At 47.4% G+C, this 60,087-nt stretch overlaps 2 protein-coding genes across 2 annotated transcripts; one reads left to right on the top strand and one right to left on the bottom strand.

The window, feature by feature from the left end:
* Nucleotides 1-5,620: 5,620 nt before the first annotated feature.
* HMGCS2 (3-hydroxy-3-methylglutaryl-CoA synthase 2) lies at nucleotides 5,621-21,826 on the top strand. The gene is given in 11 exon segments (XM_059919377.1): nucleotides 5,621-5,742; nucleotides 9,191-9,614; nucleotides 10,155-10,188; nucleotides 11,134-11,281; nucleotides 13,515-13,639; nucleotides 14,227-14,391; nucleotides 15,723-15,888; nucleotides 18,087-18,257; nucleotides 19,308-19,415; nucleotides 20,033-20,157; nucleotides 21,720-21,826. Coding segments are annotated over 11 exon segments (1,695 nt in total).
* Nucleotides 21,827-28,407: 6,581 nt separating this feature from the next.
* Nucleotides 28,408-59,813, bottom strand: PHGDH (phosphoglycerate dehydrogenase). The gene is made up of 12 exons (XM_059929068.1): nucleotides 59,543-59,813; nucleotides 53,432-53,583; nucleotides 50,541-50,606; nucleotides 47,717-47,771; nucleotides 47,530-47,628; nucleotides 38,275-38,407; nucleotides 37,596-37,744; nucleotides 35,884-36,036; nucleotides 32,116-32,248; nucleotides 30,744-30,874; nucleotides 29,550-29,787; nucleotides 28,408-28,713 (listed from the first exon to the last, which is right to left on the bottom strand). Exons 1-12 carry the CDS (start codon nucleotides 59,678-59,680, stop codon nucleotides 28,559-28,561), a joined length of 1,602 nt encoding a protein of 533 aa, XP_059785051.1. The 5' UTR covers nucleotides 59,681-59,813; the 3' UTR covers nucleotides 28,408-28,558.
* Between the last annotated feature and the right edge of the window lie 274 nt (nucleotides 59,814-60,087).

Raw genomic sequence — 60,087 nt, 5'->3', positions numbered from 1 at the left:
GGTGAAGGAGCAAGGTAAAAACCCACCAGATCAAAAAAATGAAGAGGAAATAGGCAGTCTACCCGAAAAAGAATTCAGAGTAATGAAAGAAAAGATGATCCAAAATCTTGGAAATAGAATGCAGAAAATACAAGAAACATTTTACAAGGACCTAGAAGAACTAAAGGGTAAACAAACAATGATGAACAACACAATAAATGAAATTAAAAATTCTCTAGAAGGAATCAATAGCAGAATAACTGAGGCAGAAGAACAGATAACTGACCTGGAAAATAAAATAGTGGAAATAACTACCACTGAGCAGAATAAAGAAACAAAAATGAAAAGAATTGAGGACAGTCTCAGAGACCTCTGGGACAACATTAAATGAACCAACATTCGAATTTTAGGGATCCCAGAAGGAGAAGAGAAGAAGAAAGGGACTGAGAAAATATTTGAAGAAATTATAGTTGAAAACTTCCTTAATATGGGAAAGGAAATAATCAATCAAGTCTAGGAAGAGCAGAGAGTCCCATACAGGATAAATCCAAGGAGAAACACGCCAAGACATATGTTAATCAAACTATCAAAAATTATATACAAAGAAAAAATATTAAAAGCAGCAAGGGAAAAGCAACAAATAACATAAAAGGGAATCCCCATAAGGTTAACAGTTGATCTTTCAGCAGAAACTCTGCAAGCCACAAGGGAGTGGCAGGACATATTTAAAGTGATGAAAGGGAAAAACCTACAACCAAGATTACTCTACCCAGCAAGGACCTCATTCAGATTCGACAGAGAAATTAAAACCTTTACAGACAAGCAAAAGCTAAGAGAATTCAGCACCACAAAACCAGCTTTACAACAAATGCTACAGGAACTTCTCTAGGCAGGAAACACAAGAGAAGGAAAAGACCTACTATAATAAACCCAAAACAATTAAGAAAATGGGAATAGGAACATACATATTGATAATTACCTTAAATGTAAAAGGATTAAATGCTCCAACAAAAAGACGTAGACTGGCTGAATGGATAAAAAAACAAGACCCATATAAATGCTGTCTACAAGAGAACCACTTCAGACCTAGGGACACATACGGACTGAAAGTGAGGGGATGGAAAAAGATATTCCATGCAAATGGAAATCAAAAGAAAGCTGGAGTAGCAATTCTCATATCAGACAAAATAGACTTTAAAATACAGACTGTTACAAGAGACAAAGAAGGACACTACATAATGATCAAGGGATCAATCCAAGAAGATATGACAATTGTAAAAATTTATGCACCCAACATAGGAGCACCTCAATAAATAAGGCAAGTGCTAACAGCCATAAAAAGGGAAATCGACAGTAACACAATCATAGTAGGGGATTTTAACACCCCACTTTCACCAATGGACAGATCATCCAAAATGAAAATAAAGAAACACAAGCTTTAAACGACACATTAAACAAGATGGACTTAACTGATATTTATAGGACATTCCATCCCAAAACAACAGAATACACTTTCTTCTCAAGTGCTCAGGGAACATTCTCCAAGATAGATCATACCTTGGGTCACAAATCAAGCCTTGGTAAATTTAAGAAACTTGAAATCATATCAAGTATCTTTTCTGACCACAACACTATGAGACTAGATATCAATTACAGGAAAAAAACTGTAAAATATACAAACACATGGAGGCTAAACAATATGCCACTAAATAACGAAGAGATCACTGAAGGAATCAAAGAGGAATCAAAAAATACCTAGAAACAAATGACAGTGAAAACACGATGACCCAAAACCTATGGGATGCAGCAAAAGCAGTTCTAAGAGGGAAGTTTATAGCAATACAATCCTACCTCAAGAAACAAGAAACATCTCAAATGAACAACCTAACCTTACACCTAATGCAATTAGAGAAAGAAGAAGAAAAAAACCCCAAAGTTAGCAGAATGAAAGAAATCATAAAGATCACATCAGAAATAAATGAAGTACATGATAGCAAAGATCAATAAAACTAAAAGTTGGTTCTTTGAGAAGATAAACAAAATTGATAAACAATTAGACAGAGTCTTCAAGAAAAAAAAAGGAGAAGACTCAAATCAACAGAGTTAGAAATGAAAAGGAGAAGTAACAACTGACACTGCAGAAATACAAAAGGTAGTGAGAGATTACTACAAGCAACTATATGCCAATAAAATGGAAAACCTGGAGGAAATGGACAAATTCTTAGAAAAGCACAACCTTCTGAGACTGAACCAGGAAGAAATAGAAAATAGACCAATCACAAGCACTGAAGTTGAAACTGTGATTAAAAACCTTTCAACAAACAAAAGCCCAGGATCAGATGGCTTCACAGGCAAATTCTATCAAACACCTATACTTCTCAAACTCTTCCAAAATATAGCAGAGGGTGGAACACTCCCAAACTCATCTATGAGGTCACCATCACCCTGATACCAAAACCAGACAAAGATGTCACAAAAAAAGAAAACTACAGGCCAATATCACTGATGAACATAGATGCAAAAATCCTCAACAAAATACTAGCAAACAGAATCCAGCAGCACATTAAAAGGATCATACACCATGATCAAGTGGGGTTTATCCCAAGAATGCAAGGATTCTTCAATATATGCAAATCAATCAATGTGATACACCATATTAACAAACTGAAGGATAAAAAACATATGATCATCTCAATAGGTGCAGGAAAAGCTTTTGACAAAATTCAACCCCCCTTTTATGACTAAAAACTCTCCAGAAAGTAGGTATGGAGGGAACCTACCTCAACATAATAAAGTCCATACATGAGAAACCCACAGCCAACTTCGTTCTCAGTACTGAAAAACTGAAACCATTTCCACTAAGATCAGGAACAAGACAAGGCTGCCCACTCTCACCACTATTATTCAACATAACGTTGGAAGTTTTAGCCAAAGCAATCAGAGAAGAAAAAGAAATAAAAGGAATCCAAATCAGAAAAGAAGTAAAACTGTCACTGTTTGCAGATGACATGATACTATACATAGAGAATCCTAAAGACCAGAAAACTACTAGAGCTAATCAATGAATTTGGTAAAGTAGCAGGATACAAAATTAATGCACAGAAATCTCTTGCATTCCTATACTCTAATGATGAAAAATCTGAAAGAGAAATTAAGGAAACACTCCCATGTACCACTGCAACAAAAAGAATAAAATACCTAGGAATAAACCTACCTAAGGAGACAAAAGACCTGTATGCAGAAAACTATAAGACACTGATGAAAGAAATTAAAGATGATAAAAACAGATAGAGATATATACCATATTCTTGGATTGGAAGAATCAACATTGTGAAAATGACTCTACTACCCAAAGCAATCTACAGATTCAGTGCAATCCCTATCAAACTACCAATGGCATTTTTCATAGAACTAGAACAAAAAATTTCACAATTTGTATGGAAACACAAAAGACCCTGAATAGCCAAAGCAATCTTGAGAAAGAAAAACAGAGCTGGAGGAATCAGGCTCCCAGCCTTCAGACTATACTACAAAGCTACAGTAATCAAGACAGTATGGTACTGGCACAAAAACAGAAATATAGATCAATGGAACAGGATAGAAAGCCTAGAAATAAACCCACACACCTATGGTCAACTAATCTTTGATAAAGGAGGCAAGAATATACAATGGAGAAAAGACAGCCTCCTCAATAAGTGGTGCTGGGAAAACTGGACAGCTACATGTAAAAGAAGAAATTAGAACACTCCCTAACACCATACATAAAAATAAACACAAAATGAATTAAAGACCTAAATGTAAGGCCAGACACTACAAAACTCTTAGAGGAAAACATAGACAGAACACTCTATGACATAAATCACAGTAAGATCCTTTTTGATCCACCTCCTAGAGAAATGGAAATAAAAACAAAAATAAACAAATGGAACCTAATGAAACTTAAAAGCTTTTGCACAGCAAAGGAAAACATAAACAAGATGAAAAGACAACCCTCAGAATGGGAGAAAAATATTTGCAAATGAAGCAACTGACAAAGGATTAATCTCCAAAATATACAAGCAGCTCATACAGCTCTATATCAAAAAAACAAACCCAATCCAAAAATAGGGGGGAGACCTGAAAAGACATTTCTCCAAAGAAGGTATACAGATTGCCAACAAACACATGAAAGGATGCTCAACATCACTAATCATTAGAGAAATGCAAATCAAAACTACAGTGAGGTATCACCTCACACCGGTCAGAATGGCCATCATCAAAAAATCTGCAAACAACAAATGCTGGAGAGGGTGTGGAGAAAAGGGCACACTCCTGCACTGTTGGTGGGAATGTAAATTGAGATAGCCACTATGGAGAACAGTATGGAGGTTCCTTAAAAAACTAAAAATAGAACTACCATATGACCCAGCAATCCCACTACTGGGCATATACCCTGAGAAAACCATAATTCAAAAAGAGACATGTACCACAATGTTCATTGCAACTCTATTTACAATAGCCAGGATATGGAAGCAACCTAAGAGCTCATCAACAGATAAATGGATAAAGAAGATGTGACACATATATACAAGGGAATATTACTCAGCCATAAAAAGAAACAAAATTGAGTTATTTGTAGTGAGGTGGATGGACCTAGAATCTGTCATACAGAGTGAAGTAAGTCAGAAAGAGAAAAACAAATACCGTATGCTAACACATATAAATGGAGTCTAAAAAAATAAAATAAAATTTAATGGTCATGAAGAACCTAGGGGCAAGACAGGAATAAAGACACAGACCTACTAGAGAATGGACTTGAGGACATGGGGAGAGGGAAGTGTAAGCTGGGACAAAGTGAGAGAGTGGTAGTGTACATATGGACATATATACAGTACCAAATGTAAAATAGATAGCTAGTGGGAAGCAGTCACATAGCACAGGGAGATCAGCTTGGTGCCTTGTGACCAGCTAGAAGGGTGGGATAGGGAGGGTGGGATAGGGAGGGTGGGAGGGAGGGAGATGCAAGAGGGAAGAGATATGGGGATATATGTATACGTATAGCTGATTCACTTTGTTATACAGCAGCAACTAACACAACAATGTAAAGCAATTATACTCCAAGAAAGACATTAAAAAAAACCACACACACACACACAAAAGTAAGTAGGGAAGATAGAAATCTGGAGTCAAAAGACATGGTTGAGTGCCCAAGCTGCCATTTACTAGCTATAGATCTTTGGGAAAGCTGGATCACCTGTCCACATATCACTAGCCTCATCAGTAAAGTAGACCTTTCCTCCTCAGGGGATCTTGAGCTTCAAATGACAATCACCTCTTTAGGGCTCCTGTACTTTTATTGCAGCACTTATTGCATTGCACTTGGAAATTGTATAGCGCTATACAAACACAAGAACGACAATAAAAACAGAAGAAATGGAGGAAGCTCTCTATCCTCTCTAATGCCCAGCCCTTTGCCTGTATGCCAGTACCCACTCCCAACTACTTAAAGGGCTACTATGAAAAGATTCATTCCCTTTGGTTTTGAAAGATTTTTCTTATTATCACAAGACATTAATAACAGCTAACTCAACAGAGAGCTTTCTGGACCACCAAGTGAGAGTAACTCAGACAAGGGTCCAAGACCAGGTTGGACTACCTTAGGATGTGTTACGAGGAACACCATAGCCTCCTGAGGTTGGCTGAGCATAAACAAGGCTGCCACAAGAGCCCAGGAAAGGAGAGATCAGTGTCATCCTTTCCCATACATGCCCAGGAGCAGCGCAGGTATGTACATGTTGGAGAGATGATGTTTTTCTTTGACTTGCCCACGTTCTAAGTGAGAAGTTGTGCCCAGTTTTAGAAGCCACGGAGCCTCGATAAGCAGGGGCAGGGTTTCTAGAGGCAGAAGACACTAGAATCCCAGTCAAAAGTTGGCAAGGCTTGGGCACAGCCTTAGAGAAGCAAGTTAACCTCTCAAGGTCTCAGTCACCTCATCTCTAAAGAGACAGCCCAGGTCTGTTTACAGAATTCCAGGATCCCAAACCTCTGGCACCTGCTGATGTCAGCAAGACACGTTTTACACCCCCAGTGGCACAAAGCAGTGGAAATATCAGTACCAGGGTCCATGGCATTCTCTCCACCACCGTTTGCACCTTTCCCTCCAGCCCCTGCTGAGACCTTCAGGATTCTGCGTCACCTGCAGTGTTAGTAAAACCAGCTGCTTTAAGTCACTGCAGCCAGATTCAAAATGGACTGAGGATAAAAAGCGTGTTTCTCTGCTCTCTGATTTCATGAAAGGGGGACATGAGATGTAAAGATAAGAGTGTATGTGTGTGCATGTGTGTGTGTGTGTACCATGTGCTTGTGCACAGAAGCACACACGCACTCCTTTTTTTTTTGCAAACACTCCCCCAGTCCAGCCCAAGGGCTCACAGTCTCCCAGCATTGATGGTAACACAGCTACCGCTAGCACCCGGGGACCACTAAACCATCCACTGTAATTTAGGACTAGCCCTTTCTTACTTCCCATTTCTACACTGCGTTCCAAGAATATTTAGAAAAACACCTTTCGTCCAGTGTCTTCCCTTGCCTGGTGCCCAGGGAACCTGGGTGCATGGACGTGTCGGGTGGGAGGAGATGCCTTTAGCCTTCTTATTTTCTTCATGACTTCCCACCATCATCAACACACTTCCCCGCTCCCTGAGTACAGGCCTAATGTCCCAGCTCAGAATTTAACATGTGTTTGCATTTGTGAGGAAGGGATTGAAGTGGATTTGCTTGTCTCAGTAAGCAACCGTTGGCTGTCCTCCAAGAGATAAACCTCAGTCCCCCCTAACCCGCCCCCTCCTTCTGATGTCCTTGGTTCAAACACTTGGAATTATCATTCACATTTCCCTTCTGATGTACTCACAGCTAATCCCATTTTCCATGGCCTGAATGGGTATCAAAAGTCCTCTTTATGGCTCTCCTTTTCTCTGTATGTCTATCCCCTCTAATCCAACCCGCGTTCGCTCTAAATCCACCATAAAGACGGCTCCCACACCATGTGCTTCAACCGCCTTTAAAATAAGGAAGAACTTTGCCCTCCACTTCATGGTCCCCTCCTGCTTTTCTCATTTGTCGTCCTCCTGCCCCCCTTCACGCTCTGCTCCAGGTACCCTTACCCGTTCAATCACCCCCTGCTGTGGCACTGCCCCTGCAGCCACCCTCCAATTCTCCATCAGAAGAAGCTCCACTTATCCATCAAGGTTGACCTCAAATTTAGCCTCTTCCATGAGGCCATTCCTGATTCTCCCACACACAGGAAATCTCTGCTTCCTTTGAATTCCCTTGGGGTTTTGCCCATATCCCTCTTATGGCCTTTATCACATTCTGACTCTTGGTTGGGTTATATAGCATGTATGTGCTTATCTCATTCCTCCTACTGGTGGAGGAGGCCCCCAAGAACCTTGACCTCTGCCCATCCCCTTCACCCCCACAGCCCTCCATAGCACAGTGCCTGGCATATAATAGCTAATTTTGTTTTTTGTTTGTGTTTTTTTTTGGCTGTGTTGGGTATTCGTTTCTGCGCACGGGCTCTCTCTAGTTGCGGTGAGCAGGGGCTACTCTTTGTTGCAGTGCGTGGGCTTCTCATTGTCATGGTTTCTCTTGTTGCAGAGCACAGGCTCTAGGTGTGTGGGCTTCAGTAGTTGTGGCACATGGGCTCAGTAGTTGTGGCTCGCGGGCTCTAGAGCACAGGCTCAGTAGTTGTGGCGCACGGGCTTAGTTGCTCCACGGCATGTGGGATCTTCCCAGGCCAGGGCTTGAACCCATGTCCCTTGCAATGGCAGGTGGATTCTTAACCACTGCACCACCAGGGAAGCCCTAATAGCTAATTTTGAAACACAAGAGAAGGAGGCGAGATTGAGTAAAGAAATAAAAGTTTGATGCATGTTCTTGAACCAAGCAACACCAGAACAAAACCAGTTTTAAATTAAATAAAGTGATTATTCTTTAGAGAAAGTACAAGATTAAATGGATACTCTTAACTACAGTGGCCTGATGTTTCTGGAAACCTCTACATGTTAACTTTTCTTCAAGGCTCTGGAATCCATTTCCAAGTAATAACCCCCTACCAAGACATTTACAAAAGTTACAAAGTGACTAATTCTTGGAAACTTCCCTTGTGACTTGAGATTTCTAACTGGGAAGAGAGGGATGGGGGCAGCTTAGAGAAGACAGAGGGAGAATGAGAATGAGAGAAAACCCAGCCAAGCACAGGACTGAGCTCTGGGTAACCATTAGCTCTAGGTACTGGGAAGCTCTTCCACAAACATTTGAGAGTATAAACTCTAATTATTTGAGTGTCACCAAATCAATAGGGCAGAGAACTAAACTTCAATTCTCTTTTGTCAGATATGAATAAACATTTATCACTTTGCCTCACTATCTTGTGATCGCATGATCCACTTTTGCCTCACAGCAGTCCTTTAAAGTGACCTCTGTGATGGGAAAACTGGGGTTACAAGAAGCCCAGAATCCTGAGGATGACTGATGGATACATTCCATCTGAGCTACAATTCCTGTGGAAATTCCAAGTCAAATTCCAATTCCAAGTCAAAGGAATTTGGTGGCACTCATGAGTGAAAAGACAGAATATTTCTAACAGATGAGAAACGGAGAAGTTACCCTGAGCACATCGCTTCACCAATGTGTGCCTTGCTTTCACCATCTGGAAAATTAAGAATACCTCTAAAGTAACCAGCTTTCAGGTACTTTTTATGTGGAACAAATAGAAGGTGGACTTGGTGAGTTCTTTACTTGTAGCTAGAAGGAGAAATTCCAGATCTTCTCCAGAGGGATTAGGAGTCAGGGTTGAAGAGAGGTGGTGGGTCCAGGAAAGAAATATTTTCTTCCCTCTTTACTGAATCTTTCTCCACTTTCTCTCTGCTCCAGTTTGGAATTGCCCTCTCAGTCTTCTGTATTCCCACAGACGTTGCTTGTTCCACATGTATTTAGCTATAAAAAAGGCCAGAGGGACATTTACTAAGGATAAAAGGGTAAATTCAACAGGAAAATACAACAATTCGAAATTTGTATTCATCTGATAAAAATATAACAATCCTAAACTTGTATTCATCTGATATCTTTAAAATATATTTTTTAAAAAATGAATGAAATGTTTGCTGTACTGTCTTTTGAGGAAACTAGCTAGAGCCCATTAGTGGAATTTTGATTGTTTTCTCTACTACAGGTTTTCTACAGTCCCTGCTATCCCCTTGGCCAAAAGAGATACTTGGCCAAAGAATGTGGGCATCCTTGCCCTGGAGGTCTATTTCCCAGCCCAATATGTGGACCAAACAGACATGGAGAAGTTTAATGATGTGGAGGCAGGGAAGTACACAGTGGGCATGGGCCAAACCCAGACGGGCTTCTGCTCAGTCCAGGAGGGCATCAACTCCCTGTGCCTGACGGTGGTGCAGCAGTTGATGGAGCTCACGCAGCTCCCATGGGAATCTGTGGGCCAGCTGGAAGTGGGCACTGAGACCATCATCGACAAGTCCAAGGCTGTCAAAACAGTGCTCATGGAGCTCTTCCAGGATTCAGGCAACACTGACATTGAGGGCACAGACACCACCAGTGCCTGCTACGGTGACACTGACTCTCTCTATTCAGTGGTGACACTGCCTCTCTCTATTCAGTGTTTTGTTTTATATATTATATATATATGTTTATTATATATTTTATATTTTTATATATTTACATATATAAAATTGCAGAGAAAAAAAAGTACTGTTTTGTTGGGGTTGGAGTTTGAGTTGTTATATAATCTGGAGCTCCTGGGATGGTACGTGCTGCCAGAGGCCTTATATAAGAAGGGAGCTGGGTTGGAGGCCGAATCTTCAGTTTTGCTTCTCCTTTCCTTGGGTGGTTTCATCCAGGGAGGGAAGGACACCTTCTTCATACAGCTGCTGCGATCATCCAACAACCACAATGATAATAACCACTCAGACTTGTATAGCTTTATACAGTTAATTAGGGAGCATGTTCACAGAGTCATTCATTTGGTCCTCACAACAGCCTAGGAAGTGGGTGTCATATCTGATTTACGGGGGAGAAAACGGAGGATCTAATATCTTACACGTAGCGCGTGGCAGAAGCAAGACACCAAATCAAATTCGGTATATTTCCCATTTCACTCTTCCTGTTTCTCTAAGGTTTCTCCCAAGTCTCTGAGTGGGAAAGAGATTGGTGATGTTAAAGGATTTAAACAAGTTTAGGTGTTAAGGAAAAACACCCTGAAAAAAATAGACCCAAAGAATCACAGGATAGACTATGACACAGAGTATTTCTACTTTCTCTCCCTTGCCTGGTTCCTAGGAGAGTTAGAAACCTAGGTCTGTCAATAATTGATGACAAGTCCCTTAACCTCTGTGAGACTCAGAGTTTTTGTTTGCCTACCTGCCTTCCAGGCATTAAACAAGATATCAATGGAGATGTGAAAAAACAGTACCTGGGCAGACAAGGCCCTACATTTACTAAGTTGGAAACTAGAATTTAAACTTTAGAAACCATAATAAACATTAATTATAAAATTAATTATGAAGTCTTGATGTTGGCGGTGACCCTAGAGACTATCTAATCCAATATTTTTCACTTTAAAAAGAGGCCAAGAAGAGTTTAATGGTTTGTCTCTGTTCATGCAGCAAGGCAGTACAATTCCATTCACCCATTCAGTGTTTTTTTCAACTGCACTGCATAGCCTTGCCATCAATGATTCCATTGATCTGGCATGTTCTACTCTCTACATCATCAAATCTGTACTTTCAGTGCTTCTCCTGCTTGGCATTTGTATTATTACCTCTTCAGCAACCCCTACTACTGTCACCACCAATATTTCCAACCCAGCATTTAGTTAGAGAGTAGAAGTGAAGGGCAAGGGACACTCACCAGCCTTTAACCAAAAATCAGAGCCTATATTTGGGGGCATTATCAGCTTCAAACATGTCATTTCAAATGAGTAGATTCTGCTGAATGGTTGGGTATTCCACAGGAGAGGGCTGCAAATGCATCCTTCTTTAATGTGATGTCTTGGGGGGAAAAAATTTATACAAACTATTAGGATGTAAATTGTTAATCTATACTAAAACAAAAAGCATATTTAAGCTTGAGTCTAATGGCAACTGCTAAAACCAGACAAGGACAGTGTAGATGTGATCTCTGCTTCTGACCTGGCCAACCATCCACCTGGGGGCCCTCAGATAGGAGAAGGTGGTTCTGGGACTCACCAAGAAGTTCTGGACCATTCCAGAGAGACAGTAGAGTATGAGGGAAGGAAAGAGTGGTACTGGCTCAGATTGCCTGAGAGACCTCATTTTTTCTTGTCCTTTTTTGTTTTAAATGAAGGTAATTGAAACCAACAGTTAAACACACACACACACACACACACACACACACACACAAAAGGGTGAAAAGTAAAGAAAAATTTCCCTTTGACACCCCATTACCAACTCCCATAATTTAACACTGACAGTTTCTATGTATTTTTCCAGGAACACTGACAGTTTCTATGTATTCTTCCAGGAATTTTCTACGTACCCTTATCTATTCATTTTTTAACATTGTACACATTATTCCTCATCTCTATGATATCTTAGAGGTCATAGATAGATAAATAGATATAAGATATATATATATAGATATAGATATATATATATATATAGAAATATATATATATATAGAAATAGATATATATATATATATATATAGATCTATAGATAGATATACACATAAGGTCACCTAAAGTCATTCTTTTAAAAGCCACATAATATTCTATTGATAGATATGCCAAACCTTAGTCCCATATAGATGGATATTTAGATTGATGTATGTTTTTTGCAATTATAAATACTGTTTTAATGAACATTGTATAATAGTTTTGCACTCTCATGATAATATGTTCTAGGAATAGATTCCTAGAAGTGGAATTGCAGAATAGTTTGATCTAAAAGTTTGATAGAATGTGCCAAATTGCTCTTCAACGTGTTGTACTAAAGTACATTCCTACAATATATATTATCAAACTTTCTAATCTTTGTCAGTTTAATAAATAAAATAATAATATCATTGATTTTCCTTTGTTATTATAAGAGAACTTTGATATTTTTATGATGTTTATTGGCCATTTTTCTATTACATATCTTATCTTTCTTATGAGGCGCTTATATATGAATGAAAATAATCCTTTGTTGGCTTTACGTACTGTAAATACTTCCCCAGTTTGTCTTTTGAGTTTGTTTCTGATAGAAGGTTTTAATTTTAGGCAGTCTAATTGACTGGTTTTTTCCTTAATGGCTTCTAAATACTATTCTATAGTTTCCAAATTTTATATACATATATAAATTTTGTTTATATATATTATATACTATGTTTATTATATATTTCATATTTTTATATATTTACATATATAAAATTGCAGAGGAAAAAAAGCAATACTGTTTTGTTGGGGTTGGAGTTTGAATTGTTATATAATCTTAAGAGAAGTTTCTTGGGTTTCAATGAATTTGGATTGGAATCCTGATTCTGAATCTTTATCCTACCATCTATTAGCTGTGTGGCTTTAGGCAAGTGACTCAAGTTCTTTGGGTCTCAATTCCTTTGTCTATAAAGAGGAGATAACTGTATCTGACAGATAGGCTTATTGTGAGGACTGAATTATACAGAAATAATGGCTCTCAACACAAGTGCTGGCGTAAATCCTGGGGGCTTCCTCACAGTTTAGGTAGAATACTAAAATTGCTGCTATGTTTCTCTCACAAACCCAAGTTTGAGGGCGGGCAGTACTATCAGATGGAAGAGGAACAAATAATATTCAAGACAACAATTATTTATTGAATAATCATCTGGCTACTATAGAAGTAGTTACTATGGGTCACCTACATTAAATGTGGTTACTTGACACTAACTCTTCTCAGAAGGAAAGTAATACCAGATAGTTCGAAGCACGTGGTTCAGGATCCAGTCAGAACTGGGTCTGAATATATAATTCCATATTCATGAGGTGGGTGACCTTAGACAAATTACTTGGATTCTCTAGAAGGCAGGGTCTTCCTTTGTAAATGTGGATATTTCCTGCCTCATTGGATTATTTTAAGGATTGTTTGAGGATAGCTCTTGTCTATCTAGGATTTCAAATATTAGTTTCCCTCCCCATCCCTTGGCCTTCTATGATTTGAAAGAAATTTCCACTGTAGTACTGTGAAGTGCTGTAAGGTGATCAGTACAAACCTAAATTATCTCCAGAAGTGCTAATTTATGAATTTTTCATTGAATTCAGAAACTGAATTCTGAATAAATAAGGATTTTACAGCTAGAGTCACAGAACACTGAGTTTTGACATTGCATTTCACAGGTGTCATGATGAATTTCACTAGGACATAAGTTCCATGGGGCAAGAATTTTTATTTTGGTTCAGTGATCTATCTCCAGTACCTAAAATTGTGCCTGGCACACAGGAGGCTTTCAGTCTACTTGAGATTTGGTAGTGATGATCATTATTTCCTGTCTCTCATTACAAGTCACTATGCCCTGGTGGTCTGTGGAGACATCGCAGTGTACTCCAGTGGTAATATTCACCCCACAGGCAGGGCTGGAGCTGTGGCAATGCTGGTTGGGCCCAAGGCCCCTCTGGCCCTCGAGAGAGGTTTGTAGCAAACAGTGGCTACGTGGTGCCGGGAGACTGTGCATGGCGTAGCCAAATACCTAGCTCCTAATTCCAAGTTGGCACACCCACTATGCAGGACTGAAATGTGGATTTGATGTTGATATTGACTGCCTTCAAAAGACTGGACTGGGGAGCAGAGGGCAGGGAGGAGGGGAAGAGAGGAATCGGCAAGGTCGCCTCTTCTGCACCATCACACTTTGGGATAATGATGTGTGGAACAGCTGGCACTGATGCTGCTGACAAGGACCCTTTGAGAGCTAAACTGACAACTGAAAACGAAAGAAGATAATTGAGTATAAAGTGAGAGCTTTCCTTTGAGACTTTTGGTATCTATTCCAGATTTTTTTAAGCCCATCTAGGTATGGAAATGGAAATATAAATCTCATTTATATAAAAGCGGCAATCCAATCAACTCCCTTTGAACACATGAGGGATGTTCGGTGGGCTCAGGCTTGGGCACGAGAAAGATAAAGACCAGGGGGCTGCTTGTATGTGGCTCTCCTACCCTCTCTGCTCAATGTGGGCTGCCTTGTACAGTTCCCGAATCCCTCTGTGTGCCTTGCCAGGGCTTAGAGCAACCCACATGGAGAATGTATATGACTTCTACAAAGCAGATATGACTTCAGAGTGCCCACAATTGGATGGGAAGCTCTCCATCCAGCGCTACTTACGGGCCCTGGACCAATGCTACATGTTATACCGTCAAAAGATCCAAAACCAGTGGGAGCAAGGTATGGGGCTCAGAGGGCAGAAGGTGGGGACCCTATTTACACGAGGCCAAGAGTATGTCCTAAACTCTTAAGACAAGGACTCTTTTCTCCTCTGCAAATGATCACAAGAGAATTGTTTCATGTCCCCTTCTTCTGACATCCTTTCCTGGGCCTAGGCTAAAGTCCCTTTGGAAGTCACTCAGAGTCAAGTATGAAATTGCCTCTAACTTGAGTTAAATGAAAGGAAGTAAACAATCCAAGGTCAAAGCTGAAGTCAGTGGTGCCAGCCACTTGGGGAGGTACTGTGTGAATCAGGGTGACCACATTCTGTGGAGGCCAGGATTCGTTTCTGATGAAGTCAGGAGTGATTTGACTCTTGGTTTATAGTTTGCCACCTTTTAAAGTCTGGTTGATGTTGAAAATTCTTACCTATATTTTCAGTATACTTAAGTGTTATCAGTGATTTTTTTTCTTTGCCTGGTAGTGTTGGAAGTTGATTTTATTTTCACCTTACTTTCTGAAGTTTTCTGCTAAAAAATATGTACCAATTCCATAATCAGAAAAGAAATGAATCTTCTTTTAAAAATAAAGAGAAACCCATATACTTAAAAAATAAAGGGGGGGGGGTTCCTACCTGTTTAGCCATGCCCAGATGGGCATCTAAAAAAGGCAGGTTTCAGCGTGGATGCTTTAGGGGTGGCCCCTCTCTGCTGCACTGGGTGGGATGCTGGCTGCCTCCATGGGAAAGGATCAACTTGGACCTCTCTGCCTCTGCCCATCCACTGTAAAATTGTTATTGGCTAATTGCTCTGGCATACTCTGAATTCTTATGACATTCTAATTTTACTCCTTAATCTCATATGGAATTTGATCAATGCCGCTTTGGATCTCAGCACCAAATTGTAAACTTTCCTAAGGGCAGGGGGTGCATTGCCCTTCTCTTTGGAATATGAGAGAGTCTGGAGTGTAGATCCAGAGACACCAGAACCCAAAGCCAAAGCCAGCTGTTTTCAAGCTGGGTGACCTTGGACACATGACTCAGCTTCATATTTTGGAGACTGTTTTCTCCCCTGGAAAATAGAGAAAATAGAGAAAATAATACAGTACGAGGTTGATTTGAGCAATTATTTGTCACAGAGGTTGGCAATGGCAGATAGGAAGAAAATATTTGTTTCTTTACTTTCTTTATGAGTAGAGTGCTTAGTAAAATGCTTGTAAAATGAATGAACAAACCTCCGTGTGTTTGCCGGAGGTAGGAGCCAGTTTTCTGGAAGACCTCAGCACAGTCAGATCTTGGAGAGTATGTCTAAGTGGATCATGCCACATCCTTGCTTTCACACTTCTTCTTCCAGCTGGCATCGATCGACATTTCACTTTTGATGATTTATAGTTTATGATCTTTCACACACCCTTCTGCAAGATGGTCCAGAAATCCCTGGCTCACCTGATGTTCAATGACTTTCTGTTAGCCAGTAGCAACACACAGACCGGCCTCTATAAGAGGCTGGAAGCCTTCAGGTGAGTCCTCTTCATGAGGAGCCTAGAGGCTCATGATTGGTGAGAAGGAGGAGGCTTCCTCATGCCTTGAGTTTGGACCACCAGCCACTCCTGTGGGAAAAGACAACAATCCTCCAACACAGTATAAATGACACCAAGTCCTCACGTGGGTTAGTGCGTTACTGTCTTCTCAGAGACCTCACCCTGTATCTTAGGGAGCACAGGGGCCCTGCCAGAACCTCTAGATCAAGTGACTATAAGAAGCTTCAGAGAGTAAGAAAAAGGGGAAAGGGTGTGTGGCTAAATTATTCAGGTAATAAACATGTTATGAACATCAACTATGTGTCAGACATCATACTAAACTCTGGGGACACAAAAGTGGATGTGACTCCATGATACCTGCCTAGAGGATCTCACAGTCTGTACAGAAAGAAACACCTAGAAGCAAATAATCACAGTGCAGGATGGCAACTTGGGGAGTGTCTGGTCTCATTCTCACTAGCCAATGGCTTAATGAATGTCTTGCTTGTTGCCTCAAATCCCCGCACCTATGAAATATAGTCCAGCTCACTCCCCTTCGATGTCAATAAAGAGAATGCTGTTTATTGATGCGATACTCCAAGACATTTAGAAAAGAAGAATACAAAGAGTTCTCACTGGGAAGGGAATCTTTCCGTTTCTTCTTGGTATCTGTTCAAGTTTTGGAGTATTTTACCAACATCTGCCCTCGTTTCTAACTACTACTGCTAACCCTGCCACTAACATCCAAATTAGCACAAACACTGCTTCTAAGACCTGCCCCATGGAAAAAAATTCTAACATATACCAAAGATAATAGCTTAATATCTCTAATATATGAAAGTCTCATCAATAATAAGAAAAACACACTAAGTAGAAAACTGAACAAAGTATATGGACAAGAAATTTCCTCAAGGAAGAAATGCACATAATCATATTTTTAAATGTGCATGACCATTAGTAACAAATATAAACAAGTTAATGTTTTCTTTAGATAGCATTTAAAATTTTTGAATACCCAGAATTGAGTCTATGAGAAAATGAGCAATAGTAAACTGATACAAATATTTGGGGGAGTAATAGGAAAACATGAAGCAAAAGCCTTAAAAGATGTGCATCTTTGGCTCAGTAATTCCACATGTTTAAAAGAACATGTAGCTATTCCTCAAAAAACTAAAAATAGAACTACCATATGACCCAGAAATTCTACTCCTGGGTATACATCAAAAAACCCAAAAACACTAATTGGAAAAGATACATGCACCCCAATGTTCAGAGCAGCATTATTTACAATTGCCAAGGTGTGGAAGCAACCTGTGTCCAACAGCAGATGAATGGATAAAGAAGATGTGGTACACATATGCAATGGAATACTACTCAGTCATAAAAAAGAACAAAATTTTGCCATTTGCAACAACATGGATGGACTTGGAGGACATTATGCTAAGTAAAATGAGTCAGACAGAGAAAGACAAACGCTATATGATATCACTTGTAAGTGGAATCTAAAATACAACATACCAGTGAATATAACAAAAAAGAAGCAGACTCATAGATAGAACAAACTAGTGGGTACCAGTGGGGAGAGGGGGAGGGGCAACATAAGGGTGTAGGAGGTACAGACTATTGGGTCTAATATAGGCTCAAGGATGTATTGTACATCATGGGGAATATAGCCAACATTTTGTGATAACTGTAAATGGAAAGTAACCTTTTAAAATTGCCTAAAAAAATTTTAATGAAAAAAAAATGTTTCCTGAAAAAAAAAATAAAATGTAGCTCTTCTCTGTAGTATTTTAGCTAATGAGGACAGAAATGGGGCGATCGGTTAAAGTAGGGTACATCATATCATGGTTCATTTGGCAGCCTTTAAAAATAATGTTAGAGAAGCTGACAATGTCATAGAGAAAATTAGTTAAGGAAGCATGCTAAACAGAATGTATAGCATGATTTTACTTTCCAATAAACTGTATAAAATTAGGAATGGATCCCATAAGAAAACTATGACCTAAGTGCTCTCTCTGAATGGTAAGACTATTAGTGACAGTTTTCCTCTGTGTTTTCTGTATTTCCAAATATTCTATTATAAAAAAACATGTGTTCCAAAGTCTTCTCTCCAGTAGCTGTTACACTTTTCCCCTTGCTGCATTCCTTCCCTCATGTGGCTTCTCGCCTGGCCTATTCCTCAGGCTGCCTCACAGGGGGCTAAAGCTGGAAGACACTTACACCAATAAGGACGTAGAAAAAGCATTTCAAAAGGCCTCTCTAGACATGTTCAACAAAAAGAGCAAGACCTCCCTCTACCTCTCCGTACACAACGGGAATATGTACACTTCATCCCTGGATGGATGCCTGACCTCACTTCTGTCCCCGTGAGTACTGCATGTGACCCCACCTCCTCTTACCCATGGCCTCTGGTCTGAGGGTTCAACCAAGCTTTGTTCCTCTTCTGGTTCAGAAGTTTTTCAAAAAGGAAAGAAAGAAGGAAGGAAGGAAAATGAAAGAAACAGGTTTCAAAGGTGTATGTGTAGGTAGATTTACCATCAGTATTAAACAGTGGTCTCCAAAGTGAAGTGCACGTATGATGCCAGGGGATGAGCAAGATCTATTTGGTGCAGCAGGAAAATAGTAGAACTTTTCTGCATATTTTGATCTCATCCTTTAAAATCTCTGTACTCAGTAAAGCATGTTGGTCAAGAGATTCTAGCTTTAGAGCCCACAACCTGTGTTCAAATCTCTTTACCATTTATTAGCTTTGACCTTGGAAAAATACTTAACCTTTATGTGCCTTCTTTTTCCCAACTATAAAATTTGTACAATAACAATACCTACCTTCTAAGGTTTTGATGAATGTTAAATGTCTAAAGCAATTAAAACAGTAATGCTCAGCAGGGGCCCAAATGTTAGTTTTTATTTTTATAGATAGTCTATTTTGTGGATTTTACAAGAAAACACTTGTACTACTAGTACATGCATACAACATGAGAAAAATACATATGTATATCATTGGACTTGCTCAAATTATTCCTAATGAGTATATAATAAAAAAAGGTGCAACTGCTGAAGCACTGCCAGTCAACATGGGAGCCTTGAGATGAGTCCAGTGGTCTGACCTTCACTTGGAGGTGCCTTCAGAGTTCACTGAATTCATCTTGTCTTCCTGGGTGGGGAGAAGTTCCTTTTACATCCCAGAAATTCTGGTATGCTCACTGTGACTTCTGTATCTTAGACTTTAGCTGTTCTCCTCTTGGTAAGTCTTCCTCCTTCTGGGCCTACCCCCAGGGTCTTCCAGAAGTCCCTGTTTGTGTAGAGTGCCCAGAACCCATTTCTAGTTGCAAGAGGTTGACTAGACTGGTGGCTTATTTGCAGTGCAGAACATAATGTTGATGTGTCGTTTTAGATTTTGATTTCTTTGCCCGCAGTCACTCTGCCCAGGACTTGGCTGGCTCCAGGATTGGTGCCTTCTCTTATGGCTCTGGCTTAGCGGAAAGTTTCTTTTCATTTCGGGTGTCCCAGGATGCTTCTCCAGGTGAGTCCATTCTTTTGATCAGGCACTTCTGGCCAGTTTCATCTGGGAAAAGAAACCACTTTCTGCCTCACCACTACCAAGGCTCCCACCTTGACAGAATTATGTTGTGATTAAGAACAAAGGAAAGCCCTGAAGGGATTTAAACAATAGAGTAAGTTTGTCTAATTCATGTATTCGAAGCACTTCCCTGGCTACTACTTAGAGACTAGATTGATGAGAAACAAAAGTGAATATGGGGAAACCAGTCAGATTGTTCCAGCAAATAGTCTAGGCAAGAGATGATGGTGGTGGTTTGGTTGCAACTGGTTAAAGAGAAGTTGATGGATTTGAGATATCCAGTAAACATTTGTTGATTATCTTATGATGGATGTGATCAAGGGCATACGTCTAAGCACTAAATGGGATACACCGTGACTAAATGAGGGTCTGCCTGTATGTTTTGCTAACATTATGTTTGCTGAGCTTTATCATTCCTTGACATTCTAAGCCATACATAGAGCACTTTCCCCTGGGGCGGGAGCTCCCACAGAGCCTGGCTCTCCATTGGACTTGTGATTGGTAATAGTGCTGACAATGAAGTAAGTTTAAGAGTCTTACTTTTGCTTCCCAGGCTCCCCCCACCCCCCCGGAGAAGCTGGTATCCAGTACCTCAGACCTGCCAAAATGTCTCGCCTCCCGGAAGCGTATGTCTCCTGAGAAGTTTACAGAAATAATGGACCAAAGAGAACAATTCTACCACAAGGGTAAGAAAAAAGGCAGAAAGAGAGGAGGAGAAGGCAATTTTTCTCAGATTCTATGCCAGGAGCTGAGAGCCAGGGATTCAACAGAAGTCTAGAATATAGTGGGTGAGAGTGACGACTTCTATCAGATATGATTGGGAGAAGGTTTGTTAGGTGCAAAAGGGGAAGAACCGGGTGGGGAAGCAGAAGGCAGAGTTGGGAAGAGGTAGGAGGGCAGCATGTGGCTTCCCAGCACTGAGCATAGATAACCACCCAAAATAGGATGCTGGACAGTGAAGTCCCATGGAAGCCAGATGTATGGTCTTTGAAAATACTATCTATGCAACAGTTGAAAAAGCCCAGATTTTGGAGCCAGATATCAAAGTCTAAGCTGGGCTGTGATACTTATCAGCTCTTTATCTTTGAGAAAATTATTGAACTTTTCTCAGTTGCCTCATTTCTAAAGTCATACGAACTTTGCAGGATTGCCAAAGAGATTAATGAATTAATTAATGATAAATAAGTTATCAGCAAATATTACTGTCTTCTTCCAGCTACCCCCTTTCCTTACCAAACATAAAACAAAATAGTGCCCCCAAAAAGCAACAAAGGAAAAGTACACCAAAGCAAAAGTTAGGACTGGAGAAGCCAGATGGTGGTTTTAAAATCGGGGTAACCGTATTTTTTCAAGCAAAACTTGGGACATATGATTTGCCCTGAAAAGGAGACTGAGCTTATGGAACTGAGAATGTTCCAGAAAACCTAGACCTCGTAGTCATTGATCTTATCTGGAACAGGGGACATGTTAGAGCAAAAAAGAAGCCAAAATAGGGCTTCCCTGGTGGCGCAGTGGTTGAGAGTCTGCCTGCCAATGCAGGGGACACAGGTTCGAGCCCTGGTCTGGGAAGATCCCACATGCCGCGGAGCAACTAGGCCCGTGAGCCACAAGTACTGAGCCTGCGCGTCTGGAGCCCGTGCTCCGCAACAAGAGAGGCCGCGATAGTGAGAGGCCCGCGCACCGCGATGAAGAGTGGCCCCCACTCGCCGCAACTAGAGAAAGCTCTCACACAGAAACGAAGACCCAACACAGCCATAAATAAACAAATAAAAAAAATAAAATAAAAATTTTAAAAAAAGCCAAAATAAAATACAAATAGGACCTCTGAGATGAACGTTAATGGACAAAACTTTGAAATACTACAATGAATCAGAGTTGGAAAACTTAGGGCTAGGAAGGAAGTGTCTACTAGAAAACAGGATGCTTTGAGGTACACCTCAAGCTAGGTACCATTGGCAGAAGGACATGATGAAGATTTCAATGGAGGAAGGGCATGTTTACTGCAGAATAACGGCATACTCCTATAACAAAATTTCTAGTAGACAAGTCTTAGGTATTAGCTCCAAGAGAGCTGCTTCTGGTTCTTCTGCTGGCCCAGAGCTCTACTGGGTGTAGACTAGGTGACCTCGCCACCCCTTGCAGCACAGCCAGGAGAGCTCCACGTGAAGGTCTAGGCGTCCCTATTACCATTTTCTCTTCCTCAACCCCATGCAGCCCTTTGTGAGTATTGCCTCTTCTCATTCCACAGTGAATTTCTCACCACTTGGTGACCAAAACAGCCTTTTCCCAGGCACTTGATACCTGGAGCAAGTGGATGAAGGGTATCACCGAAAGTATGCCTGGCGTCTGGTCTAAAGGTGATGAGTGAAATTTTAGAGTGTAGGTTGCTTAAAGATTTTCCTCTGGGTAACAGATGCAGTTCTGAGAGTGTAAACAGGCCAGAGAGGGTTCGTAGCTTCCAAAATGATCAGAGGTGGGGAGTTTGTACCACGAGGACCAAGTAAAACTCTTGGGGCTCTTTGCCTAAGGCAAAAGCTGGGGGAGGGGCATGCTCTTAAATCTTGAATCTGAAAAAAAGAGTCAACTTGTTTACCTGATCTACTCATGATAGGAAGCTCCCCTAGAAGCTTGATAGAAACAAAATTAGCATCCATAACAGAAGCAGGCAGGTTGTGAACCTATGGAACTCATTACTCCAATGGGGCGAGTTGGTAACAAAGATGAAGAACATCAGAGAAGGAACACACCAGTGTGTTGGAGAGACTCATAAGGAAACAGGGTGCTGGGGATTCTGTGAGAGGCAGAAGCCTTGGCTGGAGGGAACCTTAGGCTAAGGGGCTGTGAGCAATCTTCCCATCTTGCTATTCCTTCTGGGGAGAAGAAGTGAGATTTGGGAAATAAGTGGAGAGGAGCATAAGGAGAGAAGAGTTTGATGGAAGAGGATGGAATCGGGAAGAGAAATAGGAGAATTCTTTATGGTACTTTTTAAAGGAAAATCAAAGATTCAGAATTAGAATCTTGTAGTGCATGGACCCAGATATCTGCCTTCAGTTAATCTTCCAAATTGGGAAGATACGCAGAATGGAAGTGTGAGAAGCAATTTCTTTTACAACCCATAAATCTCAACAGATCAGTCCCTGCACCCGAATACTTCATCTATATTTTCCTGTTTTTAAATTTTTTCCCCTACTTTGGTATATGAAGGGGGAAGACTAAAAAAGTTTGCCAAGGGCAGGGTAGGGAACAGGGAAAGATGAGGAAGAAGTCCTGGGTAAACGAGATACCCGGATAAAACAGGAAAACTGCAGGATAAGGGGTGTCCTCTGTTCACTCCTAACCACTGCCAGCGTTCTCAGCCCTGTGGGGCAACTGAAGTGTGCCTCTGGGATGTTAGGAGGTAAGCGAGGTTGGAAAGGGGGCCGACCGGCCAGCCTGCAGGGTATGCTTGAGAACGGCAAGCTCCATAAGCAACTCAACAGACTTTGGCGCTACCAGGGAGTCATCAGTTTGTTTGCTTATCTGTTGTCTGTTTGTAATATGGTTCTTAAGGGCAAGTCAGTGGCAAAGAGGGGGCCATTAAATGTGTCAAGCTAGTTCAGTCATCAGAAGCAGAGAGAGAGAGAGAGAGGAGGAGAAAGAAGAGACAGAGAAAGAGAGAGAGAATTGGCATTTTTCAAGGGAGAGTTTCCAAGTCAGGTTCCCTCCCTCTCCTGGTCCACATGCTTAAGCAGCATTGTACCAAGAAAAGAAAAGCTGGGCCTCATCCTTGTCTCACAGGAGCCATGAACCTACAGCAGTGAGATGTTAGCTGAAATAAAGATTGTATGTCAGTGCAGTGCTCTGCGGATCTCTGCCTCTGCACTGCCCAGCCTGCTCTCCCATCACAGACAGGACGTGTCACGGGGACCCTGCCCACCTCCCAGCCTTGGCTCCCATGGCGTTGGGCTCAGGGCCCTCAGGCGTCCAGGTTTGTTGCTGGAAGGGCAGTGGAACACCCCAGACCTCGGGATATCTTCAGGAGAGCCTGCCTCGGGTAAGGAGCAGGTATGGGGAAAGGGGGGATGCCCAGGGTGAGACTCATGACTGAATGTCCTTCTTTTGTTTCTTTAAACTTTACAGATATGTGGAGAGGTTCCTTGCAAAAGTACGCTATAGAATTTCTGTCCTCTCTCGATCGTATAAATGTCCCCCACTCTTAGCTGGTAAATAGACTGGATTGGACACAGCAGCCCCCAAAAGCACTGGCCCTGTAGAGTGAGGGGCCATCCTTAGTGGGTCCTTCTTGCCTCTCTCTGCTGCAGTCACTGTCATGGGCTTGTGGTGCTGGAGGAGCCCTTTGTGAAGAGGGAGATGGAGGGATGGAGGGAAGGCTCAGCCTTGAGTCACAGACCGGAAATGTGGCAGATCCATTGTCTCCTTCAAGATCCAGATAACCTGCCTCTCATTTGTTATAGCTTTGTGGTTATTGTTATTATTAAATTTCTGTGCTGTTAGTTCTTTCTTTGTTCCTTAGGGTTTTCTGTGAATTTCTAAATTTTATGTTTGGTACTAAGCTTATATAACACAATTAAAAAGTAGGAGAGGAGGGAATAACTCCCATATTTCTTGGCAACCAGAACACAAACCAGTGCAGCAGCTGTCACGCAGAGAAACCTGTTGGAGCCCTGGCTCTGAGGTCCCACTCTCCCCACCCGCATGTACACCCATGGCAGTGAACTTGCCGAGCACTCACCTCACACCCTCCCTCTCTCCCTTCCAATTCCATTCTCTGAGAGCTACAGGGGAAACAAAGGGTGAAACACAGCCTCCACCCTCAGCTTCCTTCCCTGATCTTAAGACACCTTACAGAGCCAGCAGACAGGGGCCAGGAATGACTTCAGGAGCTGAGGATCAAAGCTCCTTGGTCTCATGCCTTGTTGGTGTTATCGGCACAAGTGAACACAGGGCAGAGGTTAATAGGTTACGTTTCGGGCCCCTCCAGCCAAAAACATTGTTTCAATCCCTAGCAGGAAATTTTTCCCTTAGAGGATGGTTTTTAACCTCTTTAGCTAGGGCACTGCTTTATCTAGGATCTTCTTGTAAAATAGCAATGGTTCAGGGGCGTGAAGTTATTTAAGTTATTAACTTATTGACTTGTAGAAAGTTTCCTCTGGCACCCCAGCAAGAAAAGGGGCACTTTGGAGGAGGGAGGATGGCTTCTGTCAGTGGGGAGGAGGGCTGGCATGGGCAGGCCGCCCTAGGGATAACAGGACACTGGGCACAGGGGGATGAGGTGCTGGGCCCGCCCACTTCACTGCTTGCTCCAGGCTGTTTGTTTCACAACAGGCACCAGAAAATCCGAGATGAAGCGCTGCGTGAGCGCTAATCCTGTATCAGCTGACTCCCTTCCCAGGCCCTCTCCAGCTGCTCACTGAACCCCTGCTCTATTACACCAGCTGTAGCTGCCACCCAGCAGCACCCCCTTGGCTGACCCCCATTGCCTGCCCCTCCTCAGCAAGCTGTTTGGGGGCCCTCAGTCTAGTTGGCAGCCCTGACAGGACAATGTATGCCTTTCCTAGGATCTCTGGAGTAGTGTCTGTAGTCGTGGGAGCAAAGCCCTTATTCACCTGAGTTCTTTTTTTTTTAATTTTTATTTTATATTGGAGCATAGTCGATTAACAGTGTTGTGTTAGTTTCAGGTGTAGAGCAATGTGATTCAGTTATACATATACATATATCTATTCTGTTTCAAATTCTTTTCCCATTTAGGTTATTACAGAATACTGAGCAGAGTTCCCTGGGCTATACAGTAGGTCCCTGTTGTTTACCTATTTTATTTTATTTTTTTTATAAATTTATTTATTTATTTATTTTTGGCTGTGTTGGGTCTTCGTTTCTGTGCGAGGGCTTTCTCCAGTTTTGGCGAACGGGGGCCACGCTTCATCGCGGTGCGTGGGCCTCTCATTGTCGCAGCCTCTCCCGTTGCAGAGCACAGGCTCCAGACGCGCAGGCTCAGTAGTTGTGGCTCACGGGCCCAGCTGCTCCGCAGCATGTGGGATCTTCCCAGACCAGGGCTCGAACCCGTGTCCCCTGCATTGGCAGGCAGATTCTTAACCACTGCACCACCAGGGAAGCCCATATTTTAAATACAGCAGTGTATACGTGTCAATCCCAAACTCCCAATCTATCCCTCCCTCCCATCCTTCCCCCCTGGTAACCATAAGTTCATTCTCTTAGTCTCTGAGTCTGTTTCTGTTTTGTAAATAAGTTCATCTGTGTCATTTTTTTTTTTTTTTTTTTTTTGCAGATGCTGCATAAAAGCAATGTCGTATGATATTTGTCTTTCTCTGTCTGACTTACTTCACTTAGTACAATAATCACCTGAGCTCTTGAGGCAGGAGACTCCGGGCCTTGCCTTCTATCCACATAGTTTGCTGGGGGGTCTTGGTGGCCTGAGCAACCAGGACCTTCTGTGTCACCGAATGCCACAGCCAGGCCTGCTTCCACTTGCGAGTCATTTGGACACTATGTGGGGGTGATATTAAAAATATTTAATGAGACTATCAAGGTGCTGCCCATCCCGTGCACGCCAGCAGAATATGAGCCCTGGATCAGCTGCAGGGCACCCAGGAGGGCACTGGTCATTGTCACCACTGCACAGAGGTTTCCAGCCCCTTCCTCTCCCCCTCTTCACTGACTTTGATACTAAGCCCTAGGACTTCCTCTGGTAGCTCCGGCATCTACTTCATTAAAACTGACTCCTGCTGGCTCTGAACAAAGCCCTCTCCCCCTGTTTAAGGTCAGCATATGAAGGGATGATTTTCCAGTTGCCCGGTCACCATTTTCACCCTAAGGTCGGCTACTATCATGCAGATAAAGAACTTCCCTATTGGGGCAAAAAATCACCCAGGACAACCTACAGCAGGAGAGGATGGAGTGATGACTTGATAAATGCACTGAGGCCTGTTACACGCATCTCAAGCAAGAATACCAACATGTCACAGTATATTGAAACAGATGTGGAGAGTGGTGCAGCCCACTGACCATGAGGCAACTTCTGGTCTCCAGGGGACATACTAAACACACGCACACACACACACACGCATGTATGTACTTACGTTTCTGAATCTCAGAGTCCCAGGAGCCAGCATTCGGAGGCCAGTTCCCTCCTGTCCCAGTATTTGTCTGCCTCCCTCACTGAGCTTTCAGCAAACCTTCTGCTTCCCAGCCAAGACACACAAGAAGGAAATTCCACTCTAAAGTTAGGCAGTGCAGAGATGCCACAAACCACAGAGAAACGCGAAGGAGTAAACAGCACCAGCTGGATCTTGAACTTGATCTTGCCTTTTTAAATTTAGGAGAGTTTACGTGGACAGCCACAGGACAGGGTGATACAGTGAATGTGTCCCATGCCTTCACAAGCCACCCATGTCTCGGAAGATATTTGGGGATGCTCAAGTAATTTGGGTTTCTAGAATTGTTTTGACCACCTTAGAGCACAGAATATGGTTTGTCTAGGGGCTTCTGAGAAGAGGCTGAGAGGCTGAAGATTGAGCTCAATTTTTAACTGAGTTTTAACTTATCAATCTCAGCCTGTTTTTCTAGCTATTGATGGGCTCCAGCGCCCACTGCCCCCCCTCCCCACCAGATGCTTCTTGATCTCTTTCCAGGCAGAGAGAATGGGCTGTCTGATGTCAGGACACCCCACGTCCAGATCTGGCAGAATATTACCACAAGGGCAAAGGGAGGGCCCTTTGGTGCATGGGATTCTATGTAAGCGACTGAGACCTGGTCGTCTGCTCTTAAAGAAAGACATAGGGATGAAGAAGCCAAGTGCCTCGGGCACTTCCCATACACCACGTTTTTAAGCCATTAAATCCTGAGAGGCTTCGTTATCCCTCTTACTGATGAGGGAACAAAGGCTTAGGGGAATTAAACACTGTGCTCACGGTCAAAGCAGCTCAAAGCCACCTTGCTGTTCAGGCCCATCCCCTTCCAGCTCTGCTACTGCAAGGCCCTAATACACGTTATGAGCTCACAGCAGAGGTCAGCACAGCGAGCGGTTACGGGTGGAGCTTCTACCGACCTTTGGTTCAATCACAGCTCTGAGGCCACAGTGATGGGTTTGCTCCTGCCACTGGCAATCAGCTGCCCGGTGCCGGGCCTTCTTAGCCTGCCTTGTCTCCAAAACAGATGCTGCTGGGCATAAGGTAGGAAGGGATCATCCGCTACAAATGGAGTAAAAAACCCTCAAAAGGTGAAACCCTTAGGGTGCAGGAGTACCATTCTGCCATGTTTTGTGAAAATCATCTTTAAAAAAAAGAAATCAAGTAAGATACTGCCCAACCCATACTGAGCTGGCTTTGTGATCTCACCAAACATCTTCAGGACCTGTGCCTTTACTCACACTTTCTTCCCCTTATGAAACCTTTCCAAACATCTCCTGGGAACCACCATCCACAGCTCTAATTACTTCCTCCTCTGCTCTCAACAGAATTCATGTACACCTGTTGTGGTACTTTCCTCACTGCTTCCAGTGACCTCTGTGTGCTCTGTCCCCCCAGCAGATGGAGACTTCTGTGGGAGCAGCCTGAGCTTTAATCCTCCTCCTCCTAGGCAGAGCATCTAACCCAGTGCCTGGCACATAATGCTGTACATGTTTGTTGAATTATATTTTCAATGTGCATCTAAATTCCCAGATGGAAGGGATATCTGAAATAGCATAGGAATTTGCTCAAATACCTTGAGTTTTGTTCCTGTAAAAATGTCTCTTAAAAACTTGAGAGACAGGAGAGGGGGTTCTCTTCAGAGTACCCACAGGCAGGCGTGCAGTCCACCCATCTGGATCTCCCTTTACATGTCCTACCCTCTTGCAACAAAAGTCCTGCCCCACGGCTGCCTGCGGATGCCCTCTGGTGGCTCTTCAGGGTAATGACAACACAAAGGTGCCCGGAGAGTACGGGGTAGGCTCTTTATTGGGTGGTTATTGCTGTACGACAGGGGTCAGATGAGACACAAGCAGTGTCAGCCCCAGCAATGTGGCTCTCCTCTCCCAGTGGGTGTGTTTCTTCAGGAAATCCCACGAGGCTGGGACAAGTGAGCCCAAGGTTAGAAGTGGAACTGGAAAGCCTCGGTCGTGTGCTGCTTCCAGGGCTCCAGGCTGGGCAGCAGGGAGGAGATGCCCATGACGTGCCAGGTCTCCCCATCTGACACCATTGAGGTCTGGTAGGACAGCAGCTGCACCTCTGCCTCTTCCAGGAGGCCTGGAAGTAGAAGAAACCCCTGGTTGGCACAGGACTCGGGGGAAGGAGAAGCAAGAGGCTGGGAGCAGGCTCACAAGTCTTGAGTTCCCAAGATCAACGTTGCAACGGGGGTGATGGTCTCAGAATCAAAGCGCTGAGACAGGGAACAAAGGGCTCTGCCCAGGTCCCTCAATATTCTGCAGGCTTTAGGAACACCCTGGCCATCAGGCAAGGCAGGGGAGGGAAGATCAGCCACGAAGAGCCAGAGCTGGACTTGCTGGCTGCCAGTTTTATCCAGACCATCAGCAAGGGGGAAAAGCAGGGGAAAGTTCCCCTGGGCAGCTGGCAACGATAGTGAAATTAGGCCCTTTGGGGCCTGTGGACACACTCACTCTCTGCCATACTTGGAAGTGCTCCAGAACTCCCAGTAGCCCGAGCACCAGGGGACAGGAGCAGATCCAAGATGCCCACGACATCTGGAGGGGATGCCCTGACGTGCTTTGTTGGATCAGGCTGGCCACCGCCGGGCCTGCGGTCAGAAGGAAACCTGCAACTTAATTCTGAGCTCCTGGGATACAGCTCTACAGGCAGTTCTCAGCTGTGTCCTTACTGTGGTGAGCACCTGCCTAACAAGAGGGGCTCTGGGGCCCTACCCCTGACGCACCGCTCTACGACCTTAGATAAGGCACTTAACCTCAGAACTCCGTACCGGCTCCCCAAATGTTCTGGAACCTGCGGCAGATCCAGTGATGCCGGCAGGCATGGAGAGGGGCTGAAGGAGGCAGAAGTCCACGGAGCCCAGTCCCAGGACAGAGCCCTCAACACACACCCACCGCTGCCTCAAGGCCCCTCCTCACCAATCATGGTCGGCAGCATCGCAGGGTTGGAGGGGTGAGCCCTGAACATGAGCAGGGGCAGGCCCCGGTGGAGAGGCACCTCCGGTCTGAAGACAGCTCCGTTGAGTGCCTGCAGCACAGGCGTGGTGCCCTGGACCCAGCCCACGGCCTGGTAGGGGGCACCTGCCAGGGCCACGGTCAGGAGGCATTCCCCGCAGCCCTGGTCCCCTGGTGCAGCAGGGCTGTGGGAAGTGGTTACCTGCAGAGAAAAGGCAAAAAGGCACAGTGACGCCCACCCCCTCCCTAGGCCTAATCGCCAATTTATAGGGCTTCAGCCCTGCTGCCACGCTCAGCAGCTCAGGGCGGGGGGAGAGGGCAGATGGGGAAGCCTGGTGGCCCTGAGCGTGAGCTTCCTCCCTAAAGGGAGGGCGAAGAGATCTGCCAGGTGCAGGTAAAGGCTTGGGCTGGACGGTGGGAAGTGGGGAGAAGGTGGGAGGGAGGGAGGCAGGGCTGTGAGAAGGGCTGAGATGAGCAGGACGGTCACCAGAGGCTGATCCAGCCTGGTCCCTCCTTCTCTGACTTACTGCTCCCTGCACAGAAGCAGTGGCCTGCCTGGGATATAGGAGAGCAGTGGGGGGAGAGGAAGGGGGACGTGAGAGCTCTACTGCCCACTGCCTCTGCCAGCTCCCACTGGCTGAGAAACACAGACTTCAGTCTAAAACGGGAACCGGAAGGGAAGACGCCAAAGGGAAGCCACGAGGGGCGGCAGAGGCTAAAAGGATGTGCGGCGAGCTCCCAGAGTTTGCAGACTAACCAGGAACCCGGGTGCCGTGGTAAAGGAGCACTGGTTGGAGAATCGGGGGCCAAGCACGCCGGGCTATCTCCCAGCTCCCAGCCTGACTCCTCGATCTCCTCAGCTGTGAACTGGGGCTACTGCTGCCCCTCCCACTCACAGAGCACTTATACACAAAGCACCTGCACGAGTATTAGTTCACTCGTAGCGATGCTCGGGGCCAGTGGTATCTCCACTCTGCAAGTGAAGAGATCACGGCTACTTCTCACAGGCAGACACTGTCACCTGCAGGACCGGCGCCCAGGGCTCCCGCTCGCTCGGGGAGCAGAGCTGCAAGGTGCTCTGAACGCAGGCGAGAAAAGCAGTGCAGACCCGGGATGGAGGGGATGGAGGGGAGGGGAGGGGAGGGGAGGGGTGCGCACATTGAGGCCGCTCTCGTTCACCAGCAGCTTGGCGTTCACCAGGTTCACCTCCACCTGACGGGAAGCATCCTTCAGGAGGCCGACGATGACGGCGGGGGTCAGGCAGTTCCCAGAGTTCTTCAGGGACAATCCTGGGGACCCAGAGAAGCCGCTGTAAGACCACTGTGTGTAGAACAACAAGGGAGTGGGCAGCACATCGCTGGCCCCGAGCTCTGGGTCACGGCTCCTCACTGACCTGGGGGCCCAACTCCAGCCTGCCAGGCAGTTCTGCTTTCCTCTGCAGGCAGAGAGGTGGCCGGGGTGGGGGACACACGAAGGGTCCAGGCCAGGACACGGGGGACGCGCTACACCAGTTTAAGAAACTCTTCTCCAGAACCCAGCCTAACTCTGCTGCCCCGCACATCTGCCCCTGGCCTGTCCGCCCTGGCTTGCCTGTCATTCCCCAAAGGGACACTTGAAAAATATCCTACTCTTATCTCTACCCGGCACTCATGCCCTTGCCGGCCTCAGGAAATGGAAGCAGGAAGGGGCGACTAAAGCAGCTGGGCCCACGTCCCTGTCTTGTCTCCTTGAGGCCTCGGCACCCCGGCCAGTGAGGCCTCTGGCTCTGTCCCTGCCTGGTACCGGCAATGCTCAGGGTCTACCTGCCTCCACTCCAGTCTCTCCCCACGTGAGGGGATGCCCAACAGTCAACGGGGAGGACAAGCCCCTGCAGGGTTCAGGGGACCGGGGCCCTCCCCGGTCTCTCAACCACGCCTGCACAGGGCTGGACCCACTGCAAAGGCGGCCAGAGCCTGCGGAGGGGCAGACAGCGGGTGCTGCTCCCGTCCCCACTCCCCGGCTGAGCAAATGCCCCTGCGGGCATCAGCCTGCCCGAGGGCCCACCTTAGGATGTCACAGAGCACAAAATGTCCTCACCGCCTGCCTCGTCTGACACACCCGCCCCGGCTTTCACTTCACAGGTGAAGAACTCACAGCTCAGAGAAGGAAAAGTCCCACAGCAGGTAAGCAACTGGGTCAAAACCAGAATAAAATGTTCTGCTGCTTCACCCGGACTCCCTCCACCAATCCTACTGCCTCTCACGTGAAATTCCAAATCTTACGGAGGTCCCTCTTGCACCCCAAACATGCACGTCTTAAAAATACTGCATAAATGTGATTTACGAAAATTAAGTATATTTCCCAATAACTTTGTGTACCCATCCTCCTCAGTAGCAAGCAAGCCATACTCAGACCAAATGTGAAACGCGGAGTCACGAGAGCAGGGTCACCTCTGAGTCCCTCACTGGTCTGTGGCCTGCAGCAGACACACCCGGTGGGGTGCCGAGTCCACGCCCCTCTTCCCTCTCCCTCTGCAGAGTTCCCGGCTCACCCTGTGTTACCACCTGGATGGTCCCTTTGGGGGACCCAGCCCAGGCTTGCATCAGTGCCCCAAGAGCTTCTGCCAGACCAATCCAAGGCTTGGTGTGTGGAGAGAAGGCACTGGTAAGGGCCTGGGCGTTTACCTGCAGAGAAAGGGGAGCAGGGCAGAGGTCAGGAAGGGATGGGACAGGGCACACCTGCCCAACTCGGCTCCCAAACAAGGTCTTATTGTTGAGACTCAGCTCCACGTGGAGAGCAGGTGGCATGGGGCCACCCTTGCTTTGGGTGCCTGGGGGGTGACAACCTCCATTAGCCACCAACAAGGTGACAACAACCTGTTCCCATAGCTGAGGAGAGCTATAGAGCCAGAAAAGGGCACAAAAGGCTAAGACCACTTCAAACTGCCAGACGGGGAGTGGGAAGAAGGGGAGAAGGACATCTCCCTCTTCTCTGAACATGTGCCAGCGCCCCCAAACCCCTCCACCGGAGACTTGTTTCTCCTGTGCTGGGGAAGGAAGATGGGTCTTTGACATAAAACATATGGGGAGGGCTTCCCTGGTGGCGCAGTGGTTAAGAATCCACCTGCCAACGCAGGGCACACAGGTTCGAGCCCTGGTCCGGGAAGATCCCGCATGCCGCGGAGCAACTAAGCCCGTGCACCACAACTACTGAGCCTGCGTTCTAGAGCCCGCGAGCCACAACTACTGAACCCGCGAGCCACAACTACTGAAGCCCACGTGCCTAGAGCCTGTGCTCCACAACAAGAGAAGCCACTGCAATGAGAAGCCCACGCACCGCAACAAAGTGTAGCCCCCGCTCGCCGCAACTAGAGAAAGCCCACGTGCAGCAACGAAGACCCAACGCAGCCAAAACTAAATAGATAAAATAAATACATTTTTTAAAAAATTTTTTTAAAAATAAAAAACATATGGGGAGTCACAGATCACTTGGACCTAGAGTGGTGTGTCTCTCTGGGATGGCATTCCTAATTTGCCTTCATTTTTATTTTCCATGTTGATTTTTTAAAATGTGTTTTTACATTGTCACAAAACACTCTGTCAAAATATCACAATTTGTAAGGCTGGATTTATATACCTTTTTTTTTTTTTGGTCATGCCACGCAGCTTGAGGAATCTCAGCTCCCCAACCAGGGATTGAACCCAGGCCATGGCAGTGAAAGCGCAGAATCCTAAACACTAGACCACCAGGGAACTCCCTGGATTCACACGTTTTTGATGATCCTATCACTCTTTAAAAGTTGACTCCTGTGAAGTCCACCACAGGCCGGCTGGGCAGTTGAAGAAGGCAGAAGCCACGTAATCTTCTGACGTTGTAAGTCTAGGGTCTGGCTGGCTGGACCCCCAGCAGGGACTTGATAACAAAAACCAGCTTGTTCTGTGTCAAAATGTCTATTCCATCTTGTGGCTCTGAGTTAAGTATCTGGCCACTTATGCTGAGGCAACTTGTAAAGAGAACCATCTAAGAAGGATTTAATTAGAAACCCGGGTTGGATGCAAATCAATCAGGCAGCTCTAAGATGTAATGAAAAGAAAACGTGGAGGCTTCTATTCCTGTTTTCATAAAGATACAACTGGCAGAGAATTAAAGAGAGACTTGTGATGACAGAAACAACCAAGGAGGTGGGACACCGCAGCAGACCCTTCTGTGTTAAGGGGCAGCCTGGTGTGATCGCACCCTGCGGCCGGGCCCCCTTTGATCCTCTCCGAAGGGCACAGAAAGGGCAGTGAGTCCCAGAGCTGCAGGGGGAGAACTGAAGGGCCAGGCCACAGCTGGGGTGTGAAAGCCTGCAGCAGGCAGCGGGAAAGTGCTCAACTGAGAAGCCCCAAAGGCAGGCGCCACGCTTGGTCAGATGCCTGCACAGGCCAGGGCGGTGCTTCCCCCAGGTCTGCTGAGTAAAAGGAGCGTCTGTCTTCTCTAGAAGATAAGTGGGAGGCTCCAGGAAGAGCCAATGCACTGGGGCACCAACCTGACCCTAATGCTAGTCTGTGCCTCACGTTAGAGCAGAATTGAACTGGAGAGGACCCGGTAAAGAATGAGGGACAGAGGAGTTTCCCATGTGACAAATGTCTTTCTTACAAATGCCTACTCTACCCCACCAGCCGTTGTGGCTGGAGAGTTCAATTTGCCTAAATTTAACAATTGGACTAGGAGATGTGACCTCTTAAGTAAGAAGGGGACATTTTGTGGGCCCATTTGATGGAGCTGGTGTTAAGGAGTCCCCGTCATGAAAAGGCCTGGAATGCCACCACTCCCTGTATAACTCATAAGGGCTGCACCGCTGAGGGCTGTACCCTGCCTTGTGAGTGGACAGAAAAAAGAAAAGCCCAGCCCAGACTGGGTGGCAATGGTCACGGTGTCCCAAACCTCGCCTGGGTCCCCACCAGCCTCACGGGGGAGAAATGTACCGCTCAGAAGCCCACGGCATGCAAAGGGAGTGAGAAAGCGTGCCCTGTCTTGAGAAGTCCACAGACACAGCGCAGAGAGAGGGTGCAGACATGGATGGGTAAGCGTCCTTGTTGACCACCGAGCTGTGGCCACTGTCAGGCTGTCCCAGCCTGCCCGTCGCACCTGCGATGGCTGTCCCCAAGGAGCCCTCCTACGGGACAGCAGTAGGCGCCCTTATTTTCTCAGGGTGTAGAGGCCACAGTGGCCTGGGCTCTTGAACCAGGGCTGGCAGGGTTGAACAAAGCATCCTGTGTCTCTCCTGCCGCAGTTCTGTCCTCAGAAGCGAAAATGCCTGTGTTGAGGGTCAGCCAGGAGGGTCAGGGACTACCCCCCAGCCGCGCCCCAACTCTCACTCATTATTGGTTAAATGCTCCAGGCAGAGCCACATGAACTGCAGAGGAGCTTACATCCTTTTGGTTTTGGCGGTGTTTTTTTTTGTTTGTTTGTCCTCTGAGAACTTAGAACTTAATTAAGAACTAAGATATAAACTCATGAAACCTCAATAATAGGAGAGAATGTGGCTCACTGCAAAAGGGTTGGGATGGAGCTAGAAAGGCCAAGCAAGTCTTCGTGAAGGGGCAGGTGGCGCGCGAGCCCCCCGATGGACAGCTATGCCTTCCTTATTCACCTCCATATCCCCAAAGGGCTCTGACAGTATCTGGTACCCACTGGAGCTTAGGGACCATCTGAAGACTGAGTGAATGAGACAGGACTTGAAGTATAAAGTCAGGTTCAGCTTGGAAGAGGAACACATGCCAGGAAGGGCCCACTGTGAGCGCAGTCAAGAAACCATGATTGGGGGAAAGAAAGGGGGGCCAGCTGGCTTGGAGGGTTCCTATGGGGAAGACGGGTGCAGGCTTCTGGGCAGGGCATCCCTGCCCAGGCTTCTAAGAGAGATGGGATGAAAGGTGAGCGCTCGGGGTTACGAGGTGAGGACGCCCTCTCAGGGCTTTCTCCACAGGCCGTCCCCCACCTGCCCCTACCTCGGGCATCCCGCCATCATGCGAGCCACACTCCTTCCCTCCCAAGGCCTGTGGAGAACAAAGGAGCCTTTCTCCAGAGGCAGGGCACTGGGAAAAACCACAGTCTCAGCAGTGAGCCTACGATATAAACAAGCTAAGCTGGCTCCCTGCTGCCGGGCCTCAGCTCTCAAGACTAAGCAGGGGCAGCTCCTGCCACCTCACCCAGAGCGCTGGCTCAAGTACGGTCCCTTATCTTCGGCCCCCAGGGCTGAATCTGGTCCCAGCAACAACGCGCCCTTCTGCAGCTCCTCCCTCTGACCTCCGGGCCCAGCCCCACATGGCATACTTACAACTCCCGCCAGAGATTTCCCCTTCACCATGTCCACGAACTGGATGGCAATTTCCTCCCCGCAGCGGCTCTGGGCCTCCTTCGTGCTGGCGCCCAGGTGGGGGCAGCTGATGACATTCTCGTGGTCCACCAAGGCCCGGTTCCGGGGTGGCTCCTGCCCAGAAAGAGACATCTCTGGGTGGGCCGCTACAGATCGGCCCCAGGGAGTTGGAGGGGAAGAGGGCAGGGGTGATGCTGTCTCCTACTTCTGTAAGAGGTCACTGGACTCAATAATAACCGTCTTCCTCATGAATGTTGCATCACAGCAGAGTAGACAGAGCTGTAGACCGGATTCCAATCTCAGCTCCACCACTTACTACCTATGTGCTTTTGGGCAAATCTCCATCTCTCTGAGCCTCAGTTTCCCTATCTATAAAATGGGTTACTACTACCTATCTCCTAACACTATTATGGAGATTATGCAGTAATAAAGGAGGTTCTCAACCAGTGGTAGCTGTTATAGCTGATATTGGTTTTTCCCCTCTACCCACTGCCCCAACACCAGTCCACCCCTCAGCACTTACTGTCAGCTCTTAGCACAGAGGCAGGCTCTTTGTGGGCATTCCACACGGGTGTTGCATCCTGGTTCTCACCAGGACAGGCGGCCCATCTGGCCACCCCTACCCCACCCTCCAGTGCCCCTTCCACCCCTTCTGCTCACCGGGCACAATGTGGGGGCCTTGGACATGTTACTTAGGCCTCCTCTCTTCTGGTCATTCTCCCCAGGACTCTATCGGCTCCCACGGGATTTGGCCACATAGGTCTGTGAGTGCCGGCCGCAGAGTAGTAAGTGCCATGGGGAGGCCAAAAAGAGCGAGGGGAAGGTGCTGTGTTAGGGAGACGGCGATACAAACAAGGGTCAGGCACACCCTTGCCTTCAAGGAGCTGACGATGTAGCTCCTTGTGACCAGGACCACAAACCCAATGCATGCTGTGCCCTGGGCAGGGAACAGACACTGAGTGCTACAGGGGGTCAGAGGGCCAGGGTCTTGCCAAGGTCACAAAGCTGGTAACCAGCAAACCCCCATTGCCTAATCCAAAGCCCGTGCTTTTTCCCTGATCTCCGATGCTGAAGTGGGATTTTTAAGAGAGGTGGACAGGATTCACGTGGGAACGCTATCGGGTGTGAGGGCAGGATGGGGGCAGTGGGTGAGCAGATGCTACATCTCTGCTCCTGCACAGAGACCTAGGGACAGCAGCCTCTGGGACCAGGGGAGCACGTCTAACCAGTATCCTCGGCTTCCTCCCCTCTGCGGGAAGAGAGGAAGGGAAAGGAAGGCCAACAGACACTGGGTGGAATGTCTTCTTGGCAGTGGGAGTCATTTCACCAGAGATCTGTATCAATACCTTAAACCCCTCTCTGCCTGCCCCAAATCCTCCACCTCAGAACTGATCTGCTGCTCTGTCTTCCTCTGAACTTATCAACAGCGTAGCCGTCCAGGAGCCCGAGCCCAGGAATGGGTCCTATATAAAATCTGAGTCTTGCAGAAGACAGCACAGCTGCCTCTGTACCGGGCTCTGCACCGGGCTCTTCAAACCACAGACGTGTTATTTTTGGCGACACAACTTCTCCCGCTAGAGACAGGAAGCTCAAGGTCTTTGCACAGCTGGGCTTGCAGCCCAAGTCTCTCTGCTCTGGTCTCCCCTCCCCACCGACACTGAGCAGGCACTCACTTCTGCGAACACGTCCAGCGCGGCTCCGGCACACTGACCCGACTGCAGGGCCCGGAGCAGGGCGCCTTCATCCACAATCCCTCCGCGAGCACAGTTCACCACACGCACCCCCTTCTTGCACTGGGCGAAGGTGCTGTCGTTCAGCAGGCCTGGAACGGAGGGAGGAGCTTTCCTGCGGCAATGGTGTGGGGATCCCCGTGTTCTCCCCACTGCACTGGCAACCGCACCAGCTCCAGAGGCCCTCTCTTCCCCCCACCAGCTCTTCCCCACACACCTCCTTTCTGGGGGACCACGGTCTTTCTGGTCTCACTGCTCCCTTCTCAGATGCTCTGGGGCAGGAGTCCTTGTCATGGATTTGGACCAGACTCAATTTAGAAACATCCCAAATATCCCTGAGATATTAGTGCTTCCTGCAGTGGTCCCAGGAAGTATTCATGGGGTCACTGGTGTTGCATGTTGACCCAGCTCACCCAGACCCTGTGCATTTCCAGCCAACTCACCCCTCCTCGGTCTGATGCAAGGCCGTGTAACAAGACATCACCATGCTCCATGCTCACAGGATCTGGATGGGCCACCGCCACAGCTGGTCCCCAGCATAGGCAGAAAACCCAGACCGAGGGCCCACCCTTATCTGGTCTGTGGCTTCTGTGGCCAACCCACAAGGTAGGGGCACACCTACCTGTGGTGGAAGGCAGGAGAGGTGTGTGCACAGTGATAAAGTCACAGAGAGGCCAGATCTCCTCCAAGGGCACCTGCTGCACACCGAAGGAGGCCGAGACCTCTGGCGAAATGATGGGGTCATACCCTATGGTCTGGGGAAGTCAGAGAGGGAGCGTAAGTGTCACTGTTAATTATTAGCACTGGTATTATTAGTCATGGCAACCATTTATGGAGCACTGACCCTGTGCCCCGCACTACAGTTAAGCCTTCCCCAACACCTGTCTACCTCTCACGACAATACAACCGTGTTGGCACTATTCTTCTTCCTTCATTAGAGCTGAAGGAAGTGGAGCTTACACACTGGAGGGGGCGGCGCCAGAGTTCAAAGGCAGGTTCACCCACCTCCAAGCTCTGAACCACGAATGGGTGCAGGAACAGCTGGTGTGCGGTTGGACCAGTGGAGCTCAGACGCCCTTGGAAAGTGGGGAGCCCACGTGAGGCAGGACGATCCTGTGGGAAGCGGTGACGCGGTCGGAGGGCACAAGGGAAATGGGGGAGAAGCTGGCTGCAGCCGGAGGCCCCACAGGCCAGAAGACAGAGGCAGATGCACTGCCCACTTCAACAGAGTGAGGAAGAGATGAGGGAGGAGGGCAGTGGTGGTGCTGAGCGGGTTACCAAGGAGACGGGACCCGCCACTGGGGAAGAGGGTGAAACACCAGTGCTGACACCGGCGGGGAGAGTACGGTCCCCTCTCTTGAAGTTTCTTTTAACAAGACTTAAAGTGCATCTCGTTTTGGAAGGCACAACTTGGTGACTAATCGCGCAGAGAGGTATAAATGACTAACGACAAATCCTTTCAACAAGGCAGGTTTGACTGGGGTGGGGAAGGACACCAAGAGGAGGAAAGTGAGACATAAAGGCACCGTGGGTGCGGAGGACCCAGAAAGAAGCCTGGTCTGGGCTGGCCGGGGAAGGGGTGGGCCCCCAAAGCAGAGGGACCTCCCTGAGGCTGCGGAGAAGGAGGGAAGTTTGACTCCTGGGAGATGGGGACAGACAAGAAACTCGGGGGTGTAAACTTCATCAACACTATGAAATCAGCTACAGGTCATCACATATTGATGGGAAGAGGGAAAGCTGGAGAAGACAAAGCTCAGGAGAAGGAAGAAAGGACACAGACTCATAGCTGATAATGGCAAACATCTTTAGCATTCACTATGTGTCTCAAACCTCCTTAGGTACTATTAGTTCCCTGTTTTACATATGAGGAAACTAAGGCGGAGGTTAAATGCTTTAGCCAAGGTCATAAAAGTAGCAAGTGGTAGAGCTGGGACACAAGTATTCTGACTCCAGGGCCTGCACTCCTAATGCCTACCCTCTAATCAGGGGTGGAGTGAGGAGCCCATAGTCCCACCTGAGAAAACAGGAGAAGAATGAGATGGAAACATCTCTCCTACATCAGAAGGAATCTTGGGTGTCAGCCACACACCTCTCAGCAGGGACAATGCTTTAAAGGTTGCCAAGGCAGCACAAGCAGCAGGGATGCATGTGCAACCAGGTGAAAATCATCCACCTCTTGCAACAGCAAAGACCTACCCGCTTTCTGCCTGGTCTGCCCCGGAAGCCTTCCCAGGGCTTTCTCCATGGGCTTGGTCCATGTCTCAAAGGCATGGATGTCCTCAAGAAGGCCGGACAGCCGACTGAGCTGGGCAGGCTGGCAGGACCCAGGGTACGGCCTCTGAACAAGTGAACCAGGAGCTGGGCCTGAGTCCTGCCTCAGTCGCTGTCGACTGTGTGTCAAGGTGCAAGTCAGTGCCTCCAGACCTGGGTCCTCCACTCTACGTAAAGAAGCAGGTGGATGATTTCAAAGTCACCCGCTGCTCTGACTTCCAACAATTCAATATTCCACGAAAAGAAAGCTCCCTTAGCCCTGAGAAAATGTACAGAGTTGGCCCAGGATTAAACAAAAACAAACAGAAAGAACTTCAACAGTGGTCACCTCTAGGTGGTAGGATTAACTTTTCCCCTTTATGCTTTCCTACGCTCATTTAACTTTCCCCCACTGATCATGAATTTCTTTTGAAATTAGGGAAATATACAAGTTATTTTAGAAAATAATGGCACAGAAGATTGCTATATCAAGTCAGCACTCCTAGAGAGGAAACTGAAAACGGTTATGAACGAGGTGTCGCTTTTGGATCACATTTTTCATCATCAGCCTTGTGGGACAAAAAACGCTGGGTGGGTCCCACTCCGACCTCCGGCAGAGGTTTGGGAGAAAGAGGCTGCCTCCCGGACGCCCTACAGGATCGTGAGCTCGTGACCACCTCAGCCCCACGTGGCCATTACCCCAGATGTAACCTCCTCATTTCTCGTGGGGAGGATGAAACGCCTGGGGGAGGGGAGGGGATCCTGCCCTGTGTTCTCACAAGTCTTCTTTGTCCGTGGGCTCTGAGGCTGGCTGGAACAACGGCCCCGTTCATCTCTAAGCCAGATGTACTTTTCCTCATGTGGAGCGGGGAGAGGACAGGGACACCAACGGAGGTCACACAGCCAAGCCCGATGGAGGGGGTTCACACAACTCTATTGGCTCTGGGCTCCTAGGAGCCAAGAAGCAGCATGGGGCTGCCGGGAGGAAGGGTCCTGCAGGCCAAGCCTGGCCCAGTGCCCCCGCTGCAGCTGCCTGGGGCTAAAGGGAAGTGGACAGGGTGGGGTGGGGGGAAGAGGAGGGATAAGCATCTGCCACAGCAGTCAGCAGGCCCCGACTCAGCTTTCTTTCACAGAGAAACAGTACCTCGTTCATCTGCAGACAACTGCAGGGGAAGAATTCTACCCTGTTCTAACTTTTCACTCAAAATACCCAGGGCGGACAGGAGTTGAACTCAACTAAGGGCTGGGCTTCTTATATCAGGGGGACCACGTTGCCAGAGATAAAAAGGGTGATATCAGGCCTGAGTCGGGTCCTAATGTATCCTGGATAGGTCAGATGTCCTCATGTGCAGAAGTCAGGGCACTCGCGGTTACACACATCTATGATGCACTCACGGTTACACACATCTATGATTCCTAGAGACGAGCCTTGGGGAGCTGCATAAAGGGATGCCCCACCTCACCCCACGCCAGGACTCCTGATGTTGGGGCAGCAGAGGAACCCTAGATTTTCAAGCGGTGCTCCAGGGCGACCTCCTAGCTGCCGTCCTAGAAGGCAGCCTTGGGAGGCTGGGCACGCTGCTCCCGGTCCCCCAGCTGACCGTGGATGGAGGAGAGCCAGGAGGCCTGCAAGGTAAAGGGGCTCCAACAGAGGAGCCTAACGGTCTCGCCCTCTCTCTACCCCAGAGCCAATCTTCGGGCTTAGCGTTGGTGCTCTCCCCCAACACGATGAAACCTTACACAGAAACTCAGTATAAAACCAGATCAGGGGCTTCCCTGGTGGCGCAGTGGTTGAGAATCTGCCTGCCAATGCAGGGGACACGGGTTCGAGCCCTGGTCTGGGAGGATCCCACATGCCGCGGAGCAACTAGGCCCGTGAGCCACAGTTACTGAGCCTGCGCGTCTGGAGCCTGTGCTCCGCAACAAGAGAGGCCACGATAGTGAGAGGCCCGCGCACCGCGATGAAGAGTGGCCCCCGGCTTGCCGCGACTAGAGAAAGCCCTCGCACAGAAACGAAGACCCAACACAGCCAAAAATTAATTAATTAATTAATTAATTTAAATAAATAAATAAATAAAACCAGATCAATTCGAAGGTGCAGAGGTGAAGGCCCAGAGCCCCACCACCTGCTCTCTTTCTGGGCCCATACCCCAGGTCCTTATTCTATATCTGAAAGTATTTGAAAACCACTGCTCTAGGGCAGTCGGAATTCCAGGTACCAGACTGAGATGGCAGCTGCCTGTCCGGCGAATGGCTGAGCACAGGGACACGGGGCAGGGGCTGATTAACGAGCAGGGATCAGGAATAAAGACGGCGGTGGTGGAGTGGGGCAAAGAGCCCCAGATTGGAACTCAGGAGGCCCAGAGTCTGAGCTGGACTCCACCCCTTATTCGTCCTATTATCTTGAGCGTATCACATAACCTCCCTGGTCCTCAGTTTCCTTATCTGTAAAACTGGGGTAATAATAGTGACCCCAGAGGGTCATTGTAAGCACAGTATCTAACACAGCAGATCTCAGTAAATATTAGCAGGACCTGAAAGAATCGGTGACAACTGGTGCCTCGGGTTCAACGTCCATCCCTCTGGGCTAAGGTCAGACTCATCACAACACTGGCCAAAAAGAAACTGTTAAGAGATGCTGGTCTGCTCCTCACAGAAAACCCTGAAAAGAAAGTGCAAGGCTCAGCCCCTGGCTGGCTGGGGCCTGTTGACCCATTCTAGGGGACAGGCCAGCTTGAGTGAGTTGAGCCTCCAGAGTTATAACCTGTTATCCAGCAACACTATTGAGAAAAAGTTTCAAGCAGAAAGAACATTACAGAGTGCAAGACCCAAATGATTCAGAACACCAGCAGGCTGCAGGCTGCAGGCTGCCAGAATTACACTGAAACCCACATCTGCACCTGTGGCTCAAAGCAAAGTCAGCAGCTGCTCTAAGGTGGAAACCAAGGCTCCTTCTAGGCCTGTGCTGGCATAAGTGGGCTCCTCCCCCACCGATCTCCGCCTGGCTAAGCTCCCCCTTCCTTAAGTGACCAGACAGTCACAAAGAAAGGAAGGGAAAGGGGTGGTCCACCCCCAGTATCTGAGCCCAAGAAGGTCTCTCCTTACAGCTCCTGTGATATGAAGGGGAGCCCTTTTTTTTCTTTAACTATTTAATAGCTTTTATTCTACACATTTATAAAAGTAACAGTTTTACCAGGGAAATAGTTTTCACCCAACCACCATATATCTGAAAGTATTATGTTGAAGTATAAACTCAAAATGAGGCCAAGTGGAATCAGTAATACTGGGGCTCATAATGTAGGAGCTGAGACTTCCCAGGTCTGGAGGAGTTCCATGACCCTAGAAGAGCAGGTACTGCTGTCACTTGGAGCAAGAATGGTAGACAGAGGTCCTGCATCAGCTACACTTTTTTAGTATTGGTGAAAATGAAAACCGTCCATCTGTTTTGATGCCTGTTCAGTCACACAAGAGAAAGCCATGAATGGTGCCCCGCTTTCACAGTCCTGTTTGCTTAGGGAGGACATTTTCCCTGGGCATGATGGAAAAACGGGGAAAACCATGATTTCATCTGTTACACTTTTTTTTGCACACACTTTTCACCAAAACATTTTCCTTGTAACAAAATGAAACTATCCGAAGAGTAGTTCCGGATAGTTTAAATCCTGATACCTTAGAGAGGGTCAGATAATAGTTGTCCATTAGCAGCTTAATTAGTGATGAACAGCCTGGTGACAGATCAGGAACAGGATCTGTTCCCAGGTGCCAGGAGAGAAGAGGATGATAAAGATAACCTTTACAAGCTTTGCTGTTTCGCCCGAGCCAGCCCAGCCGGAACTGCTCAAAGTGTCCCCTACGACTACTGGTCCACTCTATGTCTTTAATTAGGTTGTTCTCCCAAGTTACTGTAACAAACCCAGTCCTTAACAATTTGACACCATTGCCTAGGACCACACAGTAAACTCACTGCCAGGACCATTTCACAGTTTAAAGAAAGTGGTAGCCCATTGGGATGACGGATGTTCACAGACGTCAGGGCTCACAGGGCATCTGCGTCTATGTTCACACCCCCTCTTCACATGCTGGCCAAGTGGTTATCCGGTCTTGCAGGTATATCTGCAGAGATGCGGGACTCACTCCCTCCTGAGACCATTCATTCCATTGGGGGCCAGCTCTGTAGCTCTGCCCCTCCAGCTTACACCTAGTGGTCCTCCCTGGATCTACTTCTTAGAGAGAATGACTCTTCTATAGGACTTCTATTTAGCTATTTGAAGGCCTCCACTATGACTCCCAAGTCTTGATGGGCCCAGTGACCCCAGTGCCTTCAGCCCATTCTTAGGAAACACAGACATGAGGTCCCTCACCATCACCCTCTGTCTCCAAAGCTTTCACAGTCTCCCAGAACTTGGGATCTTTGACTGCTCAAATACTCACACAGGGGCTGATCAGTACAGAGCGTGAAGAATGTCACCTCCCTTGCTCTGAATGTCATGCTTCTTTTAATGCTGCCAAAAGTCACATAAACTTTTCTATCAATCACATCACTCACTGTTAACCACACTGCACTGTTGTCAAAGGCCTCCTCCCCTAGAAAAAGCCTTTTATACTCACCTCTACACCCAAGTCTAGTTGCTCTGGAGGCTCATATGTAGGGCACTGATGTATCCCAAACAAAGTTTCTATTACAGTGCCCAACTATCCTAGACTTCGAATGTCTTTTAGGACCTGATTCTGCACTTTTAATTATTTACTACTTTTCTCCCTGCTTCCCGTCATCCACAAATGACACATCATCCAGGCTGTTGATGAGAATGGTGGACAAGGCAGAGCCCTGCACCATCCTGTACAGTCTCCCTACAGACTGAGTCGGATCCATCTTTCAACCAGTTACTAAACCCTTCTTAGCACCATGCTCACGGTCTCCATCTTAACCGCAAGGGTATCATGAAAGACCTCACCAATGCTTGCTAAAGTCCACATCTGCAAACAATCTAAATGTCCATCACTGAGGGAATAGCCAAATAAAAGCAATTTATCCCTACAAAGGAATTCCATGCAACAGTTTTAAAATATGGTAAATCTATTTATTCCAAGACATACGTTTTTATCTTAACAACATGCACAATATTCCATTCTCTCTAGAAATAGAATTCCTCTATAGGCATAGAACTGTATGCATTCCATATAAATGCATAGAAAAAATCTGAGATGACACAGATCAAACTGACGTTACCTGTGAGGAAACTCTGATTGGTATGGTCATCTAGGAGACCTTTATCTATATTTCAGTTTTTATGAGAATGCACTGACTTATTACATGATTACAATATAATTTTAAATAGTCAAGATACATGACATCTAGGGAGTCCCATGATATTACCAGTTTAATACTGATTTCCAAAGAGAGACCAAGACTAGTTTGAAACAACTTGTGTTTCATAAACGCTAATCAGACAGCATCCTGTTTGGATGCTGATAAATCATCTCTTTTACAATTTGTTCAAGAATCTTCCTTCCTTGCCCTTTAGAAAACCTTGCTCTCCACAACTGCTTGAACATGAACCGAGGTTCAGATGATGCAGGTCAGTGACCTGCTGCCCTGAGACGAGATTAAGAATGTGTTGGGACCTGACATCCCGAGGTGTGTTTCGGGTTTTCAAAGAGCATGTCCCAGAAGCAAGACAGTCTAGAGTAACCCTCCAGAGACATCTGGACAGAAGAAACCCCCAGCGAAGCAGCTACATGCTGCAACACAAAAAAGGCACCCAACATCCTCAAAACCATGCTGGGAATAAAACATGTGGGCATGTGGTGAGTGCTATGCCAGAGACACAGATTAACACTCGTAAGCAGGCTCTAGGCACCTCTGAGCTGGGCCCTGTCAGTCACTTCCGCTGCTGATGCTCAAGGTGCTACATCCCTCTGTGCCTCTAGGAAGCAGCCCTGGCAGCGGTTAAGTAGCTGAGTGGTGCCAAAGGAACAGACAAGCTTATCTTATCCATCACTTCAATTATTCAAGACATGAGGTGGGACTTCTTGTCTGACTTCAGTCACTGCCAAAGTCTCAAGTCCTTGACAATGAGTGTTCCTGAGCTAGAAGAGCCTGGAGTGCTGGGGCACCATGCGGGAGTGCACGTGACAGAATGGCTGCTGGGGCCTGGCAACCATCCCAAAGTCACTGTATCATCAATGAAACGCTCACCTGTTTGGTTACCTGTGCCCCGAGTTTTACTTCACCCTGACCCCTGCTTTTAGATGATCAGAATTTTTCATGAGCAGAACCTTTACCTTGATCCCTCACCAATGAGGAAAAAGGAGAAAGTGCTCCCTGTGGCTTATGGCACCTCACCACCCCAGCACAACCACCCCTGCACAAAGGCACAACCACCCCTGCACAAAGGACGTGGCTTTGGTTTGTTTCCATGATCAATGGATCCTGCTGGGCCACACCCACCTCTCACAGGGAGCCAGAAAAATATCCCCGTCCTTCCCAGTGCGGGGTGGGGGGCGCTTAGAAACGATGTCTGGCTGACTTCAATTAATAGGGTGGGAAGTAGAGGCAGGGGAGAGAAGATGTGGATTGTGGTACAATGGGATGCCCACCTGGTTCTTATCCGTCGTCCATTTACTGCGAGCCCTTAGCAAAAACTTACAAACTCCAGAGGTCGACATAAAATTAAGGGTTAATCTATAAAGTCTCTTCTAACGCAATGAAGGTGGGAGGGACATACAGAAAGGAAGGAGCAAGGGAAAAAGGGAAAATTCCATAGCAGCTTTATGTAAATTTTTCTAGAACTGAAATGATCTGATTTTCAAAACCATTTTCCTTAATGTTTAACTAAAGCTTTCCTGGCTGCAGTTTGAACCCACAATCCCTCCCTCAACAGTCACAGGAAACATGGAGACGGCCACCAGCCGACCCAGCGGCCACATCTCTCTGGCCCACCTGGGCAGCCCTGTGGGCTTCCTCTCTTGGCTGAATGGCTTCCCGCCTCGGCAAGGTCTCCTGGATTGGCCCCGGGGACTGGGGGTGGCACTGCTACTGATGACAGCCCTCCCTCAACTAGAAGAACTACTGAGCTCCCAGCATAGTATAAGAGAGAGCCCTGGTGGGCGGCGGGGGTCAGGGATGATTTCTGAGAGATGTGTGAGGTCTCCTGGCCACCGTGGACTCCACAATCATTTCACAGCGTATAGGCAAGCACCTTTCAATCTCTTCTGGACTGTGGAGGGGAGCTAGAAGACGGATGGACAATTGCTCTGTTTTAAGGTTATAAATTTGCTCCTGGTTTCTGAATTATCACAGAAGACAGAAGCAGGAAAACAAGGAGGCCCTCGCAGAAGGGGAGGAAAGGAAGGGCAGGATACAAGACCCCTCTCAGCTCCGTGGGGACTCAAGGCAATTACTCACCTCCACCAAGCATTCCCAGATGTTGAATTCAAGGGTCTAGATCAGCAGGCCAATGCTCCCTCCCTCCCTGGCTTTGTCACCCATTCACTCAGGGGCTCTAAAGGGGGGGGGGGGGTCAGGCCCTCCTAGGGCAAAGCCTTTAGCTTCTCTCAAGCAAAGCTGCCTCCTCCAAAATTGCTATGGGAAGCCCCACATCAAAGTGGTCTGGTGACCTCTTACCTTCATCCCAAAGGATTGCATCCGGGTGGCCACCTCTCTCCCAATTCTGCCCAGGCCAAGAATTCCTAGGATCTTTCCATTCAGCTCTGTTCCCATGAACTGCAAACAGGCGAAGAAGTGGAGGTCAGCACCCAGAGTGGACCTCGGGCACCCAGCCAGGTGGGGTGACGCAAGGCCAGCTGCTCACCTTCTTCCGCTCCCATTTGCCATTCTTCATGGAAGCCGTCGCCTGGGGAATCTGCCTGCAGGGACAGACAGAGTCAGCGGGCCCACCCAGACCCTGCCAGCCCGGGAAGGAGGCGCAATGTGAGGGCTGCACAGCCACTACTTCTGCCGGACATTCCACCAGGGAACCAAGCTCAAGCCGGGTCTGGGGGGCTCAGGTTCAGAAACACCGAGGACGGTCAAGGGAGGGTAGCAGGGGGAAACCCTTGGCAAGACCTGACTTGGAGCCCTGGGATTTGTCTCCAGCTAGGTGTCTGGGTGGAGGTTCTGAGTCCATCTCAGCGGCTGGAGTATCAGCCTGAGTGACTCTGGGCATGTAAAAAGCAACAGCTAATCCTCCAGGGATAATCCTCTTGATAACATCAAATGTTCCAGAAATTCAAGAATTTCCATTTTCCTATTCCATCCAGAGCCATAACCTACAACATCTTCCACTGTATCAAGGGACAGCTGAATACTTATTCTCCCTTGAGAGTTAGGCTAGACTGGGGTGGGCGGGTGGTGTAGTCCAGACACTTCCAACAACCACACAACCTCCTGTCCCACCACACACACACACACACACACACTCCACAGCTTATCTCCTCCTATTGGTCAACATGGAGGTCTGAGTCTCTATGTGTTTTCTGGAGAGGACATAGGAAGTTAGGGCAATGTGAGAGGTCAGAGGGTAAGATGTGTCACGTGGGACATGGCCCTCCAGGCTTCTCCAGAAGCTAGAAAGGAAGAGACAAGAAACAATGTTTAAACATCAGCTCATTTAATGCTCACAACTGCATGGGGGTGGGGTGTGGCCACTGGGGGTTAAATACCTCGCCCAGCATCACTCAACTAGAAGTAGTGGAATCAATTCAAAGCCAAGGAAGACATCCCCACCAGTTAGCCCCCTAAGTATTTAAATGCAGGCGTTCCTGCCGGCCACAAAATTCAGAGGTGTGTGCATGTCTGCGTGTGTGAGAGACAAGAGATTCCAAGATAACTGTTCCTGTATTTCCACTTCACTGACTTCTTATAAAAAGCATTCTTTCCTGTCTATACGTTACCAGGACGCAGACTTCCATCTGAGGGTGAGGTTGATGGGAATCTGTTCTACGATCAGAGTCCCACGAACTCATGGGTAAACTCAGCAAAGCTTACATAACAAGTTCATGGAAGAAGCTCCATCTCACTGCTCTGGTCCATGGGGCCTCATTTCAGGAATGTCATTTAGGACAATGACTTGCCTTGAGGAAGTGCTCCCTCCTCAGCAAAGCCAGCCAGATCAGATGCCTCTGGCCGAGTGAGACAGAGCCCCCAGCTCCGGCCTCCCGACCTCTGCCCACCTGACTGCAAGGTGCCATCTAAGAGGTGTGCGTGCAGCACCACGGAGCACAGGAAACCCTCACACCCTCCCTCTGGGTGCTCCACCCAGCTGGCCGTGGTGCCTCCCCAGGTTTCAACATTTCAGGATCCGGGATCCTCACCAGGCCAGTCTAGGGAGGACCATGACATGGGCAAGGGACCTCCCAAGAATTATATGGAGGCCGGCCTGACTTACAAGAGAAAATAAAGCAGGCAGAATGGTGAAATCTACATTTGTTGTATTCTCCTCTCTTTCTTTCCGTGTCCTTGTTCTTCTCCAGCACCTCAGGAACAGGCAAAATCTGTTCAAAGTCCCCCACCGTGAGGCCCATTCAGGCCTGCTCTCCACCCACATTGCCCAATGCTCTCAACTTTACCGTCCACACTTCCCACCCCCTCTACTGCTGCCCTGCTGGGAAAGCGGTCTGCTTAAACCAGCACACAGGGGTTATGAGAGACTGGTGATTCCTTCTCATAGGGTGCTTCTTTCTTGGTTTGGATGATGAGTGAGGTCATGATGAGTGGTTGGCAACAGGGTGCTTCCCCTAAATCATACCACTTTGCCTACTCCTTTAAGTAAAGCTGGTCTTGGAATAGGAGGAAGATTATTCCTGACTCCCAAGGGAAACACCACCTCCAGAAAAAAAGTGAGAGAATTAGAAAGCTGCACTGGGATCGCTCCCTCACCCCCCAAAAAACCAAAAAAAAACACCACTGAATTTAATAGCACAAGTGATACCAGGGCATCAGGCCTCAACACTTCTCCAGATGTTCTGGGAGATCCAGACAGCCAGCTCAAGGACCCCCTTCCGGGCTGGGTCCCTTCTGCTGTGCAATTCTCCCTGTTCTTCCCTTTCTCCAATCTCCTCTCTTCTTCACTGATCAGTGAATATCAGTGAATACTTAAGATCTCAGGTAGAAATCTTGGGGAAGAGTTAGAACAAAGGTGAACTCCCCCAGATCCTCTCCCAGCAGGGAGGAGAACAGGTCTTGAGAAGGGAAAAGAATCATTCCTCAGCCCCAGAAGGTTTCAGGCCTGAGTAGTGATGTGAGGGGTCCTGGCTGCCTGGGTTCCTTGGTTTAAGGATCCGCGGATCTGCAAAGGGACCCAGAGCATCTTCCCGCCCTCCCACTGGCTCCTTGCCCTTCCCACTGATCCACTGCCTGTTCAACAGTAGTGTTCATACAGTCATTTTACCACCCAACACAGTAAGATTTGTGCACATCCTGTGTGTTTGCAAACAACCTGAGAAGCCACCTGACCTTGGTGTGCCAGAACCAGTGGAATGAATGTTCAGTTGAGGACTGACGGCCTTGAAGGTTCTTAGCAGCCTGCATGTCACCAAGCTGAAGTGTTTCTAAGTTTCTCGGGGTCAGTTTGCTTAGGGAGTCATAATAATTGACAGACCACAGAGAGTGACTCTGCTCAGAAGTCAGGGACTTACCTGGCCAGGCACATGATCATCCCACAGGTGAGCTCCGCAGCGCTGAGGCTGTTCCCACTGGGGGTGCTAAAGATGGAAGAAGATGGGGGACATCGGTCAGCCAGACCCAGGATTCCCACTCCTGTCCCAGTGGAAAGACTCTAGTACACGCTGTGCTCTCTCTCCTGCTCCATAAGCTTACCCGTTCTTTTTGTTTGTTTTGTTTAGTTTTATGGTTTTTTTTTTTTTATTTTAAAAAATTGAAGTATAGTTGATGTATAATATTATATAAGTTACAGGTGTACAATATAGTGATTCACAATTTTTAAAGGTTACACTCCATTTACAGTTATCATAAAATATTGGCCATATTCCCTGCGTTGTACAGTATATCCTTACAGCTTATTTTATACCTAATAGTTTGTACCTCTTAACCCCCTACCCCTACGTTGCCCCTCCCCCCTTCCCTCTCCCCACTGGTAGCCACTAGATTGTTCTCTATATCTGTGAATCTGTTTCTTTTTTGTTATATTCACTAGTTTGCTGTATTTTTTAGATTCCGTATGTAAGTGATAACATACAGTATTTGTCTCTCTATGCCTGACTTATTTCACTTAGCATAATGCCTTCCAAAACCATCCATGTGGCTACAAAAGGCAAAATTTCATTCTTTTCATGGCTGAGTAGTATTCCATTTTATATACATACATATATATATATATATATATATATATATATATATATAAAACATCTTCTTTATCCATTCATCTGTCGATGGATACTCAGGTTGCTTCCATATCTTGGCAATTGTACATAATGCTGCTATGAACGTTGGCGTGCACCTATCTTTTAGAATTAGCATTTTTGGTTTTTTTGGATATATACCCAGGAGTGAAATTGCTGGGTCATGTGGTAGTTCTTTTTTTAGTTTTTTGAGGAACCTCCAACTGTTCTCCACAGTGGCTGCACCAATTCACATTCCCACCAACAGTGTACGAGCGTTCCCTTTTCTCCACATTCTCGCCAACGTTTTGAACTTACGTGTTCTTAGTGAAAATCCCTAACACCACGCCACTGCCCTGGGTTCTGTGATGTACTCCTGCCCTAACCCCAGGGCTGGAAGAAAACCCCTTTGCCCTGGCTTTATGTTTTCCTGCGGAGGGACCTCCATTCGAGAAACACACTCATTTCTCTACCCAAACTCACTTCTCCCGGGGCAGAGAAGTATCTCAATAGATTGGGAGAGAGACGTGTGGCTCAGCCCTTCTCTCTCTCCTCTTACTTTAGGATCTACCTGCCTACAGAAAGCACAAATCCCTGCTGTTCCATACCATTAATCTTTTTTTAAAAAATTTTTATTGGAGTATAGTTGATTTTATACTGTTGTGTTAGTTTCATGCCATCAGTCTTATCGAGGCTGTACCCGTGACAGATACAGAGGTCAGCCCCTTGCCCACAGACCTTTATCAATTTGCCCAACCTGGCTTATTTTTAGTAACAAAGCTAATATTTTTATCTCCTCCTGTTTGACTTTTCCTTCTATTTCTCAACAAGTTTTGCACTGAGAAATCATCCCCACAAGTTAAATCATAGGGTAATGTTGACCCTGTCCATCTTACAGAAAGGAAAATAGAGATAATACCCATGAAACTATTTTTCTTTTCTCAAAGGCTTTTTCTTGTTGCTCTTGGAATAATTTATTGACACACGTGTTCCCCCTCCTTTCCCTCTACTGGGTCTTTTCTTCTCTGGAAATGAAGGTTATAAGGTGAAAAAAGGTCAAGAGATTCTATTTTTAAAAAGTTAAAAATCAAGATAAAAGGATTCTCAGACATGTATACACTGATGTGTATAAAATTGATGACTAATAAGAGCCTGCTGTATAAAAAAAAATAATAAAAAAATAAAAAAATAAAGTAGACCAAAAAAACAGTTTCTTTCCCTTGAAAATCCAGAACTTTTCAAAAGTTTAAAAAAAAAAAAAAAAAAAAAGACTCTCAGAGTCTGTCTTTCCATAAGAACACCTGGCTTCCTGTCTCGCCCAGCGAATGATCAGGTTACATGGGATACAGGAAGAGGTGTGGGGACCAAGGGGCTGGCGCCTCTGGGTCCAGGGCAAGATTGGAGGATGGGTTACTGGTTAACATTTCTTCTGTTGGATATTGACCTCAGGCAGACGATTGGGTTGGTTAACCCCGACCCTATGGAGGCACGTGGAGGGAAGGGAGGGGAAAGTCTTGAGGACAGTGAGGCTCCCGAGGGAAGAGGAAAGGCTCGAGGACAGAGAAGTGGAAGGGGTTAACCTTGCCACACCACCTACATGCCAGACGGGAGCCAGAAATGAGTGTTGCCTAGCGCTGGCATGCCTCCATGACCTTTGCCCTGGGTTTCTGCAAAAACAGCTCTAAAGGGGACCCCTTCCCTCTTGGCCCCGGAGTAAAGAGAAACTGGGTTCCCGGCCCCCACAGGGTGCAGGGAAGTGAGGAAGAGAGAGAATGGGAGAGTCCGTCTACTAGCAAAGTTTATGCAGCTGCACAAGGGAGACCATAGTCAAGCAGAGCCAACAGAACCTGGCTCCAGATGAAACAGCCGAGGGGGAAGGGCAGGGCTGAAGCAGGGACTGAGACAAATCCACCAGCATTCTACTGATTCCCCAACCAGGCTGCAGGCGTGCAAGCATCTAGGGGGCAGGTTTGTGAAGCATTTTGAGATTACAAAGAGAGCCTCTGTGTCAAAAACCCCGGGGAACCGCTAAGCTGTGAGCGCTGACCCCCTGTCTGGACTTGGCCCGGAGCAAGCAGCCTCCTGGAAGCCCTTCTAACTCTGACCCAGCTTTCTCTACAGGTGTTTCCTCCCTCCTCACGGTCAGTCGCCACACAACCCCCCACCACCCCACCACTTCCACGACTTACTTCATGACCAGGATGCCCTTCCTTGTTGCGGCCTCCAGATCCACATTGTCCACGCCCGTGCCAGCCCGGCCCACCACCTGCAGCTTCTTGGTCGCGTTGATGACATCAGAGGTCACCTTGGTGCCCGAGCGGACAATAAGGCCTTCGCAGTCCTGAGGCAGAAGAAGAAACACCTGGATCCACAGAGTTGGTCTTTGAGACCTCGTAAAGCCCTTCTGTCCAAAGTGGGAGTTCCTGCAGGCTGGCTGACTTTGGATACATTCAAGGAAAGGAAGGCATGCTTATGCACACACATCTGAAAGCCTCCGCCATAACTCAGGCTTGGGTTCACATCCAAGCTCCAGCCCTGACAAGCTACGACTCTGAGCTTCGGCCTCCTTAAGCGTGTGAGGAAGAAATGAGACAGGAAGGTACAACGCCTGGCATGATATCTGGCCCCGCTCAATGGTCGTCACTTCCTCCACTGGACACGGAGCTACTGATGGGAAGAGGTGGGATTGGATTCTACTTTGTAAGCCCCTATGCCTGGTACACAGAAGGCACTCAATAGATGAATAAATGAAGTGAATAAAAGACAAATTGTTAAAAGAAAAACATTTCCTAAAATCGAAACCAAAGTAAGGGGAAGGGGAGAAAATAATTAAACTTGTCCAGAGTTACTTGGAAAACCAGGCAATATTAGACTAAGACTACACCTGTGTGAAAAATCAGACTTTCTGGATTCATCATAGCCATTTTACTGGGGCTAAGCCAGACCCCAGGACAATCTTCCTTAGGCTCATCCAGAATCCAGTGGTATCTTCTGCAGAATAAGGATACTGTTGCCAAACACCCAATGAGAATCCCCAGGAAATGGAGCAGGTGAGCAAATACACACCCTGTCCCAAGCTGGCTGTCCCAGGTTGGTGAGCAAGCAGCAAGGGTCACTGCACAAGCAGCAAGCTGGGAACCAGGAGGCTGGGGTTCTAGGCCTAGGGCTGACAATGACAAGTTGGGTCACTGTACCAAGTCATGTCACCCCGAACCCTGGTCTCCTTCTGTAACATAAGAGCATTAGAACCGATGGCCCCTTGGGTCCCTCCCACATCCGATCTGACACCTGTAAGCCACACTGCATTTCCCCAGTGGAGCACCCAGCTGGATTCCACGAGAACCTTCTCTCTTCCCTCCCCACCACACGGATTCTGGAGACAGAGAAAGGTCATGGGCCTCTGGCTCCCAGGGCAAGGACCCACACTGTGTTTACTGTGTGCAAGCCCAGAGCCTTGGGACCAGTTTGGACAAGTTACATGCAGAGAGAGCACAGAGTTCTTTTCTCTCCACGGAGGGAAGAAGAGGAATGGCGCTTATGTTGCAGCCTATTTAGATCTGGAGGGCTTCTCAACACTGGGATGATTGTTCAAGAGAGGCTGCAGAATTACTTCTCTGGAGGTGTGAATGCTTCATGCATCCTCACTGGCTGGGGGCTGTGCCAGACCGCAGACAGCCGGATGGAGGACCCTTCACGGGCACTCCAAGCCTTTTGTGTCTGTGGTTCTGAATAGAATGCTCCTTGAATGCTCGCTCCAAAGCTGCCAGCCCTCCCGCAAACCTTGGGAATCTGCTTCCCACAGGACAGACCCGCTGTGGAAGAGGATGCAGAGTCCCCAGGAGTCCACCCCATTCCTGCAGACCCTGAGGACAAACCCAGAAACAGCATGGCGTTTTTCTTTAACAAGCACAACCTCTCTCTGTGGAAGGATCTCCCTTACAGAGATTTATCCTGCAGTCTCTCTCTACTTTTCCCTCAAGGGTGTGTCCCAGCTTTCTCTGAAGCCAAGAAGTCTGAAGAGCCTCCAGTCAGACCAGCACAGATGTACATGCCGAGCTCATCCCAAGTGGGAATCTGCCTTTGCAGACTCCCATTCAGCAGACGCTGGTCCCACACGATCCGGGCATTCCTGTGGCCAGAGTTCACGGGCTTTCAAGACCCTTTACACCCTCAACTACGCCTGTTCCTGTTCATTCAAACACATCATCAATTAATTCATTCAAGGGAATTCCCTGGTGGTCCAGTGGTTAGGACGCTGCACTTCCACTGCTGAGGGCGCGGGTTCAATCCCTGGTCAGGGAACTAAGATTCCTTGAGCCACACGGTATGGCAAAAAAAAAAAACAAACAAACAAAACAAAAACAGAATTCATTCAATCAGCATGCATTTACTGAGAGCCTGTGTGCCAACGTACCTCCTGCTGACCCCTCAAAACCCCTGCACTCCAGGCCCCATCCCCTTCTCAGGCCCCAGGTCATCCCTCTGAGACTTGGCTCCCTGCAGTCCACGCCTCTCCTCTGCTTATGCAAACTGCAGTCCTTTGCAAATCCGCCCACATCTTCCCTGCAGTTTGCAGTGATTATAACTTTCTTCTGCAGCACCCCAAGGTCCTCTCTGGCACTCCCGCAGTGGGAATCTCAACACTGCACCCACTCTGCTATCTACTGTTCTCTGCTTTGTGCATGCTCTATCTGTATAAGAATGCAGGCTGGAACAGGCATTTGCTACACTTGGGTTTCCTCCCCACTCCCAGTCCCCCAGCTGCTTCAGAGCTGGAAAACAACAGGCCACCGTTCTGCTGGATTTACGGCTGTTCCGGACAAACTATGCAAACTCAGCAGTGGAAACCCATTCACATTCCTCAAGTTCACACATGCTTCCTTTCCCAAGAACAGGCTTGGCCTTGGGGATGATTCTAGCGTTGCTCCTGCTTCTGACTTACATCATAGGAGAAGTCAGAGAAACTCTCCAGATCATGTTCCCCAGCTATAAAGAATGCAGGTAGGCGGTGTTTGGCACAATATGTGTAATCCTGATTAAGTAGATGGTTATTTAACTTTTGCAAACCAAATCCTAGTGTAAAGGCTAGAAATTTGCATTTTAAAAGAGCCTTTCAAAACATGGACTCTTGCATCGAACTTTATTCCCTTCTTTTCCTTTCTTCAAATTCTGAAATAAAGATATAAAGGTGCTTCAGTAAATTAAATGCATTACCAGCATGCATTTAGAGGATTCTGACCAGCATTGCTAGTTAATGAAACAGAAGAAAATATCAGAACGCAACACATATAGTAGCGGTATTCTTTCATGAAACTTTAGTGTATGTGTGTACACATATGTGTGTGTATAGTGAGTTACAATGTAAAATGAATTTCTTATTGTGGGCCATGGTCAAAGTTTAAAAGCCACTGATACATGCTAAGATTTAAATGTTCCTGCATATTAGGCTTATTTAAGATGTGACATCTGCTGATAGAAGAGGGGTACACAGTCTAAGTAAGGGTTTTGTTGAGTTCCAAACAAGATGCTTTATTATTCCAAGTCAGTGTTTTCCAAACTTTTGACTAAGACCCACAGTAAGAAACACATGTTTAAGTTGTGATTTTATACTCACATACCACACACACCACAAACACACACATAATTGAAACAAATTTCGTGACACAATACTTAGCCTTAACTATCTGCATTGCTCTCTGATATTTCTTATCTGTTTTTTTAAATGCTAATCATGACCCATTAAATGGACTTCATTACCCACTAATGAGCTGTGACTTGCTTCAAGTCTGAAAAGCATGGTTCTGGGGGATGACTGTACTTCCTGACCACAGAGTGAGAGAGAATAAATTGTGCCTGCCCAGAATACAAGGAGTGGGAACGGAGGCCAGGCCTGGTTCAGGCAATGGGCTCCAGTTTCTTTCAGTATTAAAAAGGTTTAAACAGGGGAGGGCAGGGCCACTAACCCGGGCACCTCTCCATGCAATAACAAGATGCAGTGCGGATATGAGGACCCTCCAGTGGCCCAAGGAGACTAACCAGCAGTCTGAACCTAGTGTTTTTTACAAAGACAGACATGAAGACTGGGCACTCCCAAACCGCCCAACAATGTAGCCAACAAACACCCCTCCTCTCCTGCCAGGAGTTTTCAGTGCCTTTAAAACATCCTCCAAGTTCCAGCCCCAGATTCCCAGCACCCACCCAGCCGACCTCCCAACACCATGGAAACAAACCCTCCACTAGTGACCAAGGCCTCCCATTCTAGTCAATTCCACACTTACCACTCCCTCTCATCCCACCCTACCCCCGGGGTACAGAATTTTAATTGCCATAACAAAGCTGGAAAGCCCCAAGTCCAGGCCACTCTTCCCAACCCAGTGGTCTGGTGGAGGTGAGAATCTAGAGACCACTCCACTTCCTTCTGGCCACTGCCCAGAGCCAAGGCCATTGATACCATCTGCACAAAAGAGGAGGTGACAAGTGCGAGGTGCCTGTTTCCCATCCAGTCCTAGGGTAGTGCAAGGATCACGTCCTGAGCCCTTGGCCCCCACCGAGTCCAGGCTGATCACCCGCTTCTCTCCATTTGCAACACAGTGGAGCAGGCAGAGGCTAGGCTGCCGGACGGTCTCATTTAGCACTCAAGTACTGTGTCATCTGGTCACTTGTCTCACCCTGTGTTGGCCAGGCTCCTAACTAGCTGACAAGCTTCTTTAAGACAGGGACCAGGGACTTCCCTGGTGGCGCAGTGGTTAAGAATCCACCTGCCAAGGCAGGGGACACGGGTTCGAGCCCTGGTCCAGGAAGATCCCACATGCCGCGGACAACTAAACCCGTGCACCACAACTGCTGAGTCTGCGTGCCACAGCTACCGAAGCCCGCGATCCACAGCAAGAGAAGCCACGCAGTAAGAAGCCGGAGCACCGCAACGAAGAGCAGCTCCCTCTGGCCGCAACTAGAGGAAGCCCACACGGAGCAAGGAAGACCCAACGCAGCCAAAAAAAAAAGAGACAGGGACCAGTCAGAAACTTCTCTGCGTACAAGCCAGGGGCAGAATACAGTACCACGGGGTTGGGGGGGGGGGGAAGCGGCAGGGGTTCCATGGAGAAACACAGCAGGAGATACAATGGCAGTTATGAAGACCATGCGATTGCCTCACAGCTAAAGCAACAGCAGCTACCTCTGTGGTTTGATTTAAGGGACTCTGGAGAGGGTGGATCCCGCGCTGAGACTGGTTGAAGTTGGTAGGAGGCTACACTGCGGGGTGTGGGAGTTCGGGGGCAGGGGAGAATACATCCGGACGGGTCGGGTAGAGACACCTGGGCGCTGGGCACCGTACAGAAGTAAGAAGTGCAGAAACTGGAGTGAAGAGTTCACGAAATAAATGTTATAAGGCAGGAAGAGGCCACCAAACCTCGCAGGATTTTTACAAACAAGTTAGAGAAAGATCTGAAGTAAACTGCACAAACGGTGATAACGTTCCTGAGAAAGATCTGCTAGGAAATATACATTTCCGGGGGCTTTGGGATCGGAATCTCGTCCGATCTGGCCATTCCTGACCCCGCCGAGCCCACTGGCGGAGACTAAGCCTGGACAGCTGCGGCCGAGGCGACTGCCGCGTGGCCGGCGCGGAGATCTCGGGCGCCCCCCGCCCGCCCCTCTTTCCTCCGAGCGCTCCCAGGCGGCAGAGGGGCGGTGAAAACTCTCCGCAGTCTTGCATCAGACGAAAGGCGGGTATGGCGTTTGCCGCTCCAGCCGCGCCCCCTTCCCTGCAGCTTCTCCAGCAGCCACGGAACAGGGTGGGACTCCGCCGGGGCCCCCCAGGGAAAGCAGGACTTGGCTGGGCGAGCCAGGGCTTGGCTGGGGAAGGATCGCCGGTCCCTGAGCTCCAAGCAGGGAAGCCACTTTGGCGCCCCTCCCCCGGAGCCCCCGCGCGAGGTGGGGAGAGGCGGCGCCGGGCTGCCAGGGCCACTGCGCGCCACGGCCCTGGGAAGCCGCGCTGGCATCCCGCGGGGAGCCTACAGGACCAGCTGAAGCAGCCAGCACTTTGCAATGCTGGCGGGAGGCATGCCAACGTGAAACACGCGGTTGCAAACGGAACGGAAAGTTTGCATCCTGCAGGTTGCCGCCCTTTGTTCCTCCCTCCTTCTTCTCCCTCCCCCCCCCCTTCCCAGCCCCCAATCTCGGGAGACCCCAAGACTGACAGCAGCGATGGGGGTGAGGGTGGGGCGCGCTGGGCCGGAATTGGTCCGCCAGTGTCCGCGGAGGATGCTTCGCAGCCCTAGTCTGTCTCCCGCTCGCCTAACCTGCAGCTCGGCTATCAGCTCCTCTTTGCTCAGGTTCTGCTTCTCCACCACCTGCAGCCCTCCATCTTGCAGGATCTTCCGGCAGCAAGGGTCCAGGCTATCACTGATAAGCACTTTCCGCAGATCTGCAAAGGCCATTGCTGGAGTCGGCCTCGGAATCGGCAGCTCTCCCTGGGCAGAAACACCTAAACGGAGAAGCTGCTGTTCCGGCTGGCTGGCTCGTGTAACTGGGCAGGATTCGCGATCTCCCGCTGCCCCTTATCTCCCCCTCCTGCTCCTACCGTCTCCTTTTGATTGGACAGAAACGCTCCAACTCTCTGTGACTCCGCCCCCTCCTCGCGGTTCGGAGCTTTCAGATCCCCGCCCACCATATTATTCTCCCGAGATGAATTTCTCAATCTCAGCCAAAGCATTTCTCTACACCTGGTGAGTATATAGAAGCACAATTTACGCTGAGTAGCTGATTCATATCTGAAATAAACTGAGAAATATTCGTCCTCATCGTGAGAGAAATGTTTCATCTTCATTCTTTCCTCCTAAGGACC

Source organism: Balaenoptera ricei, chromosome 1 (assembly GCF_028023285.1).
Source record: "Balaenoptera ricei isolate mBalRic1 chromosome 1, mBalRic1.hap2, whole genome shotgun sequence".
Classification (NCBI taxonomy): Eukaryota; Metazoa; Chordata; class Mammalia; order Artiodactyla; family Balaenopteridae; genus Balaenoptera; species Balaenoptera ricei.
The sequence above is the reverse complement of the archived record's forward strand: the minus strand, read 5'-3'. Positions and strand labels throughout refer to the sequence as shown.

Bases quoted from the DNA above. Each gene is read 5' to 3' on its own strand.
- PHGDH (XM_059929068.1), bottom strand. From the start codon at position 59,680: ATGGCCTTTGCAGATCTGCGGAAAGTGCTTATCAGTGATAGCCTGGAC. The intron at 53,584-59,542 runs GTTAGGCGAGCG...CTTCTGCCTCAG, and splicing joins AGCTGATAGCCGAGCTGCAG to GACTGCGAAGGCCTTATTGT. The intron at 38,408-47,529 runs GTAAGAGGTCAC...TGACTTCCCCAG, and splicing joins TGCAATCCTTTGGGATGAAG to ACCATAGGGTATGACCCCAT.